Below are 72089 nucleotides of genomic sequence, written 5' to 3'. Positions count from 1 at the left end.
GAGAACTGAAAAGTCTGAGTTCACAATGCTCAGACTGATATGGTCTGATTTTCCCTTTTAGGGGAGAAGAAAGAACTACAGCTCCCCTTTTGCTCCGTGATCCTTTTGAAAATGATTTTGATATGATGTATATATTTGTGGCCTCCTAGGACAGAAGGGTCACAAAGGGACACCCAAATTCACATTGTAATGATTGTTTTCTCCCTGGGCAAGAGAGAGCAAGTATCATGTCCTGTGTTTGAGATGTTACGTGTAATTACTTTGCATAACAGGGAATGAAGTGGCACCTCCATTTGGAATTCATGGATGTATGAATCCCACTAGGAAAATAGCCAATGCTGTGGGCTCCCATTTTTGTATTAATGGAAGTTATGTGTTTCTCTCTCTTTGGCAGTAGATACATGTTTTGAGCACTACTTAGTAAAAACAGGGTGGTTGATATCCTCTTGGGGTGATGACAAGAATTTGACACCTCTATGGGGACTTTCTCCATCTGGAGATAACTCAATGCCTTCTTGTTCTGCAGGAGAAGTTTACAGGGCTATTTGGGTATTAGAGGCACTACTCTCTCTCCTCCTATTAAAAGTAGCATTTCAGAGAATCTCATGAGGAGACATGAAATGTCTGAGGCTCTCTTCATGAGGAATAGGGTGGTTTATGTGCACTTTTCTCTAGGCATGGATCATGGTTTGCCACTCTCATGTTCTGAATGGGAAGCTTGACTGTCCCATTGTTCAGAACGGTCCTTTTCTGATAAGATAAAATAGATTTGGATGGTCTGTATTCACCTTGGTATGGTGGAGGACTTCTGAGGCCCTCCTCATGAGATGGTGAGCATCCAAAGGCTCCTTTAGCAGTATCAGAAGTAGTGAGGGTTATGGTAGTCACAGTTTTAAGATTTGCAACTTTTTTTCTTAGAAGTGCAAGATCTTACCAGCATTTTGGAATAGTGGCAGTGTTTCCACCTAGCATCTTTTTAGAGGACAGGTTTCAGGCCTGCTTGATCTACAGAGGAAAACATTAGTCTTATTTTTTGCAGTATAGAATTTTTGGGACAACCCCTTGAATGAGGAGAATAACTGAGATCTTTCTTATAAGGAATGCTAGATGTGAAACTCAATTGTGAAGATTAAAAGGGGGAGATGCTTCTTGGAGGAGTAGAGGTAGGACTGGATTCCTTTCAGCATACTTGGAAGATGTGAGGCTACCTTTGGCAGAAGAGATGCATTTTAAAACATCAAGTTCTGAGAGGCAGTATCTGATATCTCCTTCTGAAAATGAGACATGTTTCAATGTCCTTTGGTTAGAATTGGAAGTACTCGGGCTCTTCCTCTGATAAGAGTAACTATCTGGCCATCTTCATGAGAAGGGGTTGGAATTAAGTCCCTGTCTGTACAAAGTGACAGTCTGGGAAATTCTGTTGAAAAGGAAGTACCCACAGTGTCTTTTCTAGATGGCATAGGTTCTAGAATCCCCTTAGCTAGTTGAGAAAGTTCTAGATATTCCTGGGCTAATGTTGGTGTTCCAAGGATCCCTTGATCAGATACTAAAGGGCTCAGCCCATCTACATTGTGTTTCATAAGACACAGAGACCCTGGAACAGATAGCAAAGATTCTAGAGACCCTGCCACAGATTCTGAACTCTTAGAAACAGATTGGTTACATGGCAGAGATTCTTCCAACTCTGGACTAAGTGTTGAAGAAACTGGTAATCTGGGAGAATTTTATGTGGCTGACAAATATTCTATGATCTCTTCGGTGACAGATGGTATTTCCTCACAGTTTTGCATACTTGGCATTGTTTCTAGTTTTTCCTTCGCAGAATTAGAAAGTCCAAGATCTTAGGATCAGATGGTGAATATCCTAAAGCCGCATTTTTCTAACAAGGTCCTGGAGACTCTTGGGATAACAAGGAAGTTTCTGAAGGCCGTTGGGCAGATGTTGATGTTCCTACTACACCATGACAAGACAGGGAAGGTCTCTGACTCAATACAAAAGGTTGTGACACTCTCAAATATAATTGGACAGATAAAGGTGATCCTAGATGCACTATGGTAGATGCTGAAAATTCCAAAGCTCCTGGTGTAATATTTGCTATTCCTGGCTTGTGTTTTGTACAGGTGCAACCTTTCATATTCTCCTCTAAAGGACAGGCAAGGGCCTCCAGCTTTTTGAACAGATAACAAAGGTCCTGGATTCACGTTAACAGATAGGGACATTGTCAAAAGCTCTAGGGTAGATCATAGAGATCCTAGGGTTCCCTGTCCAGATAAAGAAATTGCCATGGATCCTTTGGAAGAACCTGACATATCTGAAGCAGTTGGATCTGTTTTTTGTACCCTTTGTGGAGTATTCAAATACTCATTTGGTCCCTGGTATGAAGTCAAAGGCCCCTCTGTAGGTTTAGAGAGATCTAAAGGTTCTTCTGTGTAAGGAAAGGAATCAAAAGGATTAGGGAAGAAAGTAATGAAATAAGTTGGGGAAAAATTGCAAGTGCCAGAAGTGAGTCATTGTATATCACATATCCTGAGATAGCTGTTGAATTTTTTTTTGTGCACCTGATGCAAATGAGGAATATTCTAGAGTCCCCTAGGAAGATGGCAAAGGATCTACAGAGCCTTGTGCAGTTGCCAAAATACTCAGAGATTCTTGGTCAGATCTCAAAATCCTTGCAATATTTTGAGTAGGGTGGGTATATCACTGACACACTGAGGAATATGGTGAGTCTGCTACTGTGTAGTGTGTAGATGTGGACTGAGTTCCTATACATTGTTTATGTAAAGAAGGATTTGAGAGCTTTTGGGAAGTTGTAGATTGTTGTATATACCTTTGTGGACATGTGGACAGATATAAGGTCCTCTTTGCAGAGAGAAAGGGACTCAAACTTTCATGAGAATAATCAGAAGATGCTGGAGTCACTTGTTAAGTGGAAAAAAGACCCAGAGGATTATGAGAACATTCAGAACATTGTGATGTATTCATCATTGCCTATGCTGAGATAGAAAGTTTCAGAGGTCCCTGGGCAGATTACAAAGGTACTGGATTCCCTTGGCCAAATGGGAAGGTCTCTGCATCTCCTTGGTACAATGTTATTGTCTACCAAGTTTTGGAGGTCATGGTGGCAAAGTTCCTAGAGCTGATGAAGTAGTCTGAGAAGATGTTACATCTTCTCTCACTCTTTGAAAATGTCCTAAAATACTCTGTGATTCTTTATATTGTGACAATATCCCTGTGAAACCTGTTGAATTTTCTAGATTTCTTTGGTTGAAGAAAAAATAACTTTATATGCATAAAGTTCCCTCTTTTGCCCTGGAAATTTTTGGGGGCTTTTGAAAAGATGGAAAAGCTTCTAGAACCACTGTAGGAGGTACAAGATGCTCCTGAGAACCCAGTAGAGGTGGGCAATGTCCTACATCTGATGGTTAAGGACAAAAGTATTCATGAGATTTCTGGAAAGGTAGGAAATGTCCAGTTTCCCTTGGGAAAGCTGGGGATTTTTGTGCAAAATTTTGGACAGTTGGCGAAAATTCATAACTGTCTGCAAAGAAGTTGGAGCATTCAAACTATCTTGAGCTTATGAAACATTTTGTGCAGTCCACTGTTTAGATGTGGGCAGTTTAGGAGACCCTTAGGCAGAACAGAAATGTCCAAAAACCTCTTGGGAAGATGAAGAACCTACAGTTCCTTGTGAAGATGAAGAAATTTCCAGAGGCCTTTGATCAATTGACATAGATTCTGGTAGCACTTGAGTATTTTGCATAGACCCCAATCGTCTTGGGGTGGGAGGCAAAGTTCCCACAGTCTGCTTTACAGATATGTACTTTCCTACTGTGGCTTGTGCAGATAAACAATGCCCCCTCAGTGCCCTGAGAATACAAGGAAGACCCTAGAATCATGTCTTTAGTTTTAGTCACTTTCAGACTTCTTTCTTGCGATAGACAAGAATCCCACAGTTCCTTGCTCAGATCTCAAAGATGATGGTGGCACATGTAGTGATATAGTAAGATTCAGATGCAGTCCAGCACATCTGGAGCTGTCTGAAGTCCCTCAGAAAGATGGAGAATATTCATTTGCTTCTGATTCTGCTGGAGAAAAAGCTGAATGCAGTAGAGCCCCTTCAGCAGGTCCTGAGTGATGTGTCATTGCCTGGGTTAAGATGGAATGTGTCAGGCCCCCTGGATTGATTGCGAATATACTTGATTCCCTGGAACAGATGGGAATATTTCTACACCTCCTTGAGTAAAAAAATGAATGTCTGCCAGGTTCTTGAGGTGATGATGGCAAACTTCCTAGAGTAAGCAAAACAGATTTAGAAGATCTGACATCCTTTTTCACTCTAGGCAAAGGGCCCATGGTAGTCTCTTTGTGTTTACATTGTCCCAATCCCAATATACCTGTTGAATCAGTCGAAGGTTCTGGATACCTTTGGATGGATGACACAGAACTTTGCACATGCAAATTTCCAATTGCAACTGTGCAATTTTTCTTTTACCCTTAAGAAGTTAGCAAATGTTCTACATTTACAGTGATAGATAGTGGATATCCCTGACCACCTGGTGCAGATAGGTAGTGTTCTGGATAACTTGGGAAATACAAAAACTTCTCCTGATTTTCCTGGCTAGAGAGAACATATTCATTAGTCTGTGGCTAACATGATGAGCATTGTAAGTTGAGCAGATGGAGAAAATGTGAGAGCCCTCTAGTAATTAGATGGATGTTTGAACGAATTTGGTAGAGAAGACAGAGTACCTAAAGGTTCTTGTTTGGGTGTGTACAGAGACCCTTAGGCAGATAGAGAAGTTCCCAGAACCCTTTGTGCAGATGAAAAAGATCCTAACCTTCCTTCTGCAGGTCAAAAATTCCCAGAAGTACTTGAACAGACTGGAAATGTCCTTGTTCCTGCTTATCACTTTCTTTGTAACCTAGAGTCTCCGGGCTACATGGGAAAATTTCTTCAACTCCCTGGGCAGCTATGGGATGTCCCTACATGGATTCTGAATTCAGGTAAGATTGTCCAGACACCTGAGTAGATGATGAGTGTAATGAAGAAATTTGTGCAGATACATTCAGCTCAAGAGTTGCTTATGGATATAGGGAAGTTGTGACAAGTGTCCGCAAAGATATGGAGGGGCTCGACTAGCTTGTGTTGGTGAGAAATGGCCATGGGGCTTTGGGACATGTTGCAATGTTTCTGTTGCCCTTAGCATACATGAAGACATTCCCCAAGAACCTGAGAATGAAGACAAATGTTTATGAGTACACTGGGCAGAATCTGATATTCCCAGAATCTCTTGGGACGATGATGACTGATCAAAAGACTGTTGAGTATATGCTGAAAGGCCTATAGAAGCCTCAACATATATGCTAAGTTTGGTAGATAGCAAATGTGCTAGATCCTTGGGACTACAAAATAAGACTCCTGAGATCATTGGTCATATTGTGAATGTCCTGTATGACTTGAAGGATGTGGCAAAAGGCCTGTAGTCCCTTGAACAGATGGTGAGTTTTCCTGAGATTCTACCATGTGTGTTGAGTTCCCTAGCTTCTTTTGGAAAGATGCCGAATGTTCTAAAAAACCCTGGGAAAGATGGCAAAGCACCCATAGTTTCTTGGACAGGTATCAAGTGTTCTAGAGTTGTTTTCTTACATCTCACAGTTATTGAATTGCCTGATATAGTTTGCTAGTTTGTGGAAGTTTCTGAGAACATCATAGAGAAGTTGAGGATTTCACTTTCACTTGGGAATATGACAATGTTGTTGAGATTTTTTGGTTTTTGGGGTTTGTGTGTGTGTGTGTGTGTGTGTGTGTGTGTGTGTGTGTGTGTGTGTGTGTGTGTGTGTGTGTGTGTTTGTTTGTTTGTTTTTATGTCCTGGTGGATGAAGAAGATCTTTTTTCAGATGGAAATTTTTCTGACTTCCTATTTTCAAATTTGGGAGTTAGCATAACCCCTGTAGGAAGCAAAGGATCTGTAGTTCCTTGGAAACATGGCAAGGTATACAGATATTCTACTATGTATGATGAGTGCCCTAGCTTCTTCTGGAAAGATGCTGAACGCTCTAATTTCCCTGTGGTATAACTAAAAAACCCTAAGTCCCCTGGACAGTACAGATTGTTCTAGAGGTCTTTGTTTACAACTGACAATTGTTAGATTTCCTGTTGTAGTGTGAGGAGATGATGGTGGTGCAGATGATGAAGGTTTCACATTCCCTTTGGAAGATAACAATGTTTCCTTAGTTCCCTGGGTAGAGGGAGAAGATATCATAGCCTCTGTTTCAGATGGTGGATGTCATCGGGTATCTTGCATAGATAGAGAAAATGTATAAGGCTTCTGAAAAGAACTGAAATTTTTCACAGGTCCTGGTTCAGATGGTGAAATTTTAGAGTCCTAGTTTCAGATTTGGGTAGTCCCATAGTCCTTCTAAGAGATAAAGAATGTTTCTCAGCCCCTTTATTAGATGGAAATATTTGAGCCATCCTATGAGCACCTTGAGTAGATCCTAAAGGCCCTGTTTTACGTCTTGATGGTTCTACAGTCCCCTGTGGTATATAGACTGTCTCAGAATGTCTTTTTCTTATTTGTATTTTGTCCCTTCCTTTTGGGATGATATAAAAGACTCTAGGGTCCCTTGTGCCAGTGATGACATTTGAAGAGTTCTTTGCAAATGGAAATACCTAGTGTAGATGGTGAAGAATGCAGAGTCTGTTTAGAAGGTGTGTAAGTGGGCAGTGGTCCTTGGATATTTACCAAAGTTTCTAAGGCCTGGGAAGAAAATGAGTAAATTTTCTGAGCATTTGGTGCAGTAAGTGAGTCTTTTCCACCATCCTAGGTAGATAGCAAAGAACCTTGATGCCCTTGGCATGATGATGATGATGATGATGATGATACCAAAGCCTCAGTAGAAATAGCAGGTAAGGAAATTGCTACAGGATCCTAGCCAGAGAGCATGTTTTTTGGAAAAACAGAGACATTTTTCAAATGTCCTGGAGATTTCTGAGGATATAAATATGTCCACATATCCACATCCACAGATGGCAAATGTCCTTTATAAACCTTAGAAAATGAGGAAGTTGCCATATCACCTGGTCAAGAAAGAGAATGAGAGTTCCCTGTTTAGATGTGGTGAGTTCTGGAGTCTGTTGTGCAGTTAAGGATATTCCCACACTCCCTTGAACAGAAGACAAAAGTGCTACACTTCATTCTGAGGATGAGGGTGTTCCCTGTTGCCATTGGGTGAGTGACATTACATTTAGGGGAGAATCTGAGTCATACTGAGATAAATCTAGAACTCCATGAATGTGCATGGAATTTAATGGCATATCATGATATAATGGTGAAAGGCACACAGGCTCTGAAGCCACCTGTTTGGGTCCAGGAGCTACAATGGCTGAAGGGGAAATTGGCAGGGATCCTGGTCTAAGTAGCAAAGTTCCTACCATCTCTTGGGCAGGTTGGCAGGTTCTGAGTTTACTTTGGAGAGATAACAATGGTAATAAATTCTCTTGAGTACTTGGTGAAGTAGCAGCTGTACTCTGGGTAGTTGTGGAACAATCCACAGGCCTTTGCAAGGACATCAAAATTCCTGAAAACTCAAGAGTTGAGATTCCATGTCCTGAAACTCATTGTGCTGATGAGGAAAGATCCAGATCTCCTGGAAGGTGGAGTGAATGTCCTGAATAACTTTTTGAAGATGGAATATTTTTCTAAACACCTTGGCCAGATGACAAAATTCTGTAGTTCCATGGGCACCCAGATATACTGGGAAAAATCCTGAAAAACCAAAACACCTTTGCATAGGTGACAAAGTTTCTAGATGCCCATGGTTAAATAATGATGGTCTCACATATCCTAGAGCAGATGGTAAATATCCTACAACAATAATGTTTTAGTCAGAAGCGTTTTTAGATACTTTAGAAGATATGAAAATTTTCTGGTGTGTTTGGGCTAAAGACAAGTTCTAGATGATTTTTTTAGATGTGGACTTTCCCTCAGGCCCTTGATTTCACAAAGGAGATTGTGTAGTCCTGAAGTCTGATTTGCAAAAGGACAAATTACCTTAAGCATGGTCAAAATGTTCTGCATCATTTGAGAAAGATGAAGAAATTTCCTGGGCCAGATAGTAAACACATAAGAGCCTTTTGGTTAGATAATCTTGAGCCTTTTTGGGGAAATATGGATTGTCCAACATGCCCTTTGGTAGACTGAAGATGTGAGACTCACCTGAGGAGAAATTGTAGCTTTTGATGTTTCTTTGGCATCAGGGTATGTTTCAAGTCTCCCCCCCCCCTTTTTTTTTTTTTTTTTTTTTAGAAAATGTTCTGTAGTCTCCTTTGTTAGAAAGATCAAATCTTAACCTGTTTTTTTTTTCTTCTTCTATAAACTGGATGACTGTATTATTTTGGTAGAGGGAAAATGTCTACTACTTCCTACCAGAGAAGGCATGGAAAAGAAACACTCTTTGGTAGATGGAGATAATTGTAAAGCACCTTGTTCAAATATCACAAATCCTATGACCTTCTGCACAGATGGGGAAGGTCTTAATATGTCTTTTGTAATTGTGCAAGTCTTAACCTTGGCTTTAAAATGAGGGGAAGGCCCTAGAGATACCTGTGTAGATATGGTTTCTTCTAGAGCATCATGGACAAGTGTAAAAGATCTAAGAGCCTCATAGGCAGGTAGTGAAATTTCACTACCTCCCTGTCTACTAATGAAAGTGGCATCTCCTTAGAGCATCATGGATAGGTGTATAAGGTATAAAATCCCCATGGGCAGGTAGTCGAATTTCTTGACCTCCTTGTGTACTAGTGGTAGTTCCAAGAAACTTTTCTTCAGATGGAAAAGTGGATAACAACTTCTGTATAGAATTTTCAGGTGTCATAGACAGCTTGATGGGCAAAACAGCTTCCATGGGGCCTTTTGAATATGAATTAGAACCCAGAGGATTTTTGGCATTTGAAAATTTCTAGAGACTTATGCTGGCATGAAGAAGGACCAACAGGCTTTTGTGTAGGGGGGTAAGAATCTATAGTATCTTGTTTAGTTGGGGAAGAAGGCTGATCCTCCTGAGGTGATAGGGAAGATCTAATAGTCTCCTATAAAGTTTGGGGCAGCTCAAATTTTCTGAATTTGGAGGGATGCTGAGGACCCTCTTCTTTAGAGTTCAGAGTGTTAACTGGTATGGTGTCCACTCTAAGTCGCCCTTTGAAAGATTGAGAAGGTCTCAGACTGCCTGTGGAAGATGCTGATGGTTCTAGTTCACTTCCTGTATGTGCAGAAGCGAAAGGCCTTTTGGAAGACTCAGGAATTTCTACCACGTCTTGAGTATGTATGGAACTCACAAGATCCTATTCTTGGAATGGCAAATATCCTTGAGCTCCTGGTGTAGGTGTGGACATTTTTCTCTTTCCTTGAGCATTTATTAGAGGTGTGAGGCTCACTTGGGACATTGTGATTGCATGTATTTCCCTTTGGACTGAAATAGATGATGTGAGCACATTTCTTATTGGTAGAGGACTTTGAAAGGCCTCTTGGTTTCATGGAGAATGACTGAAATTCCCTTGGTCAGGAGGGTCAGGTCTCAAAATAACTCTAGTAGGAACAGATTGCATAGGACACTTTGGGGGGAAAGAGAAACATCTTTGGATGTCTTTCTGAGAAGACTTTGCTCTCTGCCCTGTTTTGGCAGCTGGCAAACATTTTCAACTCTGCTAGGGAAAGGATGTGGGACATGATACTTTTGGGACAAATCACTGACATTACCCTTGGGGGAAAAGGTTTAGAGCCCCCTTTATGTGATTTACACTCCTGTTGTAGGTCCTCTTGACCAGAGGGTTCTTCTCCAAAATGCTTTGGAAGAAAATTGAAAAGAAGAGAGTCATGTAGTGTAATGGATAACCTTTTGGAAAGCCTTCTGGAAGAGCAGGCATTATGATTTTACTGTCAGCACAAGTGAGTAGTCTTTGAGATGCCTGTGCAGATGTTCAATGTCCCATAGAGTATTGGAAAAATTTGGATAGTTCCATTACCTCTTGGCTGGATAAGGAAAGACCCTGAGCATTTTGGGGAGAATTAGGAGATCCCAGATATCCTTGGCTAGATCGGGAAGGGTGTAAGGAACCTTGAATGTTTGGAGAAATTTCCTGTCCATGTTGGCCAGCAGAAGAGTAGGCAGAAGATGCCCCAGGCACTGTGTGATCTTCTTTGAACTTTTTAATGGCATCTCCAGTACCGTGTTTGGAAGATATTACAGGCATTCAGGCATCCAACTGGTGAAAATCCATAGGTTCTTCACCCAGTGGACATAGGCTGGCTTCTTTTCACCTGTCTATGCATGGGCACAGCAGATGAGGCCACTCATTTTCTAGTGGACGGCTGTAAAACAGATTGTCTGGTATCCCTGGTTAGAGGATTACTCGTGAACTCAGGAAACCTCAGAGGAAGTGTAACTGTCCATTTTATGTTCTCTTTTAGATCCTTCAGAGGGTCCAGGGTCCTGTTATTGGATGAATGCTTTATAAGAGCTTTGGGTTTCTGTAACTTTTCTGTAACATGAGATCAGATTTTTTTTTTTTTTTTTTTTTTTTGAATCTCTCGTCTTCATAGGGTTTTGGGCACCTGAACTTGTGCCGATTCTGTATATGGAGCCCTGGAGTCACAAAATCCCTCGAGTCTCTGCTGGCCAACTGCTTCCCCTGTTAGTTTAAGGTGTAAAATCCAGTTGGGGGACAGTGAAGGGAGTCCAAGGCTATGGAGGCTGTGAAATCAGTTGCGGTAGGGTATCACTATTCTTTGGACTACACTTAAGGGTGTTCCAGGCACTGGAGGATGTGAAACCTGTGGTATGTGGTCATAATGTCAAGTCTGGGCTGAGGCTCACTGCTATTTCTCCACATGTCTTGCTATTTGATCATTAAGGAAATTGTTCAAGAAACATTAAATAGATGACTGCCCCTTAAAGGGACAGTGAATGTACTTGGCAAAAGTGACTTGTAACAAGAAACGCTTATGCAGCATCCCTCCTGAGAATTGTGGACATATAAGAAGGCACATCACAAAGAATATAAGTTACAGTGGCCTCAGAAATCAAGTAAAGTTTGAGAAAGGCTGTCCTCAAGCCTTCTCAGGCCATTCCCGAGCCTAGATGATTGCTGTTCTCTTGCCTGCACAGGCCAATCTGGAGCGTGTAGTTTGGCTGTCCTCCTGTTTGCACTGGCCAGTCCTGAGCTACCTCATATTAGCAGGGCAATCATCCAAAATTTCTGAATGAGGAGGGACCCAGAGGACCCTCATCTTTAGGGTTCAGAGTGCTACCTGGTTTGGTGCCCACTCTAAGGGTTCATGACAAGGAATTGTTGAAGGCAAAGCATGGTTGGAAATTAAGGACATGGTGTTCTTAGGAGACTATGCTCTGAAGTCCATCTTAATCCAGGATAGATCCCTCTAACCTAAGGTCATCAGTGAGTGTTGCAGTGATGTTTGTTTCTGTCTCATAACTGAATGGGAAAGGCTTATCCATACCCTTGCTCCTCACAGGCTATGGGGCTAAACAAACACTGGCATATTTGCTAGGGAAAGAACAGGTGTTAATATTTGAATAGAACATAGAATGCATGGAATAGATATCACAGATATTATTTCGAATTTTAAATCTACCTCTCCTAGATAAATCTGTGATAACTGGATGCTGAAAGACATCTCTAAATTACTAAATAATACTTACTGCAATATCATTATTGTGCAATTAATATGCTATTGTTCAGAGAATAAGGGCAGAACTTTAGTAATCTCTTTATAGTACAAATGAAAGTTTTATTTCAAATTCTTATATCTGTGTTTGACTAGATTCAGAACACAGACAAAGTTGGAATCCTGAAAAAAGCACTTGTGGCCTTAAACAATTGCTTTGTCTGTCACAGTTAGTGAGTTAGGTTCCTATTACTTTTTCATATTTGGATTGCTTGTTGAAGGTCATATAATTCTCCTGAAGGACAACAGGCAAATGGCTCACATCAGTGGCAACACATGGACCATTCAGTTTGAGTCCAATGATGCAGCCGGTATATAGTTGCACAGAATGATTTATTAAACCCTTAGTTAAACTGATTCTTTGAGACGTCATGTTTTATAGAAATTGATACACTAAGAAAGTGTAAAATTGAGGCTATAAGTGAAGATCCTTCTTTACTGACATAGAAACTTTGTTTGCCTGTTGCATACCTTGCCAGTTTTCTAAGAGCAGTTTTTGATCTTGCTGGATGAAAGGTGTTTATTTGGCTCCTCTCTTTGATTTTTCTGAAGGATTTCGGTTTCCCTTTGGCTACACAGCAATAAAGTCTTGCATCATTCAGAAACACAGGGGCACTTTCTAATATCTAATTATTTCCTTGTGTCATTGCCTCAATGCTATGCCATAAGTTTTTTCTTCTTGGAATTCCTGAATGCTTTAGCACCCCTTTTCTTTGTTTAACTCTAATTTATCTCAGTAGTTTATATTTAAAAGCCATTTACTGTCAGAATATCCACTCATTTCCTACAATAGGGGGTAACTTGTATTCTGGATAATTCTGTATTCACTGTGCTTTTCTGAATTTCCAGTTGGTCTTTTTACATCTTTGAAAACATTAAATTTAAGTACCAGAATAATCCTGCTAGGCATGAAGAACTTGCTGCATGGTAAAATGGGTAGGAAATTATAAGTATCAATTCAGATAATATATACCTTTTGAGAATTAGCTTCACATTTCTAATGTCCGAACAAAATAGCTTTCTTAATTTAAGTTACAGTTGCTATGTTTCACTCAGATAATCTATAAAGGCAAAATGAGTAGTGGTTTATAAATGAAGAAATGTCTGCATTAAGCATGGTAATATTGAAAAGAAATTACAATTTTTCACTTTGAAATTAAATCTCTGAAGATGATAACTTAACTTGTGTTTGGAAAAGATTTCTGTGAATTTTTAAAAATATCATTATTAATATCAGCAGTATAAAGTTGTTCAAACAAAATGACTTTTATTCATTGTAAATTTAATAACGAAAATAACTGAATAGTAGGTTTGTAGCATTTGACACAGTAATTAATATTCTTTAATAAAGCTTTTAAATTCTGTTCATTTTCTTTGTCAGAGTACAAAGCAATAAGATTCCTTAGAGCATTTTCACAAATATGCTTTTATTGGTTTAACTTATTGCAATGTGTAATAGAAAAATCCACTGTTGTCTTGGTGATTTCCAAATTTATTCTGTCTGTCTCTGTCTCCATCTCTGTCCAAGTCTCCATGTCCCTCTCTCTCTCTCTCTCTCTCTCTCTCTCTCTCTCTCTCTCTCTCTCTCTCCCTCTGTGTGTGTATGTGTGTGTGTGAGTGTTTGTGTGTGTGTAGAATGGCTGAGACAGAATGGGGGTGGATCTCAATGGCATGTATGTATAATGTTTTTTCATGTATGAAGCTGTACATATATATCATATGAACACACACACAAACACACACACATATATATATGTGTATATGTATGTGTGTATATGTGTATAATGTATATATATGTATATGTATTGATGTATATGTGTATGTATATACATATACACAAACACATACACATACACATACACATAAACACACACACACACACACACACACACACACACACACACACACACATATATATATATATATGATGTAATTTTAGTAAAAGGAAAAGTAGCTTGCCACAGACAAACCTCACTTAGGTCCTCGATCCATTGGCATAACTTGGGTTCTGGGTACCGGTAGGCAAGGATTAGCCAAGAAGAGGGGCTGAGAAACTGACACGACCAAACAGAGGGTTGATCTGAATGTAATTTGTCTCAAAGCGAGCACTAGTCTTATAAGTGACTTTTACACAAAATAGAGGAATGCCTACAAAGGACTGGGAGGGACCAATTGGGATAGAATTCAATGTTAACAACTGTGATTACAAGCAGCCCCCCTCCAAGGTTTGCTTAATCTTAGAAGCAATAGGCAAGAGTCTCATGCCCTTACAATGGTTCCTCTTCTAGTCTATCATATAGTACCCCTCCACCCTAGGCCATTGTAAATTCCTGTGCATGGTTGAAACTCAACTATCTATAGTTCTAAGTATCTATTCTGCTTGATCCTTATAACATAACATTCCTTATTTCGAGATAATGGTAAATTCTTGCATATGGTAGTTTGTCCTGAGATTTCTAACTCTATGTAGCAGTTAGTAATGCCTGATTTCTTTCACTGTCTCTCTTACAATACTAGAGGTTAATCTGAATGTACCCAAATAGGCAGCATCCTTACTGAATTCAAAGACCATGGTTTGCTCAAGGACTGCCTAGGAGAGGAATTTATATGTGTGGAATCTAACTTAGCAATATGTCAAAACCAATCCTTAGAGGCACTTACAATAAATCAATATTAAGAGAAAGCACACAGATCCATTTACCGACTAAAGCAAGGGCACTGGAGCATTCATTATACATGTTGCCATGAATACAGGAGACTAAATTTCCATGAATTTTTCGCCTCAGGACCATGTCTAGGCTTTTTGGCCTGTCAGGTGGGTCACTACTCGTGTGTTTGTAGCAGTTGCTGAAATCAAGGCATGGAGGAAAATGGATGGAAGGAGAGTGTTTTGTTAGGTGAGTTAACATAGATTTGGAATGAGGGTATTAACATAGGTTTGCTCTCATACGGGTTTGAGATCATTTTTATATATTTTCATGCATGTGTGTGGTTGAGTGATATTATCTAGGAGAAAGATAGAAAACAAAGTAGAATACATATCATAAAAAATATAAAATGGTGTATAGCAATTGCTGTATTATTGCCGTGATAAACCATTATTACCAAGACAACTAGTAGAAGGAAAGCTTTTTTTGTCTTATCATTCCAGAGAGATAAGATTTCGTCATGATGCCACAACTCAGCCCTGAGGCAGAGCTGGGGCTCCAGAACTCCTCCCACATACAAAGATACCTTGACTACCAGATCTGTCATAGCCAAGCTCACAGATGAGATACCCCTTGCAGCAATACCTGGACTACCTGGGACCTCCAGGGTCACTGTGCAGGCAAAACCTATTTGTCTTGCCCTGCTACAGACACATCTTCTTTTTGGCCCACTTCTTGGCCTGTGCCAGAGCCACTTTTCCAGATCCCATCCCACAACCCTAGACAGCCTGATTCCTGGTAGCTGAATCCCAACCAGTACACAAGCTCATACAAGGAACAGGATCCAGTCAGAAACAATAAGCCAAGTTAAAATCTGAGATAAACAGATATCAAGAGGCAAGTGAAAAATTGGAAAAGACCCAAAAAAACACTGAAAGCTTTAAAAAATCAACAAAACCCTAAAAAAAGAAAACTATATACATTTAAATTCTAAAACTAAGAACATAAAACACTAACAAAATATCCCAAAATTAAAAAAAAAGACAAACAAACACATTTCTAGAACTCTAAAAAGAGCCCCCCCCAAAAAAACTAAAACCTTTAACAAACCCATAAGCCAAAAAGAAACAAACAACAGCAACAAAACAAAACAGATAGAAGGTTTAAAAAAAATCCTAAAATTCTTTAAAAGCCCTAAAAAATCCTAATAACCCAAAATACCTTAAAATCCATATGAATTCAAGAAACATCCAACCCCCCAAAAAATAAACCCCAAAAAACCCTAAAACCCCCCAAAATCCAAAATTATTTTAAAAATCATAAAAAACTAAAACCCTACATAAAGTCCCTAAGTCATTCAATCCCCCCTAAAATTGTAAAAACTCTAAAATACTTATAACACCATAAAGATACCTAAAACCTTAAAAATAGGAAACCCTCAAAAACCTTAGCATCTTTAAACAAACCCTAAAAAAGCCCTAAAAAGCTTTCTAAAATAACCTAAAGTGCTTTATATTTAGTATATTTTATCTATCTACCTATCTACCTCTCTACCTCTCAGCCTATCTTATCTATCTCATCTATCTCTTCTATCTCATCTATCTATCCATCTATCTATCTATCTATCTATCTATCTATCTATCTATCTATCTATCTATCATCTATCCATCCATCCATCCATCCATCCATCCATCCATCCACCCATCCATCCATCTATCCATCCATCCATCCATCCATCCACCGATCTATCTGAGAGTATCTTGCATGGATGACAAAGATGCTATGACCTCTTTGGTGACAGGTGTTATATCTGAATGGTTTTGCATACATGGCCATGTTTATAATTTGTCCTCGGCAAAAAGTCCAAGATCTTTAGGATCAGATGGTGAATAACCTAAAGCCTCTTTTTCCAAACAGGGTTTTTAGGTCTCTTGTGATAAAAAGGAAGTGTCTGAAGGTCATTGTGCAGGTGTTGATAGTCCTACTATACCATGGGCATACAGAGAAAGTCTCTGAGGAAAAAAATCCAGGTTGTATCACTCAAATCCAATTGGACAGATAAAGGAAACCCTAGACTCACTATGGTAGATAGTGAAATTTCCAAAGCTCCTGGTGAAACATTCGCTATTCCTGGCTTGCTTTTTGTACATGACAAGCTTCCAGATTTTCCTGTAGAAGACAGGCATGGGCCTACAACTTCTAGAATAGATAAAGAAGGTTCTGATTCACTTGAGCAGATGAGGGCATTGTCAAAGATTCTAGGGCAGATGATACAGGTCATAGTGTTCCCTGTCCAGATAAAGAAATTACCATGACTCCTTTGGAAAAATGAGTAGATCCTGAAGCATCTGAAGCATATGGATCTGTTTGTTGGACCATTTGTGGAGTAATCAAATAATAATTTGGTCTGTAGCATGAAGTTTAAGACCCCTCTGTAGGTTTAGAGTGATTATGTGTAAATGAATGGATTCAAAATGCTTAAGGAAAAAAGTGAGGAACTAAGATGGACAGAAATTGCAAGTTACACTGGTGAGTCACTGCATATCACATGTCCTGGGGTAGCTGTTGAAAATGATTGTCCACCTGATGCAAATGATGAATATCCTAGAGTCCCCTGGGGAGATGGCAAAGGTTCTATAGAGCCTTATGCAGTTCCTGAAATACTCACAGGTCCTTGGATAGATCTAAAAGTCCTTGCTTTATTTGGAGCAGGGTCAGTATATCCCTGACACAGCTGGGAAGTTGGTGAGTCTTCTATTGTATAGTATGTAGATGTGGACTGAATTCCTATACCTTGTTTATGCAAAGAAGGATTTAAAAGCCTTTGGAACATGTAGAATCTTGGGTAGACCTTTGTGGACATGTGGAGAGACATAAGGTCTCCTGTGCAGAGAGGCAGGGACTCACACCTCCAAGAGGAGAATCTGAAGATGCTGGAGTCCCTTGTTCTGAGGAGGAAAGACCTAGAGAATTAGAAGAACATTCATATCATTGGTATGTATTCATCACTGCCTATGATGAGATAGAAAGTTTCAGAGGCCCCTGGGTAAATTTCAGAGGTGCTAGATACCCTTAGCCAAATGGGAAAGTCTCTGCACATCCTTGGGTAGAATATGAATGTCTAAAAGTTTTTGGAGGTGATGGTGGCAAAGTTCATAGAGTCACTGAAGTTGAATGAGAAGGTTCTATATCCTCTATCACTCCAGGCAAATGCCCTAAACTACTCTGTGAGTCTTTTTTTTTGTGTGTGTGTGTGTGTCAATATCCATGTGAAACCTGTTGAATTTTCCAGATTTATATGGTTGAAGAAAAAATAACTTTGTATGTGCAAAGTTCCCTCTTCTGTCCTGAAAATTTTCTTGGGCTTTTGAAAAGATGGAAAAGCTTCTAAAACCACATAGGTACAATATGCTCCTGAACACCTAGTAGAGGTGTGAAATGTCCTCCATATGATGGTGAAGGACAAATGGATACTTGACATTTCTGACTAGGTGGGGAAATTCCAGTGTTTTTTGGGAAAGCTGGGAATCTTTATGCAAAATGTTAGTAAGTTGGAAAAAATCCCATATCTGTTTGCAAAGAAGTTGGAGCATTCAAACTATTTTGAGCAGATAAAACATTTTGTGCAGTCCCTTGTTTAGATGTGGACAGTTTTAGAGACATTTGGTTAGAACAGAAATGTCCAAAGGCCTCTTGGGAAGATGAAGAACTTAGAGTTCCCTGTGAAGCTAAAGAAAGTCACAGAGGCCTCTGATCAGATGACACAGATTCTGGTAGCACCTGAGTATATTTGGTAGACCCCAAAGGTCCTGGAGTGGGAGGCAAAGTTCTCACAGTCTGCACAGTGTGCCCAGACAAAGAACTTTGCACAGGCAAATTTCCAATTGCAACTGTTCAGATATGTACTTCCCTACTATGGCTTGTGCAGATAAAGAATGCCCCTCTGTGGCCTGAGCAGATGTGGAATACCCTATAGTACTTTCTTTAGATTTAGTCACTTTCAGACACCTTTCTTCTGATAGACAAGAATCCCACAGTTCCTTACTCAGATCTCAAAGATGATGGTGTCATCTGTAGCTATGTAGTAAGATTCAGATGCAGTCCAGCACATCTGTAAGTGTCTGAAGTCTCTCGGAAAGATGGAGCATATTCATTTGTTTCTGATATAGCTGGGCAAGGAGCTGAATGCAGTAGAGCCCTGTCAGTAGGCCTTGAGTGATGTGTCATTGCCTGGGCTGAGATGGAAAGTGCCAGAGGCCCCAGGGCTGATTGCAAATGTCCTAGAATTTCTGGACCAGATGGAAATATTTCTGCACCACCTTTAGGAAAAGATGAATGTCTACCAGGTTCTTGAGGTGATGGTGGCAAAGTTCATAGAATTGGCAAAGCAGATGGAGAAGTTTCTATATCCTTCATTACTTGAGGCAATGGGCCCACAGTAGTCTCTGTGTCTTTACATTGTCCCATTCCCAATATCCTTGTGGATTCTGCCAAAGGTTCTACATACCTTTGGATGGATGACAAAGAAATTTGCATAGTCAAAGTTCTCTTTGCAGCTGTGGGACATTCCTTAGACTTTAGAGAGGTCAGAAAATATCCTTGAAACTCTGGACTAGAAAGAGGGTGATCCTGAGTACCTAGTACAGATGATGAGTATGTTACATCTCGTGATGAATGATGAAATGGATTTTTGAGATTTCTGGCGAGGTAGGAACAGACCAATGAACCTTGAAAAAGCTGGGGATTTTTGTCCAAAATGTTAGAAAGAGGAGAAAATCTCATAGCTTCCTGGCAATATGTTGGATGATGCACAGTCTTTGGAGAAGATGTCACAGTTTCTACAGACCCTAATTTTGATGTGGACTGTTTTAGAGACCCTTGCTCAGAAAGGGATATTCCAAAAGCCTCTATGGAAGACGAAGAGCCTAGAGTTCCCGTTGAAGTTAAATAAATTCCCAGAGGCCTCTGATCAGATGACAATGACTCTGAGACTACAAGAGTCACTTGTGTAGACCCCAAAGGTCCTGTAGTGGTAGCCAAAGTTTCCAAGTCTGCTTTGCAGACATGGACTTTCATACTGTGGCTTGTGCAGATAAAGAATGCCCCATAGTATCCTGAGCATAAGCATACAACCCTATAGATGTTTCTTTAAATTTAGTCCCTTGTTCAGATAAGCAAGTTTCCACAATTCCTTGTTCAAATCTTGAAGATGATTGTGTTACCGGTAGTGATGTAGTAAGATCCAGATGCAATCCAGATCTTTTGGAACTTTCTGAAGTCCCTTGGGTAAATGGAGAATATTCATTTCTTTCTGAAACTGCTGGGGAAGAAGCTGAATGCAGTACAACCCCATTGGCAGATCCTGAGTTATGTGTCATTGTCTGGGCTGAGATATAAAGTGTCAAAGGCCCCTGGATTGATTGCAAAGGTACTAGATTCCCTAGACCAGTTGAGAGCATTTCTATACCTCCTTTAGGAAAAGATGAATGTATCACAGGTTCTCGAGGTGATGGTGACTAATTTCCTACAGTAGGGAAGGCAGATTTAGAAGATCTGGCATCCTTCTTCACTTGAGGCAAAGGGTCCAAAAAAGTCTCTGTGTGTTTACATTGTCTTAATTCCAATATACCTATGGAATCTGACAAAGGTAATGGATTCCTTTGAATGGATGACAAAGAATTTTGAAAATGCAAAGTTTCCATTGCAATTGTTAAGTTTTTCTTGTGCCCTTGAGAAGTAAGCAAAAGTATTACAGCTACTCGAGTAGGTATTATATGCCCCTGACCATCTGGTGCAGATAGGTAGTGTTCTGGATAACCTGACAAATATAAAAATTTCTTCTGATTTTTCTGGCTAGAAAGGAGAGGTTCATTAGTGTGGGGAACATGATGAACATTGTATGTTGAGCACATGGAAAAAATTTGAGAGCCCTCTAGTGTGTAGATTGATATTTGAAAGACTTTGTTAGAGATGCAGAGTACCTACAGGTTCTTGTTTGGGTGTGAACAGAGACTCTTGGACAGATAGGGAAGTTCCCAGAACCCTTTGTACAGATGGTCATGATCCTACCATTTCCTCTGCAGGTAAGGAAATTCCCAGAAGTACTTGGTAAGATGGAAAAATTCCTATTTCCTGCTTGTCACTTTCTTTATAACCTGGGCTGGACAACAAAAGTTGTTGAACTCCCTGGGCAGCTATGGGCTGTCCCAAAGTAGATTCTTGATTGAGGTAAGCTTGTCCATTCACCTGAGTAGATGGTGAGAACAATGGAGAGATTTATGCTACAAGAGTTGCTTGTGAATACAAGTTGTCACAGTTTCTTTTCATAGATGGTGGAGGGGATTGACATGCTTGTATTGGTGAGGAATGTCCAATAGGCTTTGGGACTTGTAGCAATGTTCCTGTCATCCATAGGACACATGAATACATTCCCAAAGAACCTGAGATGAAAGAAAAATGTTAATGAATACACTTGGCACACTCTGATGTTCCCAGAATCTTTTGGGAAGATGATGACTGCTGGATAGACTGTTGAGCATATAGTGAAAGGCCTAGACATGCCTCAACAGATATGAAAATTTGGTAGACTTCAAAGGTGCTAGATCCCTTGGGACTTCTAAAGAATTCTCTTGAGATCATTGGTCAGGTTGTGAATATCCTGTATGACTTGAGGGATGTGGCAAAGGGACTGTAGTACTTTGGAATATTGGTGAGGTATCCTGAGATTCTACCATGTTGACTAGTTCCCTTGCTTCTGTTGGAAAGATGCTGAATGTTCTAGAAACCCCGGGAATCGTCAGCAAAAAATCCAAAGTTTCCTGGACAGGTATAGAATATTCTGGAACTGCTTGTTTACATCTCACAGTTGTTGGAGTACCTGATGTAATTAGTGGAAATTTCTGAGCACATGGTACAGAAGACAAAGGTTTCACAGTCACTTGGGAAGATAACAATGTTTTTTTTGTTGTTGTTTGTTTGTTTTGTTTTGTTTTTGTTTTTTGTTTGTTTGTTTTTCTTTCTTTTTCTTTTTTTTTTTTTTTAGTTTTCCTGGTGGATGAAGAATTTTTTTCAGATGGAGATGTTTCTGACTTCCTAGGTTCAGATTTGGGAGGTCACATAACCTCTGTAGAAGGCAGAGGATTTGTAGTCCCATGGAAAGATGGCAAGGTATCTAGAGATTCTACCATGTGTGACAAGTACCATAGCTTCTTTTGGAAAGGTGCTGAATGCTCTTAGAATTCCTGAGATAGAAGTAAAAATCCCTCCTTCACCGGGACAGGAACAGAATCTTCTAGAGGCCCTTAGTTACATCTGACATTTGTTAAAGTTCCCGTCATTGTGCATGGAGGTTTCTGAGCATGTGTTGCAGTTGATGAAGGTTTCACATTCCCTTTGGAAGATAACAATGTTTTCTTAGTCCCCTGGTTAGATGGAGAAGATGTAAGAACCTCTGTATCAAATGGTAGATGTCACACGGTATCTTACAAAAATAGAGAACGTGTAGAAGACTTCCCAAAAAAAAAAAAAAAAAACTGAAAATTTTCTCAGGTCCTGGTTCAGATGGTGAATTTTTTAGGGCCTAGTTTCAGATTTGGGTAGTCCCATAGCCCCTCTAAGAGACAAAGAATGTTTCTCAGTTCCTTGAGTAGATGGAAATATTTGAGCCTTCCCATGAGCATGTTGAGTAGATCCTAAAGCCCTTGTATTACTTTGTGATGGTTCTACAGTCCCCCGTGGTGATATAGACTGTCACAGAATGTCTTATTCTGATTTGTATTTTGTACCTTTCCTTGTGGGATGATATAAAGACTCTAGTGTTCCTTGTGCCAGTGATGACATTTCAAAATTTCTTTGCAAATGGAAATACCCTAGTGTAGATATTGAAGAATGCAGAGTCTGTTTATAAGGTATGTAAGTGGGCAACATGCTCTTGGGTAGACAAGAAAGTTTCCACAGTCCCTTGGTCATTTGTTGAACATTTCAAGGTATTTTGGATAGAGATGTTGTGGGACTCACCTGAGGAATAGTTGTAGCTTTTGATGTTTTTTTTTTTTTTTGTTTTTTTTTCAGCAGGACATGATGCAAGTATTACCTTTTAACAGAATTTCTGAAGTGTCCTATTTCAGAAGGATCAACAATTAACCTGGTTTTTTTGTTTGTTTGTTTGTTTGTTTTTGTTTTTGTTTTTTTGTTTTTTGTTTTTTTTTTAATTCCTAGAAACTGGATGCCTGTGGATCACTTTGGTAGAGGGCAAATGTCTACTGCTTTCAACCAGACAAGACAAGGAAAATAAACACTCTAGGGTAGATGGAAATAATTGTAAAGCACCCTGTTCAGATATGATAGACATATGACCTTTTGCACAGATGGTGAAGGTCTAAATTTCCTTGTGTATATGTACAAGTCTTGACAATAGCTTCAGAATTAGGAGAAGGCCCTAGAGATACCTGCGTAGATGTGGCCTCTCTTAGAGCTTCATGGACATGTGTAAAAGGTCTAAGAGCCTCATGGGCATTTAGTGAAATTTTTAGACCTCCTTGTGTAACAGTGGAAGTTCCAAGAAAATTTTCTTCAGCTAGAGAATTGGATAACAACTTCTGTGTAGATATTTCAGGTGTCATAGACTACTTGATGGGCAAACAGGTTCCAAGGGCCCTTTGGAAGATGAAGTAAAATCCAGAGCTTTTTCAGGCATTTGGAATATATTATGGAGACTTATGCAGGCATGGAGAAGGACCAACAGCCCTTGTGCAGGTGGATAAGAATGTGTATTTGGAGAAGAGGGCTGATCCTCTTGAGAGATAGAGAAGTTCTCATAGTCTCCTGTGAAGTTTGGGGAGATCATATGAATTCTTGTGCACAGGTAGAATACATGGAATTCCCTTCTTTGGGCTGTACAGGATGCTACAGACTCTTGTGCGTACAAATCACATCCGATAGCACCATGTTCACATAGGATTGGATCCAGACCCTTCTTTACAGATGGAATCTGTCCTAGAACATCTTTTGAAGATGTATCATATCCATGAGCCATTTCTAAAGATGGGACTGTGGCTAGAACTCTCTTCTGTAGATTTATCCTGTCCTACAGTCCCTTTATGTGATAGAGTAGTATGCAGAGACTCCTGTACAGGCTTTGGAAATCCTAGAAACTTGCACATATATGGGGAATTCTTCACAGCCTCTAGTGTGCCCAGTGGCAGCTGAGAGGGTGATATCCTCTTAGTTGTGTATTCTACGACAAATATTGAAATTGTTTAGCTCACTGGAAGTGTTTTGGAATAATCTCTCAGGTGTTTGGGGCCTGCTGACAAATCAAGAGGGCTCTTTTGGCTGATAAGAGATATCTGAATAATTCTTGATCAGATCAGGACTTTCTGAAGACCCATTGTTTGGACAGAGCATCTTTCAGGCTTCTACTAGAATGACAATGTTTGTGTCACATTTCATAGCAGGAGAATGATATAATCTTCCTTTCTGTGGTAGAGAAAACTTAAGAACTGTCTTTGAATCCGTTCCATAGAGGGGGATAATCTTCTTGGCCTCCTGACAGAATGAGAATTTATCATAACCCCTGGGGAAGTTGCCTATGGTTCTAGTTCACTTTGTGCAGAAGTAAAGTAGAGTCCCTTTGGAGGACTTAAGTGATTCTACCACATCTTGAGTATGTGTGGAACACTCAAGTGCAATTCCATGAATGGCAAAGTACTTGAGCTCCTTGTGGAATTTTTTTCTCTCTGCTTGGGCAGGTATGAGCTGTGTGAGGCTCACTTAGGAAGTTGTGCATTTAATTCCCTTTTACTGTAAGAGATGACATGAGCCCATTTTATAATGATAAATGACTTTGAAATCCCTCTTAGTTTAATGGGGAAGTTTTGAAACCCCCTTGTTCAGCAGGGTCCGCTCTCAAACTCATTTTACTAAAAGCAGATTGCATATGGCACTTTGGGGGAGAAAGGGAACATCTTTGGCTGTCATTTTGAGAGGACTTAGCTCTCTGCTCCGCCTTGGCATCTGTCAAACATGTTGAATTCTCCTGGGAAGAGGAGGTGGGACTTGATGCATTAGGGACTAATAAGACATCACTGACATTACCGTTAGGCGAAGAAGGTTTGGAGCCCTCTTTGTCTGATGGGGCCTGTTGCTTGACAAGAGAGTTCTTCTCCAAAATGCTTTGGAGGAGAATTGGAAAGAATACAGTTATGTAGGGTAGGGAACAAACTTTTGAACTCCTTCTGGAAGAGGAGGCATTTATGAATTTCTTTTAAGCACACGTGGGAAGTCTATGGGATGCCTGGGCAGATGTGCAATGTCCCATAGAGTCTTGGAAACTTTGCGTTAGTTCTCAAAACTTTTTGGTGCATAAGGACCTGCCCTGAGAATTTGAAGATCCCAGATCTCCTTGGTTAGATTGGGAAGGGTGTAGGGAACCTTGAATGTGTGGGTAAATTACCTGTCCATGTTGTCCAGCAGACGATGGCCCAGGCAGTGTGCTATCTTCTTTGAATTTGTGACTGGTATCTCCAGCCCTGTGTTTGGAAGATGCTGCAGGCACTCTGGCACCCGACTGGTCAAAATCCCTAGGTTCTTCAAACCCAGTGGACATAGGCTGGCTTCTTTTCACCTATCTATGCATGGACACAGCAGATGAGGCCACTCATTTTCTGGTGGAAGGTGGTAAAACAGATTGTCTGGTACCCTGCTCAGTGGGTTACTCATGAACTCAGGAAACATCAGAGAAAGTGTAACTGATCATTTTTTTTTGTTCTCTTTTAGCTCCTTCAGAGGGCCCAGGGTCGTGTAAATGGCTAAACGCTTTATAAGAGCTTTGGGTTTCTGTAGCTCGTCTGCAACATGAGCATCAGATTTTTTTGAATCTGTGGTCTTCATAGGGCTTTAGGCACCTGAACTTGTGCCGTTTCTGTATAAGGAGCCCTGGAGGCACAAAGTCCTTCGGGTCTCTGCTGGTCAAATGCTTCCCCTGTTGGCTTAAGGTGTTAAATACAGCTGGGGGTCAGTGAAGTGGGCCCCAGGCTATTCCCCGATTGGGGTATGGTATCACCTTTCTTTGGGCGACACTGAAGGCAGTACCAGGCTCTAGAAGCAGGGAAACCTGTGGTCTGTGGTCATAGGGTCAAGTCTGTGCTGAGGCTCGCTGCCATCTCTCCACATGTCTTGCCATTTAATCATTAAGAAAATTGTTCAAGAAACATGAAATGGGCGACTGACCCTTAAAGGGGCAAGGAATGGACTTGCCAATGGTGACTTGCAGAAAGAAACAATGAAGCAGCATCCTTTAAGAGTGATGCTCTCTCCTGAAAATTTTGGACATATCGTAAGGCAAATCGCACAGAATATAAGTAACAGTGGCCTCAGGAATCAAGCAAATTTTGAGAACGGCTGTCCTCATGCCTTCTCGGGCCTGTCCCGAGCCTAGATAATGGCTACCCTCTTGCCTGCACAGGCCAATCTGGAACCTGTAGATTGGTTGTCCTTGTTCTTGCACTGGCCAATCCTAGGCTGCCTCACTTTGCAGTTCTGCTTCAGGTAGCACGGCAATCGTCCAAAGTTTCTGAATGAGAAAGGACCCCGAGGACTCTCTTCTTTAGGGTTCAGAGTGCTACCTGGTCTGGTGCCCACTCTAAGGGGTCATGACAAGGAATTGTTGAAGTCAGAGCATGATATGAAATAATGGACATGTTCTTAGGAGGCTGTGATCTCAAGTCCATTTTAAACCAGGATAGATCCCTATAACCTGTGGTAGTCAGTGAGATTATCAGTGACGTCAGTTTCCATCTCATAAATGAATGGGTAAGTTTTATACATACAATTCCTCCTCAGAGGCTATGGGGATAGACAAACACTGGCATACTTGCTAGGGAAAGAACTGGTGATAGTATTTGAATAGAGCAAATAATGCATGGAATTGATATCACAGATATTATTCTGTATTTTAAAAACGAACTCTCCTAGATAAATTTGTGACAACTGTGAGTCTAACTGGATGCTGAAAGACATCTCTGAATGACTAATACTTACTGAAATATTACTGTGCAATTAACATGTTATTGTTCAGAGAATAAGGGCAAAACAGTAATCTATTTATAGTACAGATGCAAGTTTTATTTCCAATATTTTAACTGTTTTTGACTAGATTCAGAACACAGACAAAGTTGGACTCCTGAATGTAGCACTAGTGGCCTTAAAGAATTGTTTTGTCTGTCACAGTTAGCAAGTTGGGTTCTTATTCATTTTCATATTTGGATTGCTTGTTGAAGGTCATATAAATCTCCTGAAGCACAACAGGATAATGGCTCACATCAGTGGCAACACATGGAAAATTCAGTTTATGTCCAATGATGCAGCTGGAATATAGTTGCACAGGATTGTTTATTAAACACTTAGTCAAGCTGATTCTTTGAAAGGTCATGTTTTATAGAAATTGGTACACTGAGAAAGTGTAAAATTGAGGCTATAAGTGAAGATCCTACTTTACTGACACAGAAACTTGTTTTGCGTGTTTTGTACACTTTGCCAGTTTTCTAAGAGCAGTTTTTGATCTTGCTGGATGAAAGGTGTTTATTTGGCTCCTCTCTTTGATTTTTGTGAAGGATTTCTGTTTCCCTTTGGCTATGCAGCAATAAAGGCTTGCATCATTCAGAAACTCAGGGACACTTTCTATCAACCAGTTATTTCCTTGTGCCATTGCCTCAGTGCTATGCCATAAGTTCTTTCTTCTTGGAATTCTTGAATGCTTTACCACCCCCTCTCTTTTTTTTTAACTCCAACTTATCTCAGGAGTTTATATTTAAAAGCTATTTGCTGTCAGAATATCCACTCTTCTCCTACAATCTGGGGTAACTTGTATTCCTGGCTAATTCTGTATTAACTATTCTTATCTGAATTTCTAGTTGGTCTTTTGCTATCTCTGAAAACATTGAATTTAAGTAACAGAACAATCCTGCTAGGCATGAAGAACTTGCTGCATGGTAAAATGGGTAGGAAATTATATGTATCGATTCAGATAATATACACCTTTTGAGAATTAGCTGTGCAATCTTAATGTCAGAACAAAATAGCTTTCTGGATTTAAGTTACTGTTACTATGTTTCTTTCAGATAATCTATAAAGGCAAAATGAGTAGTGGTTTATAAATGGAGAAATGCTTGATTTAAGCATGGTGATATTGAAAAGAAAGTTCAATTTTTCACTTTGAAATTAAATCTATGAAGGTGATTACTTGACTTATGTTTTGAAAAGTTTTCTGTGAATTTTTCTAAATATTGGATATGTTTTTAAACATATCATTATTAATAACAGCATTATAATGTTGTTCAAATAAAATGACTTTTATTCATTGTAAATGTAATAATGAAAATAACTGAATAGGTTTGTAGCATTTAACACAGTAATTAATATTCTTTAATAAAGCTTTTAAAATCTATTCCTTTTCTTAAGTTTATTCTCTTACATGAACAAACAACTGAATGACCAGGAAAGACATAAGACCAAGTCTTTTTGTAAACTAAATTAATATCTTTTGACATTTGGCATGTTAAAAGCTTGACACTGGAAGTCAGTCAAACAAAATGTTGGTTTGGATATTTAATAGGGCCTTGGTGTACTTTCTTTTTCATGACTGGAGCTGTATTGATGACACCATTGTGCTTTTATGCTTTTTCTCCTAGCAGAGTTTTGTGGGAACAGTAAGACACTCTTGTTTGTCCTGTCTTAATGTTTTCTTACAATTTATCTTCTTATGACTCCTCCTCATCCCTTCTCTCTTTCTCTCAGTCTCTGTCTTTCTGTTTTTCTGTGTCTCTGTCTATCTTTCTCTTTCTCTCTGTCTCTGTCTCTGTCTCTGTCTCTCTCTCTCTCTTTCTCTCTCTCTCTCTCTCTCTCTCTGTGTGTGTGTGTGTGTGTGTGTGTGTGTGAGTGTTTGTGTGTGTGTAGAGTGGATGAGGGAGAATGGAGGTGGATCTTAATGGCATGTATATATAATGTTTTTTCATGTATGAAGCTGTACATATATGTAAGTGTATATGTTCATGTGTGTGCATGTGCATGTACAGACCACATGTTAAAGCTGTGTAATTTGATGACTTTCACTCTGTTTACTGAGCAGGGTTTGGGTTGTATAGCAAGGCAGCTTGACCCAGGATTTCCAGTCTTCCTCTGCTCAGAGTATAGGTGAGCAGACACACTCACTCACCACTGGGTACTGGGTTATCTGAACTCTTTTCCTCACATTTGTGTGGCAAGCACAATATCCCCTTAACTATTTCCCAGCTCCTATTATTTTTAAAAAAATGTTATTAGGAATTGGCTTTTACTTCCTTTATTTCTTTCTCAGCAAGTTCATTGATGGCATATATAAATATGTTGATTTTTTAATGTGACTTTGTATCACTCCAATTTGCTGAAACTGTTTGTATATAAGTTTTCTGTTGAAACTATTAAGGACAGGATTGCATTTTCTACAAATGGGGATCAATTGACTACTTCCTCTCCCATATGTATCCATGGTGGTATGTAAACATGGGCAGCACTGTGTAAATTAGTACACTGGTTTTCAAAACTAGACTTATGAGATAGTCTAGCTGTCACACACCAAGACAAATACTTAAAGATCCCACGTCCTACATCTGATATATGTTCAATGCATGTTTATTGCAATATTCACAATAGCTAGGAAATGGAACCGTTTCTTTTCCATTATGAACTTAATAGATGAAATGTGGTATATAGGGCCAGTGAGATGGCTCAGTGGTTGAGCGCTCTGACTGCTTTTCTGAAAGTCCAGATTTCAAATCCCAGTAACTACTAGGTGGCTCACAACCATCCATAATGAGATCTAATGCCTTCTCCTGGGGTACCTGAATAGAGCTGGAGTGTATATATATATATATATATATATATATATATATATGATATAATTTTAGTCAACTGAAAGGTAGCTTGCCACAGACAAACCTCACTTGGGTCCTTGCTCCATGGGCATATCTTGGATTCTGAGTAAAGGTGGGCAAGGATTTAACAAGAAGAGAGGCTGAGAAACAGACAAGACACAAAGGAGTGTGGATCTGAATGTAATTTGTCTCAAAGGGAGCAATAGTCTTATAAGTGACTTTTACACAAAATAGAGGAATGCCTACAAAGGACTGGCAGGGACCAATTGGGATAAAATTCAATGTTAAAAACTGGGATCAAAAGTAGCCTTCCCTAAGGTTTGCTTAATCTTAGAAGTCATAGGCAATGGTTTTGTGCCCTTGCAATAGTTCCTCTTCTAGTCTATCATATAATACCTCGGGCCCCTAGGTCATTGCAAATTCCTGTGTATGTTTGAAGCTCAAATATCTATAGTTCTAATTATCTATTCTGGTTTCTTCTTATAACACAACCTTTCTTATTCCTAGATAATAGTAAATTCTTGCATATGGTAGTAGTTTGCCCTGAGAATTCTAACTCTGTGGAACAGATAGTAATGCCTGATTTCTTTCATTATCTCTCTTACAGTACTAGAGGTAAATCTGAATGTCACTGAATAGGCAGCATCCTTGGTGAATTCAAAGACCATAGTTTGCTCAAGGAATGCCTAGGACAGGAATTCCTAGGTGAGGTATCTAACTTAGCAATATGTCAAAAGCAATCCTTAGAGGCACTTACAAAAAAGCTATATTAAGGGAAAGCACACAGATCCATTTACCGACTAAAGCAAGGACATTGGAACATTCATTATACAGGTTACCATGAATACAGGAGACTAAGTTTCCGTGAAGTTTTCGCCTCGGGACCATGTCTAGGCTTTTCGGCCTGTCAGGTGGGTCACTACTGGTGTGTTTGTAGCAGTAGCTGAAATCAAGGCATTTGGAGGAAAATGGATGGAAGGAGAGTCTTTTGTTAGGTGAGTTAACACAGATTTGGAATAAGGTAATTAACATAGTTTTGCTCTCATACGGGTTTGAGGCCATTTTTATATAATTTCGTGCATGTGTGAGGTTGAGTGATAGTATTCTCTTGCAGAAAGAGAGAAAACCTAATATATTACTTATCATAATGAACATAAAGGGGAGTTAGCAATTGCTGTATTATTGCTGTGATCAACCACTATTACCAAGGCAACTAGTAGAAGGAAAGCTTTTTTTGTCTTATCATTCCAGAGGGATAAGACTTTATCATGATGCCACAACTCTTCCCTGCAGCAAAGCTGGTGCTCCAGAACTCCTCCCACATACAGAGATATCTTGACTACTAGGAGGTCTGTCATAGCCAAGCTCACAGATGAGATACCGCTTGCCACAATACTGTGCCTACCTGGGACCTCAAGGGGCCCAGTGAAAGCAAACCATATCTGTCTTGCCCTGGTAGAGATACATTTTCCTTCTGGCCGAAAACTCGGCCTGGGCCAGAGCCACTGCTCCAGATCCAGTCCCACAACCATCGACAACTTTGATTCCTGGAAGCTCCACCACAACCAGTTCACAATCAGCTCGTTGGAGGAACAGGATCCAGTCAGAAACAATAAGGCCAGTAAAAATCTGAGATAAACAAATGGTGAGAGGCAAATATAAAAATTGCAAAAGACCCAAAAAACACTGAAAGTTTAAAAAAATCAAGAAAACCAAAAATGAAAATAAATATATATATATATATATATGTATATGTATATGTATATGTATATGTATATGTATATGTATATGTATATGTATATGTATATGTATATGTATATGTATATGTATATGTATATGTATATGTATATGTATATGTATATGTATATGTATATGTATATGTATATGTATATGTATATGTATATGTATATGTATATGTATATGTATATGTATATGTATATGTATATGTATATGTATATGTATATGTATATGTATATGTATATGTATATGTATATGTATATGTATATGATGTATATGTATATGTATATGTATATGTATATGTATATGTATATGTATATGTATATGTATATGTATATGTATATGTATATGTATATATATATATGACCCTAAAGCCCTAACAAAATATACCAAATTTCTAAAAAATAAAATAAAATAAACAATGACAAACAAACAAAACAAAAGCCTTAAAAAAATAGAAATTAAAAAAAAAATCCTAAAATCCTTTAAAAGCCCTAAAAGACCCTAATACCCTAAAATACTTTAAAATTCAAAGGAAATCAAGAAACATCCATCCCTCTCCAAATATAGACCTCAAGAAAACCCTAAAATCCCAAAAAATCCAGAAATATTTTTAAATCATAAAAAACTAAAACCCTACATAAAATCCCTGTCATTCAAGCCCCCCATCCTAAAAACTCTAAAATACTTAAAACTCCCTAAAAGACTCCTAAAATCTTAAAAAAGAAAACCCTAAAACACTTTAGAATCTTTAACCAAACACTAAAAGAGACCTAAAAAGCTTTTAAAATAACCTAAAATACTTTATATTTATCTATCTACCTATCTACCTTTCTACCTATCATCTACCTACCTACCTACCTAACTACCTACCTACCTACCTATCTTATCTATGTATCTTATCTTATCTTATCTTATCTATCTATATCTATCTATCTATCTATCTATCTGTCTGTCTATCTATCTATCTATCTATCTATCTATCTATCTATCTATCTATCTATCTATCTATCTATCTACCTACCTACCTATCTATCTATCTATATACTTTTTACGGTTTTTCAAGACAGTGTTTCTCTGTGTAATTCTGCCTGTCCTGGAAATCACTTTTTAGACAAGGCTGGCCTTGAAATCAGAAATCTGCCTGCCTCTGCCTGCCATATGCTGGGATTAAAGCCATTGGACATCACAGAAAGGAGACCTGAAAATACTTAAACAAACAAACAAAACAAAAAATAAAACAAAAATACAAAACAAAACAAAACAAAACAAACAAACAAACAAAAAAACAGGAACTCTAAAAAGACCATTAAAAATTCTAAAAACACTTTAAAAATGCCCTAAAATTCCCCAAAATCTCAAGAACCCTAAAAAGACCTTAAAAATTGTAAAAGCAAAAAATAAAAAACAAAAAAAAAAAACAAAAAACAAAACAAACAACAACAACAACAACAACAACAACAACAACATGTCTTTAAAAAGTTGCCTGAAACACTGAGGAAACCCTAAAATTATTTTTTATATGAAAGAACCTTAAAAAAAAATCCTAAAAGACATAATTAAAACTTTACAAACCCTAAAGAAAAATCTAAAATTCTAAAGAGAACTCAAGAAGTCTTACTAAAAAAACAAATGAAACAAAGAAACAAAATATAAAACAAACTAATGAAAAAAAAAAAACCTAAAACTCTAAAATAACCTTAAAAAAAATAGAACCCCAAAAAAGACACTAAAAACCGCAATGCCCAAAAACCCTGTGTACTGTGGCATGAGAATAGGCACACACGAATATATTAAATGAACAAATGAATTTGAATAAATAAATACAAATATTTTGACTTTAGGCCATGTTTCTGCTATAAGCATTAAAGTTGGCAAAATCAGAGCTGGCAAGAAGGCTCAGCAAGTCAAATTTCTTTTTTTGCTCCCTGGCATCTGGATTTCAAGGACTGAATCCATATGGGAGAAAGGTAGAATTTCACTGAGTTATTCTTATACACAATAAACAAGCAAAAATAATCAATCTGTAATAATTAAGGCCAAATGTTGGCTATTGCATTAACTGTGGTGGAATTAGAACTGGTTATGCTATAAATGTTGCTGAATTCCAAATTGGTTGATGAATGAGTTTTACTGGGATTCCTTACAGGAATAAGTGTGAGGGGTTACTTACAGGAGCAGAAATGACTCAGGGACAGCTGCACCACCAAACCCACCCCACTATGGTCCACAAAAACGGGAACCTGGAGAATAGAGCAGACAGCTCAACAGGTTGGAGAGAATCCTTTCAATGTAGCTCAGTGGATCTAAACCTCTTCCAGGCAAGGTAGCTCCAGCTCCCTCTTGTTTCTGCTTCTTTCAGACAACTAGTCTCAACTTCACCAAGACTCTGTAAGACCCCCAAAGCTGGGCCTCCACTCAAGTCCCAGGATGAGCTGCCCAGCACCCCAAAGACTCAAGAGAAAACCACACCTAATGCAAACTGCAAGAGGTTTTATTATCAGGTAGCTGAGGAGGAACTCCTTCTGCCATGCAGGGCAGGGGAGTTTGACCCTGAGCAGTAACATTACAGGACTTTAACAGCTAGCTGAGGAATTGGAAGAAGTTGGAAGGAGAGTTGGCTATAGGTGGAGGTATAGTGGGGGAGTAGTCTGCACCTCCTCTCTATATCCATATCTTTGTAGGTCTTCCTACAATTATCGCATCTCTGGCTGTAAGGCACAGAAACAAAAAGCCTTTTGCTGGCAATAGAATACAAAGAGCTTCTTTCTGATGTTTATTTAGAGATCAAGGGAAAAAAAAAAGGTTGGGAAATGTCCAGGGGCTCTTCCTTCCAGGGATAAATGCTATAAGACAGGGTCTCACATACCCTACTCCTTCTAGTAAATAGTTCTAATATTAGAACTAGGAAAATTAAACCTCTGGCCCAGCTGTCAAATAAAGCCAACATGAGGTCACATCTTCAGAATTTGTTACATTGAGAGCCCCAGAAGCGCTTTAATGAGACTAAAGAGTTTCTCACCAGAGGTGGGATGGAGGGAGGAGGTTCAGTTCCTGAGCCAAGGCCAGTTAGTGCAAGCAGGGCTGGGTCAGTGGGCCTCGGTGGGGCCAATAGGAGGAGCCAGACACAGGCTGGAGGAGCAGCAGCAGAGCTTGTCACAAGCACCAGTTAGGGTCCTTTTCGTCTGGGTTTATGGTTGTTAGAAAGGTGGTGTCAGGCCAGGATAGGATGCTCTATTTGAAATTGATGTGGTCCCATTGTGGTTCCTGGTACCTATGTATTGTTTGTTTGTTTGTTTGTGTGTGTGTGTCTGTGTGTGTGTCTGTGTGTCTGTGTGTCTTTGTTTGATTTTTTTTCAGCAATTCCCAGGAATCATTTTTGATCAGTTATAGGGCCTTCAAGTGAGCTGGCAGGGGTTGGGAAAAAGGAACACCAGGTCAAACATTCTCCCTTCTTCATTAGGTCTCCCATGGAGGAGTTCAAAGGGTGTAAGTATAAATTTCCCTGGGAACAAGGCGAAGGTTAGGAGTGTTGTCCAATCTTTTCTGCTGGTCTCTAAAGCCAATCTAGTTAAGGTTTACTTTAATGTTCTCTTTATCTGCTCTACCTGTCCTGAAATCTGGGGTCTATAAGCAATTGTCTTATCTGAGCAACGAAGGAGGGGATGTTGTCTGATGAAATTACCTTAGGGATGTCAAATATTGGGAAAATTTCCTCTAATATCTTCTTTACCATGACATTGGTGGTCTCCTTCTTAGTGTGGAAGGCTTCCATTCACCCTGAAAAAGTGTCTAAAAAAAACTAATAAATATTTATTACTGTACTTGGCTGGATTAACGTCAGTAAAATTTATTGCCCAGTATGCCCCTAGCAGGTCACCTCTTAGCTGCTTTCCCGGGGCGAAGCCTGAATTTTAACTGTTAGCAACAGAGTATTCTCGGAAGACTGACAAGGGAATAAAACACCCAGTTCTAAGAGCCTTTTGAGGTGAGGTCTGATGCCCTTGAAGGCCTCTTTGTTCATGGGGTATTATCATATCCCAATAGGAGTCGCACCAGCTTTGAGCATCACAACGATGGGGGCACCCTTTTTGTCATTTTTATACCTGCAGTCTCGGGCCAGGCTTGAGGATATCTCTCTAACCAGTTCCCTTCTAGAACTTTTCTCTAACAGGTTTGAGGCTCACTTTATCTATATTAGTTTTCTGATTTTCAAGCTAAAATTATAGAGATGGTGGAATCCAAGAGACTGAAGTTCCTTCTGAAAAGAAACTTATGTGGGCTTTTATTTTGATAGTAAGTCAATCCCCAACAATGGGGTGGAGCATTCAGGAATGATGAGAAAGTAATGAGTTACTTGGCTTCTTCTTAAATCAACTTTATTATCAGTGGTCCAAGAGTATGGATTCTGACAAGTAGCCACTATTACTACAGTTTTCTTGTTCTTCAATTTCCCCAGTGGCTCTTTCAGGACTAAAAATTCTGCTCTGGTATCAACAAGGAAATATGTTGTGGTCGCCTCCACAGTTAGGATTACCCTAGGCTCGGGGAGGGGGGCCTGAGGCCCATCTGCCCTAGGCATTGTCATCTGGGTTAAGGACCTTGGGAGGACTGATATCTATTTTTTTTTGGGGGGGGCGGTCTTTTGCCCAGTGTCCATTTTTTTTTTATTGGTCCTTATCTAGAGGTGGTTGCGAAGGTCCTCTGGAGTTTTGACATCTTCTTGGTGCTGTGTTACCCAGGTACACTGTCTGCCTACATCCTCCTCCCTTTCTATAATATTCCTTATCACCTGGAATTATGTCTAAAACCCTAGTTAAATTTCTTACAGCCTTCTATCTCGTATAATTTATCTTTTTTCAGACTCTCTCTTTACTCTTTCTCTTTTTTCTTCTCCAGTCTCTCTCTTATAGTACACTTTCTCTGTCTCCTTAACCAGATCTTTCAAAGATAATATTTGCAGACTCTATAGACACTGTAACCTTTTAATGTCAGAAGCAGACTGGCCAATGAAAGCCATGTCCATCTCTGCCTGCTGGCCCTCTGATGTAGGGTCAAAGTGAGTGTAAGGCCTGTATGGTTCTAAGAGGTGCTCAAAAAAACACTGCTGGGTGCTACTTTTCCTCTTGTAGGATCCCTCTTACCTTGGCCAAATTAGAGGGGCACCTGCCAGCTCCTTTCAGCCCTGTTACTAGAGCCCAGAGGAAAACTGTCAACTGCCCCCTACTGTGAGGACTTTCAGGGTCCCAGTCAGGACTTGTCAATGGCAAGCCTGCATCTATTTCATTCAGAAGATGTGACAGCCATTCATTGACCCCTAGCATGTTCTTTCTGGCCTCCAGCAGTATCTTTTTTTTCTCCTCTGTGGTGAAAAGAATGCTCAAATTCTGTTGACAGTTATCCCTAGTGGGCTGATGAGAGAACATGAGAGATTACATTAGATGAGTATGGCTAGAGGGATTTCCAGAAAAGGGGGCATGATATGCCTTCAAATTATAGGATCAGTAGAGGAAAATGGCCAGTACTAAAGGGACTGCAGTTGTCTGGGTTCTGATGGAGGAGGGCCGTAAGTATATAAAGGCAGCACTGTGCAGTCTGTTTCCTCTAGGTTCCGAGCTCAACAGCCTCAGGTTCCAGCTGCTGGTCCCACCCCCACATCTCCAGCGGCACCTCAGACATGTTGAGAGGTCTGGGAGGGGACGAGTTGGGGATATGGTGGTAGGGTGTTATGCCATTGTGGAGGTTCTTCTAACTCTGGATATATCTTTGTGGGAGCCAGGGTTGCAGTTCAGACTCCACTATTTTTATCTCAGTTTTTTTTTTCTCTGAGTGGCAGAGAGTTAGGTCTCAGGAGTCTGGCTTTTTCCACTGAACTCAAGGTTTCAACAAGGATGGGGGGGATCCTTGGCTAAATTTTTTTAGATGAGATTCTATGGCACTTGATTTGGTTGAGACCCTGGTCCCCTCTGCCTAAACAACATTTTTAAGGGCAGAAATCACAATCAAATCAAGAGTGTCCTCTGGTGTTAAACCAACACCAAAAGCGTGCCATTCCCTAGAGCAGAAAGTTCTTCAAAATCTCTTTCTGACATCTACAGACGGGTTGTGAATCCTAGTCTTAATTTCAGTCCAAATCACAAGACTCATACGAGGGGAGTGCTAAGAGTCTGTCTCATTGTCAGAGTCACATTCAGGGAGACAAACAAGATATACACACAATAAATTACGATAACTGCAACCAGTACCCAATCAGACAGCCGAGTAAGCACACTCTTAACTTTGCACCCAGTAACAGAAACAGATGACTGAGTGAGCACACTCTCACTTGGCACCCAGTAACAGAAATGGATTGCTGAGTGAGCACCTTTCAATTGGCACACAGTAACAGAAACAGATGGTTGAGTGAGCACCACTCAATTAGCACCTAGTAACAGAAACAGACGGGTGAGTGAGCACAGTCTCAATTGGCTCCCCGATGGGAAATACCCAGGCATCCCTGGAGCTCCCTCAGACCTTCTGGGATGTCTCCCAGGTTGGCAGGCAGTTACTCCTGACACGTCTGTCAGTAACACTCCCCTCCATCCCAGACAGGGAATTTGTTGCTCTCATGTGCACAGGCTACTGTAAACTAAGAATACAAAATTCAAAAAAAGCCTGCAGACAAAGACATAGACAAAGACATAGACAAAGGCAGGATCTTACCTCTCAGCGGGGATTTCTGAGAACTGGGGTAGGCCACAAATCTCAGCAAATGAGCACCCACATGTAAGACCACCAAAAGCTGGGCCTCCACTCAAGTCCTAGGATGAGCTGGCCAGCACCCCAAAGACTCAAGAGAAAACCCCCCCTGATGCCAAATTCAAGAGTTTTTACTAAATCTAGCTGAGGACAAACTCCTTCTGCCTTGCAGGGCAGAGGAGTTTGACCCTGAGCAGTAAGAACAGGGGGTTTTAACAGCTAGATGAAGAATTGGGAGGAGTTGGGAGAAGAGTTCGGAGGAGATGGGGAGAGTTGGGAGGAGTTGGGAGTAAACTTGGCTATGGGTGGGGAGTAGTCTGCATATCCTCTCTATCTCCATATCCCTATAGGTCTTCCTACAATTATCACATCTCTGGCTGTAAGGCACAGAAACAAAAAGGCTTTTTGCTGGCTATAGAGAACAAAGAGCTTCTTTCTGAATGTATTTTAGAGATTAGGGAAAACAAGGTTGGGGATTGTCCAGGGTTTTACCTTCCAGGGAGAAATGCTCTAAGCCTTGGCCTCATATTTCTCTTTTGTACCTCATCTTTCTGCATATGAGAGGGACTCTCAGCTTTTATTCCTTTCTCTGGCAGGGAGAAGCCTACTGACTTTTGTCAGTATGAGGGACTCCTTGAAGCTCTTTGAAGGTGTTTGCCTTCCTGCTTAAAGAGCTTCCTGGATTTCTTTTGAGTTGTTTATCTCTCTGCTTAAGGAGCTTCCTGTAGGGTGGAAGGTTTCAATCCTCTGAAGATACTATTATACAAATGTATATTAAGGGCTTTTGGAGTTATAGTAGTAATAAATTCAATGTTTCTTGTATTGTACAGTTAATAATTTTATGTCACAAAATAATATTATACTAATAATTATTTAAACTGTGTCTTATACTGCTAATATGGTTTCACATATACATGGGAGTTTGGTAGCCTCAGGACTCTGTCCAGGTAGCTGGATCATGTTAATGAATTTTACACTCAGATTGCCATTCATTTTATTTTTAGTTGCCAATTTCAAGGGCACACCATTTACTTTGCGACTACCAGTACTTTAGATTTTTTTTTTTTATTTTCATGACAGGGTTTCTGTGTATACCCCCAGCTGTCCTGAAACACACTTTGAACAGCAGCCTGGCCTCGAACTCAAAAATCTGCCTGCCTCTGCCTCCAAAGTGCTGGGATTAAAGTCGAGTGCCACCACCACCTGGCTAGTACTTTAGATTTCTAAATGGTCCCCTCTGGTAAGTTGGAACAGGAAGAAAATTGTACAGCTAGTCCCCAAAACACACAATCCTGATTAGGTGAGAAAAAGTATAATCGAGGCTGTGTACCCAACATATCCAGTATAGCCCACAAAGGGCATGGTACCTGATACCTGCATTGACATTTTTTTTTCGGTCCTGTCAGAGATTAGAGAAACTAGACAAGGATTAGATGTTTTGTTCAAAGTGGTTTGGGAATCCACACCATTGAATTTCCCAAGTGACTGCATTAAAGAATGTTTGGCCCAGGCATGTGGGGCTTCCAGCTGAAGTTTAAATCACCCTTCCATTAGGTAGGTCAGTTTTCCCCAACAACTTAAGTATTAGTTCAATTTTGGTTTTGGTTTTGTCCAGGATCTCATTATGTAGGTCAGAGTAATCTGGAACACACTGTGTAAACCAGGCTAGCCTCAAAATCACAGAGGATTCTGACTCTGGAGTGCTTAGGTTTAAACACATGTGCTATTACCACTCCTAGTCCCAATAATTGAAGTTTTAGTGAGTCAAGATTTGTAGCAGGACCGGGGAACCTTGTCTCATACAAAGGATTACAGGAATCCAGTTCTTTTTTTTTTTTTTTATCTATCCAGGCCATAGTTCTTCCATGTTAGTTTTTTTCACATGCATGGACAAAATACACCCTTAGCTACTGGACTCTAGTGTCTACCAGGATGCCGCACATGCACACTGTAGTGAAGTCTGCTTGGCAGTCCAAGAGCCCTGGAAGCACTCATGAGTCAAAGAGTTTCAAAATGAACTCAACTCCTGGAGCTTTGGCATTCTCATAACCCACATATTCATACCCTATCCCCTTGTTAGTCTGGTGTACAGATCCATGTGCTCTCTTTTAGTAATATCTTATTATAAGTGCCTTTTAAGATTGATTTCTGACATAGCTAAGCCTTTGCCAGTGTTCCAATGTCCTAGAAAGTCCTTGAGCTGACCATGGGTTTGGAATTCAATGTTGCCTATTCAGTGACATTCAGAATTGCCTTTGGTATTACACTATCACTTAGAATAAAAGCCAAATCACTCCCACATACAGGAATTTACAATGGTTTAGGCAGTAGATCTGGCTGTGGTTTTAGGGTAATGAGATGGTTAGCTAGAGCCAAACTCCCTAATTAGAAATATGACTTGGGTGTGAAAGACATTGCCCTAGGAGTGTAAGACCTCACACCTGGCTTCTAAGACTTTAGGTGACCTTAGATAGGGCTGACTTTGTCTCAGTTGTTTTATTGACCAGTTCCTGCCTGTCTTTGTGTTTACATTCCTCTGTTTTGTGTAAGAGCCATTAAGCACCCAGTAACCTCATTTGTACTTTGCCAATGTGTCACCTAACTTCCCTATTTTCTTGTGTATAAAAAGTTTGATGCTCAATTTGACAAATGACATTCAGATAGTACACAATCTCACGTGTTCATCTTTCTGTCATTCGCAGACTCTTTGCCCATCTCGGACTAGTGACTCTTTCCATGCAGAAAGAGGGACCCAGAGGGTCTGTGGCAACAGGACCAAAAACAGATTTCTTGCTATGGGAGCAATGAGAAATGGGCTAATTTTTATTTCCTCATGAAAAGAATGGAAGATCTGGATGTCACTTAATGCATGATAGAAACTCTCTTGACATTTAACACAGACCCTGTGATCGTGCCCTTTCCAATCTGCCAGCCAGTATTCTGTCAGGGGTTTCTTAAGTTAGTGATATTGAAATTAGAATGTTTCCAGGTCCCTAGTTGACAGTCTGATGCAGAAGGCTCCTTTTGAAGGAGCACCATTTTTGCACTTGTAGTGCCAGGTTGTTCATAAGATGTGCTTCCAGTAGGAAATGTAAAAATGGGCTTTAGATGTTGGGAGCCGCCCCCACATTCGCCGTCACAAGATGGCGCTGACATCCTGTGTTCTAAGTGGTAAACAAATAATCTGCGCATGTGCCAAGGGTATTTTACGACTACTTGTACTCTGCCTTTCCCGTGAACGTCAGCTCGGCCATGGGCTGCAGCCAATCAGGGAGTGATGCGTCCTAGGCGAAATATAACTCTCCTAAATAGGGAAGGGGTTTCAGTTTCATTATTGGGGTGGCTTTCGCTTTTGGGGCTGGTGGTTTCCGCCATTCTCTCTCGCTGGCATCTCTCTGGCTCTGCGCGCCCTGCGCTCTCTCGCTGCCTTAAGATGTAAACAATAGAGCGTGCTCTGCGCTTTGGCGCGCCGGAGCTCTGGCTCCTAAAGATGTAAGATTATTGAAGGGGCTTTCGCTTTTGGGGCTGGGGGTTTGCGCTCCTAGCTCCTGAAGATGTAAGCAATAAAGTTTTGCCGCAGAAGATTCTGGTCTGTTGTGTTCTTCCTGGCCGGGCGTGCGAACGCTATTAAGAATTGGTGCCGAAACCCGGGACGAGAGAAATCCGGGACGAGAAAAAATCCGGGAAGAAAAAACCCGGGAGGAAACTCGGGACGGGAGTTTCACCGGCGCAAGGAAGATCCCTCATTCCAGAACCAGAACTGCGGGTCGCGGTAATAAAGGTTCCCGTAAAGCAGACTGTTGAGAAGGATTCAACTGCATGAATTCAGAACTTTTCAGCTGGGGAACGGCGGTAACCCGTAAGTATAGCTTTACAAGGTACGCCTGGCCTTGAACTTTCTAAGGAAATTCAAGACAGTTTATCAGAAGTAAAGTGGAAAATAGCTTTATAAGATATGTTTGGCCTTGAACTTTCTCTAGTGTTAGAAGCCCTTTTGTTCCTTTTCACATGTTATCAGGTGATTAAGATAGGGCTGAAAATTCTGGATGAAATTCAGGACAATCTATCAGAAGTAAAGCGGGGAGAGAGAATAGGAGCAAAGAGAAAATATGGTACACAAAATAAGTATACAGGCCTTTCCAAGGGTCTTGAACCCAAGGAAAAGTTAAGGTCAGGTAAGAATACCTGGGGAGAGATTAGAAGGAAGGAGAAGGAAAAAGAAAAGAAAAAAGATCAATTAGAGGAGCCAGTTCTTAGTAGTTCTGAATCAGATGAAAAGGCTATTAGGGCCTGGAAGGCGCTCTCCCGAGCAGGTGAAGCCACTGGACAATAATGACAGAGGCAGGCTCTTGCAGCCTACAAGGTCTTATTGTCCACCCTGGAGTTGTAGATCAGGATTGTAAAGGGGAACTTCAGGTTCTCTGTTCTTGTCCTCAAGTTGTCTTTTCTATATCACAAAGGGACAGAATAGCTCAACTAATAATTTTGCCAAGCCTACATGGCTGTTTTTTCTTCCTCTGGTATTCCTAGAGCTGCAAGAGGGATTAGTTCTACTGGAAATGATTCTGATTACTTAATAATGCCTTTAGATTGTTGTCAAATTTTATCTACTCACGTAGGGGTAAACCCTCGTGGCGTCAGGCCATTACAGGTCTGACAAATGGATGTCACGCATATTTCCTCCTTTGAGAGAAATCAATATTTACATGTTTAGATAAAAAGAGATCACCTCCATACCTTAAATGATTTTCAAAAGCTGTTGGGAGATATTAATTGGCTCAGACCTTTTTTAAAGATTCCTTCTGCTGAGTTAAGGCCTTTGTTTGGTATTTTAGAAGGAGATCCTCATATCTCCTCCCCTAGGACTCTTACTCTAGCTGCTAACCAGGCCTTACAAAAGGTGGAAAAAGCCTTACAGAATGCACAATTACAACGTATTGAGGATTCGCAGCCTTTCAGTTTGTGTGTCTTTAAGACAGCACAATTGCCAACCGCAATTTTGTGGCAGAATGGGCCATTGTTGTGGATCCATCCAAACGTATCCCCAGCTAAAAAATGGGATTGTGGTATATACTGATGGATCAAAAACTGGCATAGGTGCCTATGTGGCTAATGGTAAAGTGGTATCCAAACAATATAATGGAAATTCACCTCAAGTGGTAGAATGTTTAGTGGTTTTAGAAGTTTTAAAAACCTTTTTAGAACCCCTTAATATTGTGTCAGATTCCTGTTATGTGGTTAATGCAGTAAATCTTTTAGAAGTGGCTGGAGTGATTAAGCCTTCCAGTAGAGTTGCCAATATTTTTCAGCAGATACAATTAGTTTTGTTATCTAGAAGATTTCCTGTTTATATTACTCATGTTAGAGCCCATTCAGGCCTACCTGGCCCCATGGCTCTGGGAAATGATTTGGCAGATAAGGCCACTAAAGTGGTGGCTGCTGCCCTATCATCCCCGGTAGAGGCTGCAAGAAATTTTCATAACAATTTTCATGTGACGGCTGAAACATTACTCAGTCGTTTCTCCTTGACAAGAAAAGAAGCCCGTGACATTGTTACTCAATGTCAAAGCTGCTGTGAGTTCTTGCCAGTTCCTCATGTGGGAATTAACCCACGCGGTATTCGACCTCTACAGGTCTGGCAAATGGATGTTACACATGTTTCTTCCTTTGGAAAACTTCAATATCTCCATGTGTCCATTGACACATGTTCTGGCATCATGTTTGCTTCTCTGTTAACCGGAGAAAAAGCCTCACATGTGATTCAACATTGCCTTGAGGCATGGAGTGCTTGGGGGAAACCCAAACTCCTTAAGACTGATAATGGACCAGCTTATACGTCTCAAAAATTCCAGCAATTCTGCCGTCAGATGGACGTAACCCACCTGACTGGACTTCCATACAACCCTCAAGGACAGGGTATTGTTGAGCGTGCGCATCGCACCCTCAAAGCCTATCTTATAAAACAAAAGAGGGGAATTGAAGAGATTTTACCCCGAGCACCAAGAGTGTCTGTGTCTATGGCACTCTTTACACTCAATTTTTTAAATATTGATGCTCATGGCCATACTGCGGCTGAACGTCATTGTACAGAGCCAGATAGGCCCAATGAGATGGTTAAATGGAAAAATGTCCTTGATAATAAATGGTATGGCCCGGATCCTATTTTGATAAGATCCAGGGGAGCTATCTGTGTTTTCCCACAGAATGAAGACAACCCATTTTGGATACCAGAAAGACTCACCCGAAAAATCCAGACTGACCAAGGGAATACTAATGTCCCTCGTCTTGGTGATGTCCAGGGCGTCAATAATAAAGAGAGAGCAGCGTTGGGGGATAATGTCGACATTTCCACTCCCAATGACGGTGATGTATAATGCTCAAGTATTCTCCTGCTTTTTTACCACTAACTAGGAACTGGGTGTAGCCTTGATTCAGACAGCCTTGGCTCTGTCTGGACAGGTCCAGACGACTGACACCATTAACACTTTGTCAGCCTCAGTGACTACAGTCATAGATAAACAGGCCTCAGCTAATCTCAAGATACAGTGAGGTCTCATGCTGGTTAATCAACTCATAGATCTTGTCTAGGAACAACTAGATGTATTATGGCAAATAGCTCAGCTGGGGTGTAAACAAAAGTTTCCGGGATTGTGTGTTACTTCCATTCAGTATGTTAAATTTACTAGGGCAGCTAATTTGTCAAAAAGTCTTTTTCAGTATATGTTACAGAATTGGACGGCTGAATTTGAACAGATCCTTCGGGAATTGAGACTTCAGGTCAACTCCACGCGCTTGGACCTGTCCCTGACCAAAGGATTACCCAATTGGATCTCCTCAGCATTTTCTTTTTTTAAAGAATGGGTGGGATTGATATTATTTGGAGATACACTTTGCTGTGGATTAGTGTTGCTTCTTTGATTGGTCTGTAAGCTTAAGGCCCAAACTAGGAGAGACAAGGTGGTTATTGCCCAGGCGCTTGCAGCTCTAGAACATGGTGCTCCCCCTGATATATGGTTATCTATGCTTAGGCAATAGGTCGCTGGCCACTCAGCTCTTATATCCCATGAGGCTAGTCTCATTGCACGGGATAGAGTGAGTGTGCTTCAGCAGCCCGAGAGAGTTGCACGGCTAAGCACTGCAATAGAAGGGCTCTGCGGCATAAAATGAGCCTATTCTAGGGAGACATGTCATCTTTCAAGAAGGTTGAGTGTTCAAGTGTCCTTCCCCCAGGAAAAAACAACACGGGACCAGACCAGGACCCCTCTGGGTGATGAGCCTGGGAGGAGGTTATGTGTACGGCTCCTTTACCTACACACTGGGGATTTGACCTCTATCTCCACTCTCATTAATATGGGTGGCCTATTTGCTCTTATTAAAAGGAAAGGGGGAGATGTTGGGAGCCGCCCCCACATTCGCCGTCACAAGATGGCGCTGACATCCTGTGTTCTAAGTGGTAAACAAATAATCTGCGCATGTGCCAAGGGTATTTTACGACTACTTGTACTCTGCCTTTCCCGTGAACGTCAGCTCGGCCATGGGCTGCAGCCAATCAGGGAGTGATGCGTCCTAGGTGAAATATAACTCTCCTAAATAGGGAAGGGGTTTCAGTTTCATTATTGGGGTGGCTTTCGCTTTTGGGGCTGGGGGTTTCCGCCATTCTCTCTCGCTGGCATCTCTCTGGCTCTGCGCGCCCTGCGCTCTCTCGCTGCCTTAAGATGTAAACAATAGAGCGCGCTCTGCGCTTTGGCGCGCCGGAGCTCTGGCTCCTAAAGATGTAAGATTATTGAAGGGGCTTTCGCTTTTGGGGCTGGGGGTTTGCGCTCCTAGCTCCTGAAGATGTAAGCAATAAAGTTTTGCCGCAGAAGATTCTGGTCTGTTGTGTTCTTCCTGGCCGGGCGTGCGAACGCTATTAAGATTTAGGGGTACATCTGGCCAGAGTTGAAGGATGTTCACATATATAGTTATCATTTAGCCTGTATGCCCACTCTGAGTGCTACCACTGACTCAATGAAGTTGATCAGCCATAATCTAGGTTTGCAGAGACATATAAAATTGACACTGGTTGTCCTAGGTTAGAGAATAGTAACTTTTGGATCATTTGTCCCTGTCCTAAGGGATGGCTCTGGTCGTCTTGTCATTCCACTGTTGGGGAAAACTGCATATCAAAAAATAATGTCTCCCATGTTGGTAGATGGAGTATGTGATTTTTTTTATACTTGAAAAGTGGATGTGACAAATGAAGCTGGGTCCAAGTAAATCCTTATCCCAAATGAGTCAGACAAATACAGTAGATAACAGAATTAGCAGGCTGGGCCCACAAAGCAGGGGAAGATCAGTCCAAGCAAGTAGTTAAAAAAAAATCTGTTCATGCTGTAGGCAGCCAGCACCTAAAAGATGGTGCTGGTCTCCGGTACACCATCGCAGTAAACAACACCACTGAGCAGGTGCTAGACCAAATCTGGCACCAACCCCTCCTGAGTGGGTGCATGCAAATTAACATGTCTGCAGACTGACCAACCCTAGCAGGACGCATAGCCCTCCCCAGTGCTGGGGTGTATTTAAGCAGTCCTCCCTGGGTTCCTGGGGTTCCTGTAGCATTGAGGCATTCCTGCTCTTAAGCTGTTGAAAAGAATTCAACTGTGTTGAATTCTCTTTACCAGGAAGAGGTAGGCGAAACATCACCCCAGCAATTGTGTTCCTCTTTTCTTGCCTTTGGGAGGGCCTCAGCAAACCTAGCCCTTTCTGAGCTTCCTAAAACTTGGAAGTTTTATTTGCTTCTGAGTTGTAGGATCCTCCATCCTCCTTATAGGAAAAAATGTATGAGAATTTTGCTTCCTATAAAAACCCAGCAATGTTATATGTGTAGTTTTTTTTTTTATTTTGTTTTGTTTTAATCTCATGTCTGTCCCCAGCTGCAGATAGTTTTTGTTTGAAATTCTAGTGATTCTTGAGAGTGAATAAAAGAAAGAGCTCCTGAGAGGACCTAGGGCAGATGCTGCTCCTGCTGCACCTGCTTTTGTTATCACAGGATTAAATGAGCAATGCTCTTGTCAATGGAGCAAGTTTGTGGATTTATTTGTGTCAAAGGGCACTGATGGACATACATTGTTGCAAGGAGAAAAACAAGTGCATAATTTAGCATTCTTAGTGATTAGGTAAGGTAAGGTTATCTGAATTTATCTGAAGGCCAAGCCAAATGAAATGTTGTTTTGATTCCTTTTTGGGAATACAAAAATCCATGTCTCAAACTAATATTTATAGATTTTGTCAGTTGCTTTTAATGTGTTAGTGTTATGAAATATTACATGGCAAGGGAATACATTTGCTGGACCCATGCATGTTGTGACCTTCAGAAATTACACCACGGAACAGACCTGGTATAAAGGGAATGATTGGGAGAGGGTAGAGGAGTGAGGGAATGGGGGAGGTATAGAGGCATAGAGGCAGAAACAAAACCATTAGGTCAGAAAAATGTGGGGCAAAGAACAGATAGAGGGCTAGCTGAAAACAAAGAGAGAGACAGAGCTATAGAAACAAGAACAATGGGAACAGAGAGGTTGGGCCTAGAACAGAGAGAGGGGGCTAATCAGTCCTTTTATCCTGCCTTGAAGTTAGCAGTTTAGTTTCTTTCAAGAAAGAAATATACTTTCTATGAATTTTGTAAGTTAACAGGAAATATTTTCATCTCTGAGAGCAATGTTAATTTTAAAGTGTTTATAGGAAATTTTTGTGGGACTACATTCTTAAGAACAATATAAGCCAGGTATGTTGTCACATACCTGTAATAATACCTACATGGAATGCTGAGATCACCTGGAACCTAAACATTCTAGAACTTCTTGGACAATACACAACATACTATGTGCCTATTTCAAAAATGAAATGAAGTGAAATAAAATCAACCCAATGTACCTTCTTTATTTGTATCTCTTACCTTTGGAAACTTATAAGATAATGAATCAAAAAATAAATAAATTTCAATTATCTGTATGAATGAAAACAATTTTAAATGTTAAGAAGGTTAAAAAAATCACTACAGTGATGGGGAGGAAAGAGCCTGGGTGGGAAATGGGACAAGAAGGTGAACATGATCTGGTATTATGTGTGTGGGGAACATAACTGAAGTGCTGAGGAAAAGCAAAAAGAATGGAAACAGGCAACTTTTTGAGGTAGGAGGTGAGAAAACCCTCGGTTATATCAGAGACCTGGGAGGTGAGAGACCCTAAGGACTCAAAGGGAGGGACCTTAGAAGAAATGCCCTACAGTGGGGAGAGGGAACTTGTAGAGTCCTCCTCCAGTGGAGGGACAGGACATCAAGTGGAAAGATTGAGTTACCATCCCACAGTAAAAAGCTCTAACCAGAATTGTTCCTGTCTGAAAGAACTGCAAGGAAAAAACATGGAGAAAAGCCTAAAGAAAAGGAGATCCAGTGACAAGACCAAATTGTGATAAAGCTCAAGGAGAGGCATCAAGGCCTGACACTATTACTGATGCTATTCTGTGCTCACAAAAAATGGGCTTATCATGACTGCTCTCTGAAAGACCAAACCAGCAGGTGAAAGAGTCAGATGCTCAAATTTATATGCAACAAATAGACAGAAGCTGGGAACCCCTGTGGATGAATTGGGGAAAAGCTGGAAGAAGCTGAGGAAGAGGTCTACCCGGTAGGAGGACCAACAATCTCAAATAACCTGGACCTCCCAGGATGTCTCAGACACTGTGCCAGCAACCAGGCTTCATACACCAGATGATATAAAGCCACCAACACATATACAGAAAAGGACTGCCAGGTCTGGACTCAGTCAGATGAGGTCCATCTAATCCTCAAGGGACTTCAGGCCCCAGGGAGCAGGGAGGTCTGGTGGAGAGGGGACAGGATGGTGGGGACATACTCTTGGAGATGGGGATTGTGGGCTTGGGGCCCTGGGAGCATGGGGGCATATAGGCAGGAGATATGGGGTGTGGAACATTAAGAGGGGGAACTAGGAGAAGAATAAAATCTCGACTTTAAAAAAAGTATAAGAATAAATTTTAAATAATTCAACTATATTAGTGTGTGGAATTTCAGTCCACGGGACTATATACCATTCACATATTCATTTAGATTTCCTTTGGAAGTTAATATAAAGATGCACTTACACTTAAACAAGAAAATGATTAAAGATATTTAAAAATAAAGAAGTTCTATTTTAACTCTAAAGGTATAACTGCTAGTTAACTTTGTAATCACATCACTGGGATTAACTTCCTTCTCAGAATCATCAGAATAACAAGGATTAAAGAAACTTTAAAACTCTGTTTCATAGGAAACAAAAAAGTTAGAGATTTTTTTATTTGTTTTATATATATACCAGCAAGTGAAAATTTTTCATGCTTCATTTTTCTGAAGATGGGAAAGTAGAAGAGTACTTCAGATTATTCTCCATGATGGCTCTTTCAAACATAGACATTTTTTTTTCTCAGTTCACCATCTACACCAAAAAGCATATCTTAGTTCTTGGTCCCCAAGTTCATCAAAACCTAAAACAGAAAAGTACCTCTTATTAAATAAATTCCCAAGGATACAAATATGAAAGATTCTGTGCAGATGATGTATAGGGTAAAGGTTAAGGTCAGGATTAGGATTAGGGTTAGTGTTAGGGTTATGTTTAATAAAGCAGGATAATTATAGTGTTATTAAAGTATGAGGTACATCTGAGGTCAAATTCCCATTTTATTATTTTATATCTTTAATAATTCATACAAAGCCATTAGGATTTTATGGATAATAGCAGTCATTTCAGTAAGAAATAATTCAAAATAATAAGTAGTTAAAACTTTATGATTATTAAAACATATTTAGATTCCTAAGGTCATTTTATGGACCATGTGCAACATACCTCCATGGACTTCTCATGCATTTCTTTAACTGCTTCCAGGGTCTGGTTCTGACTACATTTGGACAGTTTCAATGCTTGTTGTTCTTTTTGACAACTATTCTACAAATGTAAAAGGAAAACATTAGTATAACAATTCTGTTTATTTTTGTTGTTACTGCCATGCAACATGCATGGTAGTCTAACAATAAAACACTAAATGTATATCTAATACTAAAACATTTATGTGAGCAAAAATAATTCTATATGAAAGTTAAAAGGAATAGTTTTCCAACTGATTTAAAATTTTAACAACTATTTTGACTAAATATATATATATATTTACAATAATATGAAATAACATTATGCTACCAATTGTGGGGTAGGAATTTTTTTTAATGTGAAAGAGTTTTTCATAATGCACAGACTGGCCTTAGCCTCCCAAGTTCTTATGTTTATAGGCATGCACCATGTATACATGAACTCGGTAAAATCCTAGTCTTGGAAGCTTAGATTGGTTTTCTCTAGATTCCAATCTCAAGCAACATATAGAAGTAGTAACATAAAGTTCTCATTGTATTCTTTAGGGTTGCGCACAACCATGATAATTTGCATTTAAAAAAAATTAAGACAAGCCCTTTACACCTTTTCACCTTGGGCTACTACAATCCTGTTTTGCCCTTTATTCACTGTGATCAATTTTTTACCTCACATTTGCACTCAAATCATCATAATTAAGTAAAATTACCTCTAATTTGCAATGCTTATCTTTAAAAAAAGTGCACCTGCATACATTTGGAGACAAAGGGTTAATATTGGGTGTCATCTTTGATTTCACAGTACTGTTTCAGAGACAGAATCTCACTAAACCTAGAGCTCATCATTTATGCTACACCTGGTGGCTACAAAGATCTGGAGATCTTCTTTTCTCTGAACTAAATCTGAGATTGGTTGTTTTAAAATGCTCACAACCACACCAACTTTTTTTTGTTGTTGTGGTGGTGGTTTGTTTTTAGTGTTGCTAGTTTGTTGTTGTTTATTTTGTTGTTGTTGGTGGTGGTGTGGGCATTCATCCCAATGCAGGGAATATAAGCTAGGGTCTCCATGCCTACACGGGAGAAAGATTACCAATTAAACCATCTTCCAGCCCTGTAAATCAATCTTATTGGGCCCACATGCAGCATATGACACATTTAGGGATCTTTTCTTCTTTAAAACTTTCCTTCACTCATGGTAGTTTTCTTTCTACCAGTGGTTCTCTTCCTTTACTGGCTCCCTCTCACCAGCTGCCATATGCAGAATTACAAATTTTGAAGTACCCTGCTGTTCTGTCTTTAGACTCCTTATTTACAGGGATGATCACTTTCCCTTGAAATGTCATCCAGAGTCCAATGTTTAAAAACTGTCTTCAATTGGAGTATTTATTATTTATCTTTAGTTCCTATCTCTTTCCAGAACTGACTCATAATGGCAGGTTCCTCAATGCCTTCTGAGGCAAGAATGAATTTGCTGTTCCTTTCAAATTGAATACTTTCCAAACTATTAACCAGTAAATAAAATAAAATGGTTAATATGATTATCGTTGTCTCAGATCTTACTTGGAAACCAGGTGATGACTCTACAGGTAGAGTAATGGAGACGTGATCTAAAATTGTTTGCTGATATTCTTCCACAGGAAAATTCTTCCAGGGCTGTTGAGATTGTTTGTTTCCATCCTCTGTTGTTACTAAATCTTTACTAAATTTAGGACTGTAAGAACTGATTTACCAAATTGAGTTGGTTTTTTAATATAAACAACAGAGTCCAGGTGAAACCAATAAATAAGCTTTCTCTCTTCTTTGAACTCTGATATATTGTGGTTTTTTTGTTTTTTTTTTGTTTTTTGTTTTTTTTTTTTTTTGTAGTCACTGGTAATCATCTCTTGATCTTTCAATAACAGAATTTACTCTAGTTTTGGAGGGTTAACATGGTGAGTCAAAAAATGAGATGAACTGCCTTGTTGCTGCTCTAAGAACTTAAGAGGTTTTTTTGCAATGATGATTTGTGGGAATTTAAAAGGTATACATAACTACATGTGTATTTGTGTTTGTGTGAGAGAGAGATTAGGATAAAGTAATTTGTATTATTATTATTATTAACAATTTTTCATACAATATATTTTGAGCATGTGTCCCATCCCTGAATACCTCCCAGATTTTTTCCAACCATCATACCAATTTAATATTCTTTCTCTTTCTTTCTCTCTTTTTCTTTCTCTCTCTAAATGAAAAAAACAAAAAAGCCTGAATCAACAACAACAAAAAATCATGAAATCAAAAAGCCTCAGAAAATCACACACACACACACACAAAACACACACACATATACACACACACACACACACACAGAGAGAGAGAGAGAGAGAGAGAGAGAGAGAGAGAGAGAGAGAGAAAAAGCCAAAACAAACAACATCAAAGAAGTCCACAAAAATAACATGTGTTGGTCAACTCTCTGTAGGTATTAGTCAACTCTGGAATTTGGTTGACATGCACAGCAATATTCCATCAGAAAAAAAAGAGTTCTTTCATATGCCTGAGGGTCTCAATTTAGAACAGAGTCTATGTACATTTCCCCATCTAAGTGTTGGGATCTCATCTATCTTGAACTTGTACAGGTTTCATTTGTGCTACCACAGTCTTGTGAATTCTTATGTTCAACACCATTTTGTCTGGAAGAGAATGAAGAGGAAACCATATTTTTATGAAACTTAATAAATAAGTTTTCTCCACTTAAGAATAAGAACAAATTTGTTGTTAGAGTTATAACATCTCTCTTTTCAAAGAGACCATCTCATTACAGACATGTGTTCATTTCAACTACGAAATAACTAATATAATAATGTAAACTTTTAGTTATCTTCCAATATTGGTAAATATTTACAATTCAACTGATTTGGTAAATCAATTCAAAACTGACATTACCAATTTGAAAATTAAATAACTGTTTATTAAAATTACTAAGGTATAAAAATAAGTATGATTGCTATCAGAAAATATTGCCTTAATAAAATTAACATAAGTGAAGTAACAATTTTACTTAATATAGATTGTATCTCATATTCATCAATACTATTTTAAGATATTATAGTCTTCATTTTATGCATCTGGGATTAGATGACATGCTGAATTTCAGTGCCTGAAATAATAACTAGAGATGTTAGATGACTGGGAGGAAACTGGATTTGATTTTTATACTTATTGTGTTTTTATAATACTAATATTAAATCAATTGGTTACTACACTAAAGCTTTTTGAATCACTTTTTTTCAAATTTTAAAATCTTATGCTACCTCTTATACTACATAGCAAGGCATTATTCAACAGATTCTTAATTTGTTAAATTGTTCTTTGTGAATGACAATGATGTGTAAGAATATTAAAATCATCAATATACTCACCAAATAACTACAATGTTTTTAATATGTTGAAGGAATTTTTATATTCTGCATCTGTTAGAAAAATATCTTAATGTTCATTAGACACAGCCCTGGAAGGAATTAGGGTAATTTTTTTCTTTGAGCTTAGAGATGGGTGAGTCCTTCAGTAACATTTAGAATTTCTTTTTACCATGAGCATTCTTGAATCTCGACAGTCCTGACCCATGAAACAATCGAACAGGGTCTGAGAAACCACCTAAGGAGAGAATGGGGAACAAGAAACACAAAGAATGGACAGCAAGACAAAAAAAAACAAAAACAAAAAAAAAAAAAACAACAACAACAAAAAACCTGATCAAGCTGACAAATTTTGTTTTTCCCAGGCAGGTTTTATACCAATAGAAACAGGAAATGGGGAGTGAAAATGATGCGAAATCACTTTGTTTCTGGGGGAAAGCACCTGTTCCCCAAAGCAGGATATTCACTAGGTAAAAAAAGTTCAGCAGGAGGAACAAAACAGAGTGGGTTGCTAAGTACCTGTCCACAAGATCTATAGCTATTTGTTCTTAACTGGGACTAGTACTTTCCTATACAGGCCTCAACTTTTCCCACAGAAATCTCAACTAAGATAGGACTTTTCCACTAAGGCCAAAACTTTGTTAGTAAGGACTTCTGGCTGACAAGGCAGTTAACTTCACCCACAGTCATTCCCAACACTTGACTATAAATACTGCACCTGGAAATTAAAAATAATATTTGTTTGCATGAGATGCAAGCATGAACATGTCTTGATTGGATTAACAACTTTTGGATTAGAATGGCTAGAAGATAAATACAACAAGACAAATTAAAATTAAGTTAACTATTGGGTAAGTAAACCTAATTAATATGCTTTATTGGCAAAACCAGATACTAATATTGAGAAAACCAGCAAAGTTTCAACATTAAGGTCAAAAGAGCTATGAAACAAAAAACCTTTTTAAAAGTAGGGATGTGAAAATTTTAATTTCTCATTTGTTTAATGTTGCATGAGACTGTAGAAAAAATAGTGACAATGGGATAGAAGTCAACATAAGATTCAAAGTCACACAAAACATTAAAATAGACAGCATTTGCTAAATAAAAGTGTAATTTCAAAACTTAGTGAAATATTTATTAATAAAAAACTATTTGAAAGCATGTGGCAATGAGCAGACTAAAGCCCACACTAAAACGTTAGCTTATCTTTGGAGTTATTAATAGTATGCCAAAATTGGAATGCCTTCTTTTGAGACACGGATGCATTTAATGAAATCATATTCTCTCTAAAATTTTCATAACATCAACACTGCTGACAAGTATGAAGAAAGCAATGACTTGACTAGCTATTGATGCTGCAGTCAGTTTGTATTTTATTTTAATTTATTTACATTCCAAATATCCCACCTCCTGATCCCACTTCCTACAGTTCTTCAACCCATTCATCTTCCCCATTTCCTCTGAGAGGGTGTTCCACAAGACACCCACCCCATCTCACCTCAACATATCCCACACCAGCATCCCTGATGCATCAAGTCTCTCCAGGATTCAGTCTATCCTTTCCCACTGGGCTGGAAAAAGCAATACTCTGCTACATATGTACCAGGGGCCATGGACTAGCCCAAGTATGCTCTTTGTCTGGTGGCTTAGTCTCTCAGATCTTCCTGGGAGTTTGGGTTAATTGACACTCTTGGTAATCCTATGGGGTTGTCATCTTCTTCAGTTCTTTCAAACTTTTCTCTAACTCTTCTGTATGCGTCCAATGATTAACTATAATTATCTGCATGTGTCTCAGTCAGTTGTTTTTAGAGACACTAGGGGCCCTGTCTATTAACTGGAGGTGGTCTTTCCAGGTTCCATCTCCGCACTGTTGGGCATTTCGGCTAAGATCACCACCCAGTTCCGGGAGCCTCTCACATCCCAGCTCTCTGGGACTTTCTAGAGTTCCTAAGAGCTCCCCACCACCAGATTACACGTCTGGTACATGGATCAGACCGCCTGAAATTGGAATCATGGATGATTTCAACTTACAAAGAATGTGTAGAGAAACAAATGTTTTCTCTGGAAGAGTACTGGCTATCACTCCTAACCACTGAGCAATCTCTCCAATTCAAGAATATTATTTCTTTAAGACAAGATGTCTTTTCTTGAAGTTCTTATATTGGAAATTATAGATAAAATCTTTTGTAACATGATGCTAATTGTCTGAGAATATGTTTCCCATCTGTACCTTAAATACTAGATTAATTTAAAATGTTAACTGTCACTAAACAACATTAATAACTATTTTTCATTTCATTTTTCATGCAGGTTATTGTAGACTAAATAAATAGTCTGATGTTATGCTGGGCATGGTTGTGCACGCCTTTATTCCCAGCACATGGGAGGCAGAGGCAGGTGGATTTCTGAGTTCAAGGCCAGCCTGGTCTACAAAGTGAGTTCCAGGACAGCCAGAGCTATAGAGTGAAACTCTGTCTCACAAAACCATAATAAATAAATAAATAAATAAATAAATAAATAAATAAATAAATAAATAAATAAATAAATAAATAAATAAATAAATAAATAAAAATTAAAAAAATAAAAAAGAAGTCTGATTTTATTGTGTGAATTGATGCATTTAAAATTAATGCAAAATATAACATATAATTATTCTCACAATGAAGATATCCATAAGATACCTTATGTGATAAAATGTTTTAGCAGTGAACTATATTTTAACAGAGAGATCATTGAAAAGCCCTTAACTTGTGTCCTTTATTATCTGAAATAGGGTGTATTATGTGTATGTATGTATATATGTATGTATGCATTGTATGTGTGTGTCTTTCTGTGAGTGTATTTGAACTTTGTGAGGGTGCGAAGAGAAAGCGTTATGAACCAAGCAGTCCAGGAAGGTTAGGTTGGGGTGTCTCCTCTGGAGTTATACACCCCAGGATTTGGCTATATTTGAAGCCAGCAAACTCTAACAATAGTATTGCTAATATCCCCTTCTAAATTTGAATCATATCCCTACACCCATTGCCCAAATTGTTGCTGTATGAACAATATGGATGCTGTAAATTCAAACTCTGCCCTTGTCATTCAATAGCAATCTCAGTTAACTACTAAGACATCTCTTTAAATACTCTTTTGTGAACACAGACAAATAATAAAATTCTTCTAGTTTTAGAGCTTTATGATAGCTATGAATTTCAACAAGATATCATAAGGACCTATTAATGATTAGAGGTTTGGCAAAGGTAAGTGCTTGATCATGGACCATTTTCCACTTTGGTTAATGCTTCACATGTTGAATTATACCATATCAGAATATACATGAATATTTGTCTTAAGCATTACACAGAATAAGAAAATAAACAGAATAGGAAAGTGAATGGAAGATAGTTTTGACATTACTAATTAATTTACAAAATTATTTTTAAAATGGAATTTAAAATGAGAGATAGTAATTGTTAGTGAAGTTGTTAAAAAACGAAATTTTTGTGGAGAAAATAATTTTCTACACTAGATCTTTAGGCTAGTCTGTTCCAATAGGGGAAAGTAACTGGTATTGGTAAGACATAATTTTTATTTCCAGTATTCAGTAGGCTAATGCAGCAAAATCATACTTTCCAAGGAAATTTGAGCTATGTAGTGAGATCCTATGGCTTAATAAGTGTTCTATTAATACAAGATACCATCACCAGGAAAATATTGTAAACTGAAACCATTTAATCATGACTTGCTTACAGTTTCAGAGATTTAGTTCATTCTTACTGTGGTGGGAGTGCAGTAGCATGTAGACAGACATGTTAATTGAACAGTAGCGAGAGAATCTTCAGGTAGAAAGAAGAGAGAAACTCTGGTCTTGTAATGTACATTTTGAAATATCAAAATAATACCCAGTGTCAATACTTCCAAAAATGTTATACCCATTTCAACAAGGTCATACTTATTCCAACAAGGCCATACCTGCTTACTCTTTCAATTATGTTACTCAGTACTTATTCAAATATATGAACCTTATGGGGGCCATCCTTATTCACACTGTTTCTAAATACTTTCTTTTTAATTGGACACTTTACTTATTTGCATTTCAAATGTTATCTCCATTCCATGTTTTCCATCTACAACCCCTATATCCCATCTCCCCTTTCCCTGATTTTATGAGGGTGATCTTCCAACCTCCAACCCACTCCTACCTCACTGCTCTAGCATTAGGCATAGAGTGTGGAATAACCACGATACAACTCATGAACTACATGAACTTCAGGAGGAAGTAAGACCAAAGAGTGGATGCTTCCATCCTAATTAAACGGGGAACAAAATAATCAAGGGACGTAGATGATGGGAGGGAATTGTGAAGAAGAGAAGAGGGGGGGGCAAAAAAGAGGGGAAGAATCAGGAATGGGAGAAGACAGGAGAGTTGTTCAGAGGGTAAGGACATTGAACAGGGGTGTATAGCAACTGGGGGATGAGGAACTGGTGGTAAAAAACAGAAAGTCCCAGATGCTAAGAAAGCAAGAGCTTCCCAGGACTCCAGAAGGATGGCATTAGATAAAATACTCCCACAAAGGGGACGGGAAAACCTGTCGAGACTAAATATATTATTTAAAGAGAGATAATGAAGTATTCTCTCCCTCTTTCTCTGTTTCTGTCTGTCTGTCTCTGTCTCTGTCTCTGTCTCTCCCTCTCCTTTCCTTCATCTCTCCCTCCATCCCTCCCCCTCGGTTGTGTGGTTTGGTATGGTGGTGGTTGTGGTGGTGGAGATTGTGTGTGTGTGTGTGTGTGTGTGTGTGTGTGTGTGTGTGTGTTTGTTTGCATGTGAACACACACATGCCTGTGAAGAAATGCCATGGTGTGCATGTATAGCTCAGATGACATCAGATGTCACTTTTATTTCTCTACAATATAGGACATAAGAGTCAAACTCAGGCTGTCAGGGTTGGCAGGAAACACTTTACCAGTTGAACCATCTCTATTGCCCATAACATAAAGGTCTATATCTAGTTTTGTTTAGTCTATGTATAGTTTAGCTGACTATGGATTTACTTTCTTGGTGTATCCTGGCATAAAGACATTCTTCATATTTCTTTATACTTTATACTTTAGCAAGTAGTATAGTAGTGATGTTACTTTCAGAAATGTACTATGGTTATTTAAAGTATTACTATTAAAGAAAAAAGAGATAAATGGTATATGAAAACTTTATCCTGACAATGTTTCTGCATATATAAAAATAATCTAAAACAAAAATTGAAGATTAAATAATTAAGCTTGAGATATACTTTCCTTTTATGAATATTCAGTAGGGACGTATAATTTAGGAGAAATAACAGATGTTTCAAGCCTCTGTTTCATAAGGCTTCTGCTACTCTGAAAATGTTTATGCAAACTAAAACGCCCAAAATAAAAATCAGTAAAGAAAATTGTATTTGAACACTGACATTCTTATTATGAACCACACATATGTAAAAAAATTAAAATAGTAACATAGATATTTATCTTGCTAACATTTAAAATATTGAGTAATGAAGTATTTGTGCATATTTTACTGTCTTGAAAGAGAATCTCAACAATTACCTTAGGCTTTTTTTTTAACTCAAAGGTCTTCCAATTATGGCTGTAGCTATGAGTATTAACTACCATACCAGCAAGAATTGTTTTAGATATTTACAAGAAAACTATTAGCTGGGATATAGGTATCTGCACCGTAGATTTTGTAAGAAAAAGAAGAATAAAATATTAATAAAATAGAATATGTTAAAAAAATTCAGTTTTGTTGCACATTTCCTGAACAGAAAAAAAAAATATCATGATTTATATACCATATATCCAGGATTATGTGCATAAGCTTATGTGTATTTGTGTGTGTGTGTCCGCACACACATGCACATGCACACACTTGTGCACGTATCTAACTTATTTCTAAACCTATAGCTTACTATAACTCTTCAAAATAAAATATGTTAACTCACAAAATGTCATGTTTACATGATATTAGTTCAATTTTTAGGGTAGAAACCTAGATGTCAGAAAAGTTAGTATTTTTTTATTTTTATATTATGAAGATAGTTGTATACCCCTGTGTATGTTTTACTTTTTCCCTTTAACATAGAAATGAATAATGGTTTGAAAATTTGGTACTCTTTTTCAAACTTTTTGTTTGATCTTCCTGAGTTTTAAATCATGCACCCAGTCCCACTTATCTCCTCATCACCTTGTATTCCGCTTCCATCATTGCAACCACCCCACCAGAATAAGAATCTCATCCTGGAATATATAATGTCACAGTGTATATCCCACAGTGTGCACTTTTATCTACACTTCTTTGTTTCCAAGTTGTTCATTTTAATGAGTCTTAAGAGCTCTCTGCCTTCTACTATACTATCAGTACTAATGCATAACTGTAACTCCTCTCAGATATCCTGTTGTTGCCCTTTTTTATGGAGATCCTGTAGTATGGGATCTGTAGGGTGGCCATTTTAATCTACTTCAGCAGTTCACCAATGGGGGTCAATGTTGTGGTGGGGCAATTCAAACCCCAGGATCTGGGCCTGAGAGAGATCTGACTAATCAGACCACCAGCTCTGCCACACTACCACCATCTGGGAGAGATTTCCTGCCCTTCCCAAGCTTCCCTTTCCAAAGTTGCAGCCAAAAAGGGGCAGAAACAACTTTCATGCTACCATACCCTCAGTGCTCTCTCATTTGTGCCCCTGCCATCAAAGCCAGCTTTACTGTGCTTCCCAGACAAGGTAGAGGGGTCATACTCTACAGTGCTACAGCAGGTAAGGGATGGAGCCAGGTCTCTAATTCTCACTCCCTCTGAGCATGCTCACCAGTAACCCCCCAAACCAGGGCCAACTCCCTCCCTGCTGCTCAGATGAGGTGCATGGCCTAATCTCCCAAGTGCTGCAAGAATTGATTGTGCTCATGGCCCCATCAGGGACAGCTCTCTTGCCAAGGGTGGTGAGGGCAGAAGGGATGGAAAGGGTCTCTCCTTTGTCCAAACCACTGCACATCAAACAAGAGGCAGGACCAGGTACCCATGCCCATGCCCACCAGGCAGCTCATCAGAAAGCCCCAAATCTAGGGCCAGCTCTACTCTGCTGCTCAATCAAGGAAGGCTGTCACTAGAGGCAGGTTTTGAGATCATATATGCTCATGTCTGGCCAGTGTGTAGACAGCCTCTTTTTGCTGCCTGTGGATGAAAATTTATAGCTCTTGGCTTCATCTCCGGTTCTAACAAAAATCTTCCTGAAAACTACCATGATTCTTGGCAAGACAATAATGAAATTAACCTCTGAAACTGTAAGTCAGCCCCAGCAACATTCTTTGCTTTATAGGAATTACTGTGGTCATAGTGTCTCTTCATAACAACAAAACTGAAATTTCGACACCTTCCATCCTTACCCTCCAATTCATTCTCTAAATTTCTTTCTCATATTCACATTTTATTTTATACTCTATGATAATGATTAAAACGTCCAGGTAATAGTAAATAAACAGTAAATTACTAAGATTTCTTTTTGTGAATCTATTCAACATTTTATCATTTTTATCATAAATGTAACACTGTTCTTGTTTCGAATACAAATAAAATCTCAAAGAAAAATGAACTGTAATAAGAGGATATTAGCCAAAGACGTACAGATTTCCTAAGATACAATCCACAGAACTCAACAAACTTAACAACAAGAAGGGTCCAAGTGAGAATGCTTCAATCACACTTGTAAGGGAGAAGAAAGAAATCACACGAGGCAGAGAGAGAGAGAGCGAGAGAGAGAGAGAGAGAGAGAGAGAGAGAGAGAGAGAGAGAGAGAGAAAGAGGGAGAACTAGGTGGGAGATGGGAGGGGGAGGAAAAAAATGAACACATTCAGGTATGGGAAGGCAGGAGAGAGGCCGTGAGGGTTAGCAGCTCTCCCAAGTCTGCCTGCCCAGAGCATAGGAGGAACTCTGGCCAGATGTGGGCTATCCTTCCTACCTTTCCTTCCCCTGCCCTCATTAGTTTCCACATATTTGGTGATAAATTTTCATTTTTTATGAAGTCTATGACAATCCTAGAACTAAGGTATCACAAAACTGGTTCATCCTTGTTTTCTGCAATGATCACTTTTCATACTATTAAAAGAGCTGGAGTCCTATTCATCCCTTCATGTTAAAATTAACTAGGTCCTAAGATTGCTGTTTTTACTGACTGCATGTGCTGCTGTTCCCAGTCCATGTCTCCATTCAGAGATCAAAAACCAGCAGCAGCCTTATGACTTGACTAGGACAATTGAGAATCCTGAAATGGGTTATTGGGCCCAACTGGCTAATAAAGAAAAACCACTTGGGATGTCATGATTTCCATATTTAACGTTTGATCTGTGCCGGCTGGCTGATAACTCATGGCCTGACTCCCAACAGACTTTACAACATTCATACACTAAGTAGACTTAGGGAGAATTTTGTATATGTCTGGGGAAAAGAGAACTGTGGCATATGGGGAACCAGAACAATTCTATTATGCTTTTTGGGATTGTGAAACATTGGGATAGAAGGCATCAATGGAAAATTTTATTACAGTCACCTGACAGGGGAGGGAATCTGAAGTTCAACTAAAGTTCACCAGCCTAGGAAAGCAGGAAAAGGGCTGGGAAACTGGGAAACCTTGGGGCCTCCGATTTTATATTATTGGGGGGAAAAACCTCAAACTCATTTTCACAATTAGGCTCCTGATAAAACCAATAGTAAACCCCCTGAATGTGACTGTAGGACCAAACCGAATTTTGGCAAACACTAAACCTATACCAAGAGGTCTTGCCCTGAAAAACCTATGCCAAAGTCTATTCTCAAACCAGTGTTTGTTGACCTCCCAGTCCTTCCCCAGCAGGCTCTGCGCCCCCGTAGATCTGATCTGGTCAAGGATGCTAAAAACCTTTCAGATTTTGACCAGTTCCCAACCAGAGCTAACCATCTTCTGCTGGCTGTGTTATTATGCCAGAAACCCTTTTTATGAAGATGTTGGTTTTATGTCTAAATATAATGAGTCCGAGAGAGACACTGCATGCATATGGTCCCAAGAGAAGAACCTTAACCATACAGACCATATCAGGACAGGGGACCTGCCTGGGAAAAGTTCCCTTGTCACATCAACATATTTGTAACCAAAATACCCTCATGGTGCATTCCAAATGGGTTATTTCCCCCTGAACAGGCATGGTGGGCCTGTTCAACAGGGTTGACTCTGTGTGTGCATGGAGAGGTTCTTAATTCCCCTACTGCAAAGGAGTTCTCTATTCTAGTCCAATTGGTGCCATCCATAACCTATTATTCAGAGGAAATAGTGCTGAAGAACCTAATAGGGCATGTTGGGGGAGACCTCAAAAGACAGAAGAGAGAAACTATTTCCCTAACGTTGGCTATAATTTTGGGAGCAGGGCTACCTAGTGCAGGCACTGGGATAGCAGCTCTAACATTGTAAGAGAATAACTATACAGCCTTATATTAGATACAGATCAAGACAGCCAATGCTTAGAAAAATCCATTACACACCTAGAGTGAAATGTAGATTCCCTGGCTGAGATAGTTGAACAGAACATACAAGGGTTAGACTTTGTGTTCCTGCATCAGGGATCCACTTAGACTTGAACTACTTTTTCTTTCTTTTCTAGATATATTGGATTTTTTGCTAATATTCATTATAGAACAATATGTGAAATGTTCATAAAAAACATTCCTAAATGTTCCATAACCTTCCCAAACACTGTCTCTACCTGGAGACCAATTGTTTAAATATATTAGCCTACTCAAAATATTATATATTCAAATCATAATAAGACTGAAGCTATGGTGACAGCTAGAGGCGTAAATTGCTTCTGAGTAAAATTTTCACACTAAATGGACAACTGTGACCATAGAACAGGCACTGAGTTAACATGTCAGTGGTGGGCATAAATATACCACCTCCTGTTTAAACGTGTACACTGTGTTTAAACTGTAAGACAGAATTTGCAACACCTATTCCCTTGTTTGTCTTCCCAATATTTTATTATTGAATAAAGCTTACTTGTCTGAACTTTATTACTTGTCTATTTGGTTGTTATATAGTAGATAGGTTGCCAGGCATATTACTTCTATGACTTCTACCTTTTTGATTGCTAGTCTTAGTTGTTAACTTTACTGAATATTGAATTAACTGAAAGTGAAAACCACTGGATATAAGTGATTTTCGGTTCATTACCTCATTTGAGGTCTAAAAACCTATCCTAACTCTGGGACACATATTCTTGTGCTAGCCTATGTAAAGCACATAGAAGACCCCTTTGGTTTTTGCCTTTTTGTCTTCATTCTCACAGGTATGCTTGTTCTTTTGAAGGTTTTAGAGTATATTTCTTTGAGAGCCCAACATATACTGAAGAACATCTGGGAAACTCAGTCTTGTGGACAGAAGATCTATTGGATTCCTTTACTATCTGACCATAGACATCTATTTTTAAATACCTGGGCTGGACCACAGTGTATAAATCCCTCTACAAACAAACACACACACACACACACACACACACACATAATTATTCCAGTTTTTTCTTTAAAGAATTTTGACTACCATACCTAAAATCTCTAAAATTAAATTTATCTTCCTATATCCAATTACTTTCATGCTCCTGTTTTGAAGATATTCTAAACTATATCATACTATCAATTTTACTAATTATTTTATTTATTTATATTTCAAATGTGATCCCCTTCAGCATACTCCCTCCATGAGGCCCCTACCACACTTCCCTCCATTCTCTAAAATGTTACTCTCCCACCCACCTCTCTAGAATTCAACTTTTCTGGGGACATAAAGCTTCCACAGGACAAGCACACACCCTCATCGCACTGAGGCCAGACAATGCAATCCTCTGCTACATATGTATAGTAGGGGTTATGTACTAGTACATGTATGCTTTTTGGTTGGTGGCTTAGTACCTGAGAATTCTGAGAAATCTAGTTTTTTCATGGTGTTGTTCTTCCAATAGGGTTGTAATTCCCTTTAGTTCCTTCAGTCTTTGATCAAACTCTTCCATAGGGGTTCCTGGGTTTAGACCAATGATTGGCTGTAAATATCTGCATCTGTCTCAGTCAGTTGATGGCATAGCCTCTTTTAGGACAGTCATGCCATGTTCATGTCTGAAAGCATATCTTGGTCAATTAACAAATGGGACCTTCTGAAACTGAAAAGGTTCTGTAAGGCAAAGGACACTGTCAATAGGACAAAATGGCAACCTAGTAATGGAGAAAAGTTCTTTACTAACCCTACATCTGATCGAAGGCTAATATTCAAAATATACAAAGAATTCAAGAAGCTAGACTCCAAAAAAAAAACAAACAAACAAACAAACAAAAACAAAAAACAAAAAACAAAAAACAACATAATGAAAAAATGAGCTCTAGAGCTAAACAAAATTCTCAATTTAGGAATCTCAAAAGCCTGAGAAGCACCTAAAGAAATGTTCAACATCCTCATTTATTGTGAAATAAAAATCAAAACCACGCTGAGATTCCATCCTAAACCAATCAGAATGGTTGAGACCAAAATGTCAGGTGAAAATAGCTGCTAGAGCAAATGTAGATAAAAAAGAACACTTTATCTTTGCTAGTGGGATTGCAAAGTGTTTTCCAGATTCCATAATCTGGAAAATATTCTGGCATTTCTTCACAAAATTGGAAATAAGTCTATCTGAATATTCATATATACAACTTCTGGGCATATACCCCAAAATGCTCTACCATATCATGAGTAAACCTTCAGTGTTTACAGCAGCCTTAATTATAATAGCGGGGGTTCAGGGACTATGCCGAACTTAGGAAATTAATCTGAACAGGTAAGAGAGTGCACCACAGAACTGGACAGCTTCTGGGACAGGCGGAGCCACAGAACCACTGAGGCAGCACACTTTTCAGGCAATAGAAAGCCAGCCACCCTCCCAACCAAAGGACAGGTATCTGCCTGGTTAGGAAGGCCTCAGCCTCAGGAGCAGCAGATGCCACTTTGGTTCTGGGACGCCACCAAACTTAGGAACTTAGTCTGCACAGGTGAGAGTGTGCACTTCTGGGACCTGCCAAGCAACACAGCTTCTGGAAAAGGTCCTGTTTTTGGCCCACTTCTTCAGCCAGGAGGAGGTCCAAACACAAGATAATCTGTGCACCTTCCCTGTAAGAGGAGAGCTTGCCAGCAGAGAGAGCTCTGAGCACTGAAACTCAGAGGAGAGAGTCTGTCTCCCAGGTCTGCTGATAGACGGTAACAGAATCACCAGAAGAACAATCTCTAAACAGAGTCAACTATAACAACTAACTCCAGAGATTACCAAATGGTGAAAGGTAAATGTAGGAATCTTACTAACAGGAACCAAGACCACTCACCATCATCAGAACCCAGCACTCCCACTTCGCCTAGTCCAGGGCACCTCAACACACCCGAAAACCTAGACCCAGATTTAAAAGCATATCTCATAATGATGGTAGAGGACATCAAGAAGGACTTTAATAACTCACTTAAAGAAATACAGGAGAACACTGCTAAAGAGTTACAAGTCCTTAAAGAAAAACAGGAAAACACAATCAAACAGGTAGAAGTCCTTACAGAAAAAGAGGAAAACACATCCAAACAGGTGAAGGAAATGAACAAAACCATACTAGACCTAAAAAGAGAAGTTGACACAATATAGAAAACTCAAAGTGAGGCAACACTGGATATAGAAATCCTAGGAAAGAAATCAGGAACCATAGATTTGAACATCAGCAACAGAATACAAGACATGGAAGAGAGAATCTCAGGTGCAGAAGATCCCATAGAGAACATCGGATCAACAATCAAAGAAAATGGAAAATGCAAAAAGATCCTAACTCAAAATATCCAGGAAATCGAGAACACAATGAGAAGACCAAACCTACGGATAATAGGGGTGGATCAGAATGAAGATTTTCAACTCAAAGGACCAGCAAATATCTTCAACAAAATTATTGAAAAAAACCTCCCAAATCTAAAGAAAGAGATGCCCATGAACATACAAGAAGCCTACAGAACTCCCAATAGACTGGACCAGAAAAGAAATTCCTCCCGACACATAATAATCAGAACAACAAATGCACTAAATAAAGAGAGAATACTAAAAGCAGTAAGGGAAAAAGGTCAAGTAACTTATAAAGGCAAGTCAATCAGAATTACACCAACTTTTTCATCAGAGACTATGAAAGCCAGAAGAGCCTGGACAGATGTTATACAGACACTAAGAGAACACAAATTCCAGCCACGGCTACCATACCCAGCTAAACTCTCCATTACCATAGATGGAGAAACAAAAGTATTCCACAACAAAAACAAATTCACATATTACCTTTCCACAAATCCAGGCCTTCAAAAGATAATAACAGAAAAAAGAAAAAAACTAGGAAGGGAACCTTGCCCTAGAAAAAACAAGAAGGCTATCCCTCAACAAACCTAAAATAAAACAGCCACAAAAACAGAATGCCTACTTTAACAACAAAAATAAGAGGAACCAACAATTACTTTTCCTTAATATCTCTTAATTTCAATGGTCTCAACTCCCCAATAAAAAGATATAGACTAACAAACTGGCTACACAAACAAGACCCAGCATTTTGCTGCTTAAAGTAACTCATCTCAGAGAAAAAGATAGACACTACCTCAGAATGAAAGGCTGAAAAACAATTTCCCAAGCAAATGGTATGAAGAAACAAGCAGGAGTAGCCATCATAATATCTGATAAGATTGACTTACAACCCAAAGTCATCAAAAAAGACAAGGAGGGGCACTTCATTCTCATCAAAGGTAAAATCCTCCAAGAGGAACTATCAATTCTGAATATCTATGCTCCAATACACGGGCAGCCACATTCATTAAAGAAACTTTAGTAAAGCTCAAAGCACACATTGCACCTCACACAATAATTGTGGGAGACTTCAACACACTACTTTCACCAATGGACAGATCAAGGAAACATAAAGTAAACAGGGACACAGTGAAACTAACAGAAGTTATGAAACAAATGGATCTGACAGATATCTACAGAACATTTTATCCTAAAACTAAAGGATATACCTTCTTCTCAGCACCTCATGGTACCTTCTCCAAAATTGACCACATAATAGATCACAAAACAGGCCTCAACAGATACAAACATATTGAAATTGTCCCATGTATCCTATCAGATCACCATGCACTAAGGCTGATCTTCAATAACAAAATAAATAATAGAAAGCCAACATTCACGTGGAAACTGAACAACACTCTTCTCAATGATATCTTGGTCAAGGAAGGAATAAAGAAAGAAATGAAGGACTTCTTAGAGTTGAATGAAAATGAAGCCACCTCATACCCAAACTTATGGGACACAATGAAAGCATTTCTAAGAGGAAAACTCATAGATCTGAGTGCCTCCAAAAGGAAACTAGTGAAAGCACACATTAGCAGCTTGACAACACACCTAAAAGCTCTAGAACAAAAGGAAGCAAATTCACCCAAGAGGAGTAGATGGCAGGAAATAATGAAACTCAGGGGCAAAATCAACCAAGTGGAAACAAGAAGAACTATTTAGAGAATCAACCAATCGAAGAGCTGGTTCTTTGAGAAAATCAACAAGATAGACAAACCCTTAGCCAGACTCACTAAAGGGCACAGGGAAAGCATTCTAATTAATAAAATCTGAAATGAAAAGGGAGACATAACAACAGATCCTGAAGAAATCCAAAAAAACCTCAGTTCCTTCTACAAAAGGCTATACTCAACAAAACTGGAGAACCTGGATGAAATGAAGAAGTGTCTAGACAGATACCAGGTACCAAAGTTGAATCAAGATCAGGTTAATGATCTAAACAGCCCGATATCCCCCAAAGAAATAAAAGCAAACCTTAATAATCTCCCAACCAAAAAAAAAAAGCCCAGGACGAGATGGGTTTCGTGCAGAGTTCTATTAGACCTTCAAAGAAGATCTACTCCTAGTTCTGCACAAACTGTTCCACAAAATAGAAACAGAAGGTACTCAACCCAACTCATTCTATGAAGCCACAATTACTCTGATACCTAAACCACAAAAAGACCCCACAAAGATAAAGAACTTCAGACCAATATCACTTATAAATATTGATGCAAAAATCCTCAATAAATTTCTTGCTAACCAAATCCAAGAACACATCAAAACAATCATCCATCCTGACCAAGTAGGTTTCATCCCAGGGACGCAGGGATGGTTCAATGTACGGAAATCCATCAATGTAATCCAGTATATAACAAACTCAAAAACAAAAACCACATGATCATCTCATTAGAAGCTGTGAACACATTTGACAAAATCCAACACCCATTCATGATAAAAGTCTTGGAAAGATCAGGAATTCAAGGCCCATACCTAAACATGATAAAAACAATCTACAGCAAACCAGTAGCCAGCATCAATGTAAATGGTGAAAAGCTTGAAGCAATCCCACTAAAATCAGGGACTAGACAAGGCTGTCCACTCTCTTCCTACCTATTCAACATTGTACTTGAAATCCTATCCAGAGCATTTAGACAACAAAAGGAGATCAAGGTGATACAAATTGGAAAGGATGAAGTCAAAATATCACTTTTTGCAGATGATATGATAATATGTATACGTGACCCAAAAATTCCACCAGAGAACTCCTAAGCCTGATAAACAGCTTCAGTGATGTAACTGGATATAAAATTAACTCAATCTAGTCAATGGCCTTTCTCTTCAAAAAGGACAAACATGCTGAGGAAGAAATTAGGGAAACAACACCCTTCTCAATAGCCACAAATAATATAAAATACCTAGGCATGACTCTTAGGAAGTAAAAGATCTGTATGACAAGAACTTCATGCCTCTGAAGAAAGAAATTAAAGAAGATCTCAGAAGATGGAAAGATCTCCCATGCTCATGGATTGGCAGGATCAATATAGTAAAAATGCCTATCTTGCCAAAACAATCTACAGATTCAATGCAATCCCCATCAAAATTCCAACTCAATTCGTCAACAAATTAGAAAGAGCAATCAGCAGATTCATCTGGAATAACAAAAAACCTAGGATAGCAAAAACTCTTCTCAAGGATAAAAGAACATCTAGTGGAATCACCATGCCCAACCTAAAGCTGTACTACAGAGCAATTGTGATAAAAACTGCATGGAACTGGTATAGTGACAGACAAGTAGACCAATGGAACAGAATTGAAGACCCAAAGAAAAACCCACACACCTATGGTCACTTGATCTTTGACAAGCAATCTAAAACCATCCAGTGGAAAAAAGACAGCATTTTCAACAAATGGTACTGGCACAACTGGCTGTTATCATGTTGACGATTGCGAATTGATCCATTTCTATCTCCTTGTACTAAGGTCAAATCTAATTGGATTAAAGAACTCCACATAAAACCAGAGACATTGATACTAATAGAGGGGAAAGAAGGGAAAAGCCTCGAAGATATGGGTACAGGGGAAAAATTCCTGAATAGAACAGCAATGGCTTGTGCTGTAAGATGGAGAATCGATAAATGGGACCTCATAAAATTGCAAAGCTTCTGCAAGGCAAAAGATGCCTTCAATATGACAAAAAGACCACAAACAGATTGGGAAAGGATCTTTACCTATCCCAAATCGGTAAGGGGACTAATATCCAATACATATAAAGAACTCAAGAAGGTAGACTCCATATATTCAAATAACCCCACTAAAAATGGGGCTCAGAACTAAACAAAGAATATGCCCCAGTACAGGGGAACGCCAGGGCCAAAAAGGGGGAGTGGGTGGGTAGGGGAGTTGGGGTTGGTGGCTATGGGGGACTTTTGGTATAGCATTGGAAATGTAAATGAGCTAAATACCTAATAAAAAATGGAAAAGAAAAAAAAAGAAAATATATATATCATAAAATTCTGAAATATATAACCAAAGGTTGCTCTTTAAGTCCTTGAAAAAAAAAATAAAAACAAATGTTATAGTAAGAAGTAATAAAATCAAAGGCAGACATGAATGTGAACTAGAGCACAGAATAAGGCAACTCAAACAAAAAATACATTCTTTTAAAAGCTTAAAATAATAAAATCAAATAAAAAGTGTAAAATACAAAAGTGGGTGGTGAGTGGGAGATGCTAGATATACAAATGACATGAGAAAGAGAGACCAAGAGAGACGAAAAAAGGATTTTGGAGCTCTCCCAGGAACAGAAGGAAATTTGGAGATGTACTGTTTCTCTTTGCCCCATACAGGAGACATCCATAATTCTGGTTACATCAAGTTCTCTACCCTCTCTGTATTGTCTGTGTTTAATGCACCAGTCTTTCCATGTGTCAATTCGTGTCTGTTTTTGTTTTGTTGTCTGAACAACTGTTGTTCTGTTTCATGTTGAATAAAAATAGTTAAAACTTAAAAAAAAAAAAAAAAAAGTTCTCACCAGAGGAATACCGAATGGCAGAGAAGCACCTGAAAAAATGTTCAACATCCTTAATCATTAGGGAAATGCAAATCAAAACAACGCTGAGATTCCACCTTCACACCAGTCAGAATGGCTAAGATGAATAATTCAGGTGACAGCAGATGCTGGTGAGGATGTGGAGAAAGAGGAACACTCCTACATTGTTGGTGGGATTGCAAGCTTGTACAACCACTCTGGAAATCAGTCTGGCGATTCCTCAGAAAATTAGACATATTACCACCAGAAGATCCAGCAATACCTCTTCTGGGCATATATCCAGAAGATGTCCCAACCGGTAAAAAGGACATATGCTCCACTATGTTCATAGCAGCCCTATTTATAATAGCCAGAAGCTGGAAAGAACCCAGATGCCCCTCAACAGAGGAATGGATACAGAAAATGTGTTACATTTACACAATGGAGTACTACACAACTATTAAAGAGAATGTGAGTTTCCTTCATTCGGATTCCAGATTTGGAGTATAGGGGATGTGATTACTTGGCATTATTCTATTTTAATTCATTCATTCATTCACTCAACCCTGTCCACCTTCTTATTATTACACATCCCATATCTACTGACCATCCACTGTATCCAAGAGCATGACCCCAAGCCACCTGATCTCTAAACACCCAGGGGCCTCTAGCCTCTTGAGACCTCAGTGCATCATCTCTGATTGAACAGAGATCAAATTTTTTTTCAGTGTATATTTTGGGGATAATCTAATAGTTGGTATATGCTTCCTGTTTGGTGGTCTATCATTTGGGAGAATTCTGGTCCAGAATAATTGAGACAGCAGGTCCTCCTAAAGGGATACTCTCCTCTTCAGCCTCCTTCAGTCTTTCTCCAATTCCCCAATGGTTCAGCAGATTCTGTCCATTGGTTGGTTGCAGACATATGCATCTGATTGTTTCAACTGCTCATTAGGTCTTCAGAAGTGCATTCATGCTAGTATTCACATTACAATTATGTGAATTCAGAATTCAGCAGAGTTCGTGGACTGCAAGCAGGTCTTCTGAAAAAGCAATGCATGATATAATTACCTGAATTTTCTGGCAGTGCTCTTCAATATTGTGTTCTACGTGATGCAATATTCCACTCTCTTTCTCTATCTCTGTCTCTGTCTCTGTCCCTCTCTGTCTCTGTCTCTCTCTGTCTCTTTGTCTCTCTCTCTCTGTCTCTCTGTATCTGTCTCTGTCTCTGTCTCTGTCTCTGTCTCTGTCTCTGTCTCTCTCTCTCTCTCTCTCTCTCTCTCTCTTTCTCTCTCTCTCTCTGTCTGTCTCTCTCAATATCTATTCCTCTAACACTCAGTATGACTAATGATTCTCTTATCTTCTCTTCTACAAAGGGGATGATATTTTAATGTCATCTGCAAATTGTTATTCTGAATCGGAGTAGGGAAAGGACACTTTAAATCTGTTGTTACACCCAAGAGCATGGCTTTTAAAACCTGGTGAATCAGTAGAAGATGAGACAATGTATAGAAGAGGTTGCTTCTTTTGCTTTGGTTTGGTTTAGCTTTGTTTATTTCTGTTACACGCAATCATTAGAAGAAACTCTGTGAAATACTGCCTAATG

Source organism: Mus musculus, chromosome Y, assembly GCF_000001635.26.
Source record: "Mus musculus strain C57BL/6J chromosome Y, GRCm38.p6 C57BL/6J".
NCBI lineage: Eukaryota > Metazoa > Chordata > Mammalia > Rodentia > Muridae > Mus > Mus musculus.
Note: the sequence above shows the minus strand (reverse complement) of the source record.